Source organism: Oncorhynchus tshawytscha, unplaced genomic scaffold (genome assembly GCF_018296145.1).
Source record: "Oncorhynchus tshawytscha isolate Ot180627B unplaced genomic scaffold, Otsh_v2.0 Un_contig_821_pilon_pilon, whole genome shotgun sequence".
Lineage (NCBI taxonomy): Eukaryota > Metazoa > Chordata > Actinopteri > Salmoniformes > Salmonidae > Oncorhynchus > Oncorhynchus tshawytscha.
This window is the reverse complement of record NW_024608944.1, coordinates 29,950-92,485: the sequence shown is the minus strand read 5'-3', so window position 1 is coordinate 92,485 and position 62,536 is coordinate 29,950. Positions and strand designations below refer to the sequence as shown.

Genomic DNA, 62,536 nt, shown 5'->3' with positions numbered 1-62,536 from the left:
AGGTTGTGGTGGTGTGGATACTACAGGATTGTGTATGTATGATTATTATCCAGGATGTTGAGTTGTGGTGGTGTGGATACCCACTATTATTATTATCCAGGATGTTGAGGTTGTGGTGGTGTGGATACTACATATTATTATTATTATTATGATCGAGGATGTTGAAAGTTACTAGCAGTGAGATGGATACTACTATTATTATTATTATGTCAGGATGTTGAAGTTGTGAGTGGTATGGATGCTACTATTATTATTATCCAGGATGTGTGAGGTTGTGAGTGGTGTGGATACTACTATATTATTATTATTAGTTTAGGAGTTTGGTATTTGTGGTGCTGGATACTACTTCATTATCATATTATTATCATCAGGATGTTGAGTGTTGTAGTGGTGTGGATACCACTATTATTATTATTATTATTATTATCCAGGATGTTGAGGTTGTATGGTGCGGATACTAAATACTATTATTATTATTATCTATCAGGATGCTATTGTGGTGGTGTGGATACTATATTATTATTATTATTATCCAGGATGTTGAGGTTGTGGTGGTGTGGATACTTCCTTGTTATTATTCAGGATGTTGAGGTTGTGGTGGTGTGGATTATCCAGGATGTTGAGGTTGTGGTGGTGTGGATACTACATATTATTATTGTATTATCCAGGATGTTGAGGTTGTGGTGGTGTGGATACTACATATTATTATTATTATCCAGGATGTTGAGGTTGTGGTGAAGTGGATACTACATATTATATTATTATTATTATCAGGATGTTGAGGTTGTGGTGGGTGTGGATACTACATATTATTATTATCCAGGATGTTGAGGTTGTGGTGGTGTGGATACTACATATTATTATTATTATCCAGGATGTTGAGGTTGTGGTGGTGTGGATACTACATATTATTATTATTATTATCCAGGATGTTGAGGTTGTGGTGGTGTGGATACTACATATTATTATTATCAGGATGTTGAGGTTGTGGTGGTGTGGATGCTACATATTATTATTATTATTATTCAGGATATTGAAGTTGTGGTGGTGTGGATACTACATATTATTATTATTATCAGGATGTTGAGGTTGTGGTGGTGTGGATACTACATATTATTATCCAGGATGTTGAGGATATGGTGGTGTGGATACTACATATTATTATTATTATTATTAATATTATTGTCAGGATATTGAGGTTGTAGTGGTATGGGACCTACTGCATAATAATAATAATAATAATAATTATTAATTATTATCCAGGATGTTGAGGTTCATGGTGTGGATACTATTATATCATTATTATTATTATCCAGGCATGTTGAGGTAATAATAATACTGTAATAATAATAATAATATGTAATGTCCACCGCACAACCTGTATCCTGAATTAATAATAATAATAATAACTGTAATATCACACCTGCAACCTCAGCAGCTCCTGAATAATAATAATATGTAACATGGATACTACATATTATTATTATTATCCAGGATGTTGAGGTTGTGGTGGTGTGGATACTACATTATTATTATTATCCAGGATGTTGAGGTTGTGAGTGGTGTGGACACTACATATTATTATTATCCAGGATGTTGAGGTTGTGGTGGTGTGGATCTACACCTTATTATTATTAGCCAGGATGGTGAGGTTGTGGTGGTGTGGGAGTACTGTATTATTATTATTATTATTATTATCAGGATGTTGAGGTTGTGGTGGTATGGATACTACATATTATTATTATCCAGGATGTTGAGGTTCTGGTGGTGTGGATACACATTATTATTATTAGCCAGGATGTTGAGGTTGTGGTGGTGTGGATGCTACATATTATTATTATTATTATTATCCAGGATGTTGAGGTTGTGGTGGTGTGGATGCTACATATTATTATTATTATTATCCAGGATGTTGAGGTTGTGGTGGTGTGGGTACTGCATATTATGTTATTATTATTATCCAGGATGTTGAGGTTGTGGATGGTGTGGATCTACATATTATTATCAGGATGTTACAGGTTTGTGGTGGTGTGGATACTACATATTATTATTATTATTATTATTATCAGGATGTTGAGGTTTGTGGTGGTGTGGATACTACATATTATTATTATTATGTATCAGGATGTTGAGGTTCTGGTGTTGTGGATACTACATTATTATTATTATTATTATTATTATACCAGGATGTTGAGGTTGTGGTGGTGTGGATACCATATTATTATTAGGATTATTATCAGGATGTGGATACTAGGTTGTTATTATTATGTGGATATTCAGGATGTTGAGGTTGTGGTGGTGTGGATACTTCATATTATTATTCAGGATGTTGAGGTTGTGGTGGTGTGGATACAACATATTATTATTATTATTCAGGATGTTGAGGTTGTGGTGGTGTGGATACTACATATTATTATTATCCAGGATGTTGAGGTTGTGGTGGTGTGGATACTACATATTATTATTATTATCCAGGATGTTGAGGTTGTGGTGGTGTGGATACTACATATTATTATTATTATTACATATTATTTATTATTATCAGGATGTTGAGGTTGTGGTGGTGTGGATACTACATATTATTATTATTATTATCAGGATGTTGAGGTTGTGGTGGTGTGGATACTACATATTATTATTATTATTATTATCAGGATGTTGTGGTTATTATGTGGATACTACATATTATTATTATCAGGATGTTGAGGTTGTAGTGGTGTGGATACTCCATATTATTATTATTATTATTATTATTATTATTATTATTATCAGGATGTTGAGGTTGTGGTGGTGTGGATACTATTATTATTATTATTATCAGGATGTTGAGGTTGTGGTGGTGTGGATACTACATATTATTATTATTATTCAGGATGTTGAGGTTGTCGTGGTGTGGATACTACATGTGTTATTATTATTACTACTATCCAGGATGTTGAGGTTGTGGTGGTGTGGATACTACATATTATTATTATTAGCCAGGATGGTGAGGTTGTGGTGGTGTGGATACTACATATTATTATTATTATTATTATTATCATCCAGGATGTTGAGGTTGTGGTGGTGTGGATACTACATATTATTATTATTATTATTATTATTATTATCAGGATGTTGAGGTTGTGGTGGTGTGGATACTTCATATTATTATTCAGGATGTTGAGGTTGTGGTGGTGTGGATACTTCATATTATTATTCAGGATGTTGAGGTTGTGGTGGTGTGGATACTACATATTATTATTATTATTATTCAGGATATTGAGGTTGTGGTGGTGTGGATACTACATATTATTATTATTATTATCCAGGATGTTGAGGTTGTGGTGGTGTGGATACTACATATTATTATTATTATTATTATTATCAGGATGTTGAGGGTTGTGTGGTGGTGTGGATACTACATATTATTATTATTATCCAGGATGTTGAGGTTGTGTGGTGGTGTGGATACTACATATTATTATTATTATTATTATCAGGATGTTGAGGTTGTGGTGGTGTGGATACTACATATTATTATATTATTATTATTATTATTATCCAGGATGTTGAGGTTGTGGTGGTGTGGATACAACATATTATTATTATCCAGGATGTTGAGGTTGTGGTGGTGTGGATACTACATATTATTATTATTATTATTATTATTATTCAGGATGTTGAGGTTGTGGTGGTGTGGATACTTCATATTATTATTCAGGATGTTGAGGTTGTGGTGGTGTGGATACTACATATTATTATTATTATTATCCAGGATGTTGAGGTTGTGGTGGTGTGGATACTACATATTATTATTATTATCCAGGATGTTGAGGTTGTGGTGGTGTGGATACTACATATTATTATTATTATTCAGGACGTTGAGGTTGTGGTGGTGTGGATACTACATATTATTATTATTATTAGTATTATTATTATCCAGGATGTTGAGGTTGTGGTGGTGTGGATACTACATATTATTATTATCCAGGATGTTGAGGTTGTGGTGGTGTGGATACTACATATGTTGATTATTATTATTATTATTATCCAGGATGTTGAGGTTGTGGTGGTGTGGATACTATATTATTATTAGGATGTTGAGGTTGTGGTGGTGTGATACTACATATTATTATTATATTATCCAGGATGTTGAGGTTGTGGTGGTGTGGATACTACATATTATTATTATCATTATCAGGATGTTGAGGTTGTGGTGGTGTGGATACTAAATATTATTATTATTATTATTATTATCAGGATGTTGAGGTTGTATGGTGTGGATACTACATATTATTATTATTATTATTCAGGATGTTGAGGTTGTGGTGGTGTGGATACTACATATTATTATTATTATCAGGATGTTGAGGTTGTGGTGGTGTGGATACTACATATATTATTATTATTATTATTATTATTAGGATGTTGAAGTTGTGGTGGTGTGGATACTACATATTATTATTATTATCCAGGATGTTGAGGTTGTGGTGGTGTGGATACTACATATTATTATTATTATTATTATCCAGGATGTTGAGGTTGTGGTGGTGTGGATACTACATATTATTATTATTATTATTATTATCCAGGATGTTGAGGTTGTGGTGGTGTGGATACTACATATTATTATAATTATTATAAGAATGTTGAGGTTGTGGTAGTGTGGATACTACAACCTATTAACATCCTGGATGTTGAGGTTGTGGTGGTGTGGACACTACCATTATTATTATCCAGGATGTTGAGGTTGTGGTACTGGATACTACATATATTATTATTATTATTATCAGGATGTTGAGGTTGTGGTGGTGTGGATACTACATATTATTATTATTATTATTATTGTATCCAGGATGTTGAGGTTGTGGTGGTGTGGATACTATTATATTATTATTTATTATCCAGGATGTTGAGGGCCTCAACATCCTGTGGATACTAATATTATTATTATTATTATTTATCCCGGGATGTTGAGGTTGTGGTGGTGTGGATACTACCATATTATTATTATCCAGGATGTTGAGGTTGTGGTGGTGTGGATACTACATATTATTATCCTATCAGGATGTTGAGGTTGTGGTGGTGTGGATACTACAAATTATTATTCCAGGATGTTGAGGTTTGTGGTGGTGTGGATACTACATATTATTATTATTATTCAGGATGTTGAGGTTGTGGTGGTGTGGATACATATTATTATTATTATTATTATTATCAGGATGTTGAGGTTGTGGTGGTGTGGATACTACATATTATTATTATTATTCAGGATGTTGAGGTTGTGGTGGTGTGGATACATTATTATTATTATCAGGATGTTGAGGTTGTGGTGGTGTGGATACTACATATTATTATAACAGGATGTTGAGGTTGTTGGATACTACATATATTATTATTATTATTCAGGATGTTGAGGTTGTGGTGGTGTGGATACTACATATTATGTTGAGGTTGTGGTGGTGTGGATACAACATATTATTATTATCCAGGATGTTGAGGTTGTGGTGGTGTGGATACTACATATTATTATTATTATTCAGGATGTTGAGGTTGTGGTGGTGTGGATACTTCATATTATTATTCAGGATGTTGAGGTTGTGGTGGTGTGGATACTACATATTATTATTATTATTATTATTATTCAGGATGTTGAGGTTGTGGTGGTGTGGATACTTCATATTATTATTATTCAGGATGTTGAGGTTGTGGTGGTGTGGATACTACATATTATTATTATTATTATCCAGGATGTTGAGGTTGTGGTGGTGTGGATACTACATATTATTATTATTATCCAGGATGTTGAGGTTGTGGTGGTGTGGATACTACAGGATGTTGAGGTTGTGGTGGTGTGGATACTACATATTATATTATTATTATCCAGGATGTTGAGGTTGTGGTGGTGTGGATACTACATATTATTATTATTATTATCAGGATGTTGAGGTTGTGGTGGTGTGGATACTACATATTATTATTATTAGGATTTGAGGTTGTGGTGGTGTGGATACAGGATGTTGAGGTTGTGGTGGTGTGGATACTACATATTATTATTATCAGGATGTTGAGGTTGTGGTGGTGTGGATACTACATATTATTATTATCCAGGATGTTGAGGTTGTGGTGGTGTGGATACTACATATTATTATTATTATCCAGGATGTTGAGGTTGTGGTGGTGTGGATACTACATTATTATTATTATCCAGGATGTTGAGGTTGTGGTGGTGTGGATACTACATATTATTATTATTATTATTAGGATGTTGAGGTTGTGGTGGTGTGGATACTACATATTATTTATTATTATTATTATCAGGATGTTGAGGTTGTGGTGGTGTGGATACTACATATTATTATTATCCAGGATGTTGAGGTTGTGGTGGTGTGGATACTACATATTATTATTATTATTATTATTATTATTATCAGGATGTTGAGGTTGTGGTGGTGTGGATACTACATATATTATTATTATCAGGATGTTGAGGTTGTGGTGGTGTGGATACTACAGGATGTTGAGGTTGTGGTGGTGTGGATACTACATATTATTATTATTATTATCCAGGATGTTGAGGTTGTGGTGGTGTGGATACTACATATTATTATTATTATCAGGATGTTGAGGTTGTGGTGGTGTGGATACTACATATTATTATTATTATCCAGGATGTTGAGGTTGTGGTGGTGTGGATACTACTATTATTATATTATTATTATCCAGGATGTTGAGGTTGTGGTGGTGTGGATACATATACATATTATTATTATGTTGAGGTTGTATACTACATATTATTATTATTATCAGGATGTTGAGGTTGTGGTGGTGTGGATACTACATATTATTATTATTATTATCAGGATGTTGAGGTTGTGGTGGTGTGGATACTACATATTATTATTATTATTATTATTATTATCCAGGATGTTGAGGTTGTGGTGGTGTGGATACTACATATTATTATTATTATCAGGATGTTGAGGTTGTGGTGGTGTGGATACTACATATTATTATTATTATTATTATTATTAGGATGTTGAGGTTGTGGTGGTGTGTGGATACTACATATTATTATTATCCAGGATGTTGAGGTTGTGGTGGTGTGGATACTACATATTATTATTATTATCAGGATGTTGAGGTTGTACTACATATTATTATTATCAGGATGTTGAGGTTGTGGTGGTGTGGATACTACATATTATTATTATTATTATTATCCAGGATGTTGAGGTTGTGGTGGTGTGGATACTACATATTATTATTATTATTCAGGATGTTGAGGTTGTGGTGGTGTGGATACTTCATATTATTATTCAGGATGTTGAGGTTGTGGTGGTGTGGATACTACATATTATTATTATTATTATTATCCAGGATGTTGAGGTTGTGGTGGTGTGGATATTACATATTATTATTATTATTATTAGTATTATTATTATCCAGGATGTTGAGGTTGTGGTGGTGTGGATACTACATATTATTATTATCCAGGATGTTGAGGTTGTGGTGGTGTGGATACTACATATTATTATTATTATTATTATTATTATTATCAGGATGTTGAGGTTGTGGTGGTGTGGATACTACATATTATTATTATCCAGGATGTTGAGGTTGTGGTGGTGTGGATACTACATATTATTATTATTATTATTATTATCCAGGATGTTGAGGTTGTGGTGGTGTGGATACTACATATTATTATTATTATTATTATTATCAGGATGTTGAGGTTGTGGTGGTGTGGATACTACATATATTATTATTATTATCCAGGATGTTGAGGTTGTGGTGGTGTGGATACTACATATTATTATTATTATTATTATCCAGGATGTTGAGGTTGTGGTGGTGTGGATACTACATATTATTATTATTATTATTATTATCCAGGATGTTGAGGTTGTGGTGGTGTGGATACTACATATTATTATTATTATTCCAGGATGTTGAGGTTGTGGTGGTGTGGATACTACATATTATTATTATTATTATCCAGGATGTTGAGGTTGTGGTGGTGTGGATACTACATATTATTATTATTATTATTATTATTATCCAGGATGTTGAGGTTGTGGTGGTGTGGATACTACATATTATTATTATTATTATCAGGATGTTGAGGTTGTGGTGGTGTGGATACTACATATTATTATTATCAGGATGTTGAGGTTGTGGTGGTGTGGATACTACATATTATTATTATTAGGATGTTGAGGTTGTGGTGGTGTGGATACTACATATTATTATTATTATCCAGGATGTTGAGGTTGTGGTGGTGTGGATACTACATATTATTATTATCAGGATGTTGAGGTTGTGGTGGTGTGGATACTACATATTATTATTATTCAGGATGTTGAGGTTGTGGTGGTGTGGATACTACATATTATTATTCAGGATGTTGAGGTTGTGGTGGTGTGGATACTACATATTATTATTATTATTATTCAGGATGTTGAGGTTGTGGTGGTGTGGATACTACATATTATTATTATTATCCAGGATGTTGAGGTTGTGGTGGTGTGGATACTACATATTATTATTATCCAGGATGTTGAGGTTGTGGTGGTGTGGATACTACATATTATTATTATTATTATTATTATTATTATTATTATTATTATTATTATCCAGGATGTTGAGGTTGTGGTGGTGTGGATACTACATATTATTATTATTATTATTATTATTATCCAGGATGTTGAGGTTGTGGTGGTGTGGATACTACATATTATTATTATTATTATTATCCAGGATGTTGAGGTTGTGGTGGTGTGGATACTACATATTATTATTATTATTAGGATGTTGAGGTTGTGGTGGTGTGGATACTACATATTATTATTATTATTATCAGGATGTTGAGGTTGTGGTGGTGTGGATACTACATATTATTATTATTATCCAGGATGTTGAGGTTGTGGTGGTGTGGATACTACATATTATTATTATTATTATTATCCAGGATGTTGAGGTTGTGGTGGTGTGGATACTACATATTATTATTATTATTATTATTATTATTATCCAGGATGTTGAGGTTGTGGTGGTGTGGATACTACATATTATTATTATTATTATTATTATCCAGGATGTTGAGGTTGTGGTGGTGTGGATACTACATATTATTATTATTATTATTATTATCAGGATGTTGAGGTTGTGGTGGTGTGGATACTACATATTATTATTATTATCAGGATGTTGAGGTTGTGGTGGTGTGGATACTACATATTATTATTATTATTATTATCAGGATGTTGAGGTTGTGGTGGTGTGGATACTACATATTATTATTATTATTATTAAGGATGTTGAGGTTGTGGTGGTGTGGATACTACATATTATTATTATTATTATCAGGATGTTGAGGTTGTGGTGGTGTGGATACTACATATTATTATTATTATTATCAGGATGTTGAGGTTGTGGTGGTGTGGATACTACATATTATTATTATTATTATTATTATTATCAGGATGTTGAGGTTGTGGTGGTGTGGATACTACATATTATTATTATCAGGATGTTGAGGTTGTGGTGGTGTGGATACTACATATTATTATTATCCAGGATGTTGAGGTTGTGGTGGTGTGGATACTATTATTATTATTATTATCCAGGATGTTGAGGTTGTGGTGGTGTGGATACTACATATTATTATTATTATTATCAGGATGTTGAGGTTGTGGTGGTGTGGATACTACATATTATTATTATTATTATTATTATTAGGATGTTGAGGTTGTGGTGGTGTGGATACTACATATTATTATTATTATTATCCAGGATGTTGAGGTTGTGGTGGTGTGGATACTACATATTATTATTATTATTATTATTATCCAGGATGTTGAGGTTGTGGTGGTGTGGATACTACATATTATTATTATTATTATTATTATCCAGGATGTTGAGGTTGTGGTGGTGTGGATACTACATATTATTATTATTATCCAGGATGTTGAGGTTGTGGTGGTGTGGATACTACATATTATTATTATTATTATTATCCAGGATGTTGAGGTTGTGGTGGTGTGGATACTACATATTATTATTATTATCCAGGATGTTGAGGTTGTGGTGGTGTGGATACTACATATTATTATTATTATTATTATTATTATCCAGGATGTTGAGGTTGTGGTGGTGTGGATACTACATATTATTATTATTATTATTATTATTATCCAGGATGTTGAGGTTGTGGTGGTGTGGATACTACATATTATTATTATTATTATTATTCAGGATGTTGAGGTTGTGGTGGTGTGGATACTACATATTATTATTATTATTATCCAGGATGTTGAGGTTGTGGTGGTGTGGATACTACATATTATTATTATTATTATTATTATTATCAGGATGTTGAGGTTGTGGTGTTGTGGATACTACACATTATTATTATTAGCCAGGATGGTGAGGTTGTGGTGGTGTGGATACTACATATTATTATTATTATTATTATTATCCAGGATGTTGAGGTTGTGGTGGTGTGGATACTACATATTATTATTATTATTATTATCCAGGATGTTGAGGTTGTGGTGGTGTGGATACTTCATATTATTATTCAGGATGTTGAGGTTGTGGTGGTGTGGATACTTCATATTATTATTCAGGATGTTGAGGTTGTGGTGGTGTGGATACTACATATTATTATTCAGGATGTTGAGGTTGTGGTGGTGTGGATACTACATATTATTATTATTATTATTATTATTATTCAGGATGTTGAGGTTGTGGTGGTGTGGATACTACATATTATTATTATTATCCAGGATGTTGAGGTTGTGGTGGTGTGGATACTACATATTATTATTATTATTATCCAGGATGTTGAGGTTGTGGTGGTGTGGATACTACATATTATTATTATCCATGATGTTGAGGTTGTGGTGGTGTGGATACTACATATTATTATTATTATCCAGGATGTTGAGGTTGTGGTGGTGTGGATACTACATATTATTATTATTATCCAGGATGTTGAGGTTGTGGTGGTGTGGATACTACATATTATTATTATTATTATTATTATCCAGGATGTTGAGGTTGTGGTGGTGTGGATACTACATATTATTATTATTATTATTATTATCCAGGATGTTGAGGTTGTGGTGGTGTGGATACTACATATTATTATTATTATTATTATTATTATCCAGGATGTTGAGGTTGTGGTGGTGTGGATACTACATATTATTATTATTATTATCAGGATGTTGAGGTTGTGGTGGTGTGGATACTACATATTATTATTATTATCCAGGATGTTGAGGTTGTGGTGGTGTGGATACTACATATTATTATTATCAGGATGTTGAGGTTGTGGTGGTGTGGATACTACATATTATTATTATTATTATCCAGGATGTTGAGGTTGTGGTGGTGTGGATACTACATATTATTATTATCCAGGATGTTGAGGTTGTGGTGGTGTGGATACTACATTATTATTATTATTATCCAGGATGTTGAGGTTGTGGTGGTGTGGATACTACATATTATTATTATTATTATTATTATCAGGATGTTGAGGTTGTGGTGGTGTGGATACTACATATTATTATTATTATTATTATCCAGGATGTTGAGGTTGTGGTGGTGTGGATACTACATATTATTATTATTATTATTATCCAGGATGTTGAGGTTGTGGTGGTGTGGATACTACATATTATTATTATTATTATTATGTTGGATGTTGAGGTTGTGGTGGTGTGGATACTACATATTATTATTATTATCAGGATGTTGAGGTTGTGGTGGTGTGGATACTATTATTATTATTATTATCCAGGATGTTGAGGTTGTGGTGGTGTGGATACTACATATTATTATTATTATTATTATCCAGGATGTTGAGGTTGTGGTGGTGTGGATACTACATATTATTATTATTATTATTATTATTATTATCAGGATGTTGAGGTTGTGGTGGTGTGGATACTACATATTATTATTATTAGGATTATTGTTGAGGTTGTGGTGGTGTGGATATTATTTATTATTATTATTATCAGGATGTTGAGGTTGTGGTGGTGTGGATACTACATATTATTATTATTATTATTATCCAGGATGTTGAGGTTGTGGTGGTGTGGATACTACATATTATTATTATTATTATCCAGGATGTTGAGGTTGTGGTGGTGTGGATACTACATATTATTATTATCCAGGATGTTGAGGTTGTGGTGGTGTGGATACTACATATTATTATTATTAAGGATGTTGAGGTTGTGGTGGTGTGGATACTACATATTATTATTATTATTATTATCCAGGATGTTGAGGTTGTGGTGGTGTGGATACTACATATTATTATTATTATTATCCAGGATGTTGAGGTTGTGGTGTTGTGGATACTACATATTATTATTATTAGCCAGGATGTTGAGGTTGTGGTGGTGTGGATACTACATATTATTATTATTATTATTATTATTATTATCCAGGATGTTGAGGTTGTGGTGGTGTGGATACTACATATTATTATTATTATTATTATCCAGGATGTTGAGGTTGTGGTGGTGTGGATACTACATATTATTATTATTATTATTATCATCCAGGATGTTGAGGTTGTGGTGGTGTGGATACTACATATTATTATTATTATTATTATTATCCAGGATGTTGAGGTTGTGGTGGTTTGGATACTACATATTATTATTATTATCCAGGATGTTGAGGTTGTGGTGGTGTGGATACTATTTATTATTATTATTATTATCCAGGATGTTGAGGTTGTGGTGGTGTGGATACTACATATTATTATTATTATTATTATTATCCAGGATGTTGAGGTTGTGGTGGTGTGGATACTACATATTATTATTATTATTATTATTATCCAGGATGTTGAGGTTGTGGTGGTGTGGATACTACATATTATTATTATTATTATCCAGGATGTTGAGGTTGTGGTGTGTGGTGTGGATACTACATATTATTATTATTATCAGGATGTTGAGGTTGTGGTGGTGTGGATACTACATATTATTATTAGGATGTTGAGGTTGTGGTGGTGTGGATACTACATATTATTATTATCCAGGATGTTGAGGTTGTGGTGGTGTGGATACTACATATTATTATTATTATCCAGGATGTTGAGGTTGTGGTGGTGTGGATACTACATATTATTATTATTATTATTATTATTATCCAGGATGTTGAGGTTGTGGTGGTGTGGATACTACATATTATTATTATCCAGGATGTTGAGGTTGTGGTGGTGTGGATACTACATATTATTATTATCCAGGATGTTGAGGTTGTGGTGGTGTGGATACTACATATTATTATTATTATTATTATTATCCAGGATGTTGAGGTTGTGGTGGTGTGGATACTACATATTATTATTATTATTATTATTATCCAGGATGTTGAGGTTGTGGTGGTGTGGATACTACATATTATTATTATATTATTATCCAGGATGTTGAGGTTGTGGTGGTGTGGATACTACATATTATTATTATCCAGGATGTTGAGGTTGTGGTGGTGTGGATACTACATATTATTATTATCCAGGATGTTGAGGTTGTGGTGGTGTGGATACTACATATTATTATTATTATTATTATTATTATTATTATTATTATTATTATCCAGGATGTTGAGGTTGTGGTGGTGTGGATACTACATATTATTATTATTAGGATTGTGGTGGTGTGGATACTATTGAGGTTGTGGTGGTGTGGATACTACATTATTATTATCCAGGATGTTGAGGTTGTGGTGGTGTGGATACTTATTATTATTATCCAGGATGTTGAGGTTGTGGTGGTGTGGATACTACATATTATTATTATCCAGGATGTTGAGGTTGTGGTGGTGTGGATACTACATATTATTATTATCCAGGATGTTGAGGTTGTGGTGGTGTGGATACTACATATTATTATTATTATTATTATTATTATCCAGGATGTTGAGGTTGTGGTGGTGTGGATACTACATATTATTATTATTATTATCCAGGATGTTGAGGTTGTGGTGGTGTGGATACTACATATTATTATTATCCAGGATGTTGAGGTTGTGGTGGTGTGGATACTACATATTATTATTATTATTATTATTATCCAGGATGTTGAGGTTGTGGTGGTGTGGATACTACATATTATTATTATTATCCAGGATGTTGAGGTTGTGGTGGTGTGGATACTACATATTATTATTATCCAGGATGTTGAGGTTGTGGTGGTGTGGATACTACATATTATTATTATTATTATCCAGGATGTTGAGGTTGTGGTGGTGTGGATACTACATATTATTATTATTATCCAGGATGTTGAGGTTGTGGTGGTGTGGATACTACATATTATTATTATTATCCAGGATGTTGAGGTTGTGGTGGTGTGGATACTACATATTATTATTATTATCCAGGATGTTGAGGTTGTGGTGGTGTGGATACTACATATTATTATTATTATTATTCAGGATGTTGAGGTTGTGGTGGTGTGGATACTACATATTATTATTATTATTATCCAGGATGTTGAGGTTGTGGTGGTGTGGATACTACATATTATTATTATTATTATTATCCAGGATGTTGAGGTTGTGGTGGTGTGGATACTACATATTATTATTATTATTATTATCCAGGATGTTGAGGTTGTGGTGGTGTGGATACTACATATTATTATTATTATCCAGGATGTTGAGGTTGTGGTGGTGTGGATACTACATATTATTATTATTATTATTATTATTATTATCCAGGATGTTGAGGTTGTGGTGGTGTGGATACTACATATTATTATTATTATCCAGGATGTTGAGGTTGTGGTGGTGTGGATACTACATATTATTATTATTATCCAGGATGTTGAGGTTGTGGTGGTGTGGATACTACATATTATTATTATTATTATTATTATTATCCAGGATGTTGAGGTTGTGGTGGTGTGGATACTACATATTATTATTATTATCCAGGATGTTGAGGTTGTGGTGGTGTGGATACTACATATTATTATTATTATTATTATTATTATTCCAGGATGTTGAGGTTGTGGTGGTGTGGATACTATTATTATTATTATATTATTATTTATTATCCAGGATGTTGAGGTTGTGGTGGTGTGGATACTACATATTATTATTATTATCCAGGATGTTGAGGTTGTGGTGGTGTGGATACTACATATTATTATTATTATTATTATTATTCAGGATGTTGAGGTTGTGGTGGTGTGGATACTACATATTATTATTATTATTATTCAGGATGTTGAGGTTGTGGTGGTGTGGATACTACATATTATTATTATTATTATTATCCAGGATGTTGAGGTTGTGGTGGTGTGGATACTACATATTATTATTCAGGATGTTGAGGTTGTGGTGGTGTGGATACTACATATTATTATTATTATTATCCAGGATGTTGAGGTTGTGGTGGTGTGGATACTACATATTTATTATTGTTGAGGTTGTGGTGGTGTGGATACTACATATTAGTATTATTATTACAGGATGTTGAGGTTGTGGTGGTGTGGATACTACATATTATTATTATTATTATTCAGGATGTTGAGGTTGTGGTGGTGGATACTACATATTATTATTATCCAGGATGTTGAGGTTGTGGTGGTGTGGATACTACATATTATTATTATTATTATTATCCTGGATGTTGAGGTTGTGGTGGTGTGGATACTACATATTATTATTATTATCCAGGATGTTGAGGTTGTGGTGGTGTGGATACTACATATTATTATTATCCAGGATGTTGAGGTGGGGCCACAGCTGCCTATGTGCCAGGGTCAGTCTGTTATATCTGGTGTAATTCTCCTGTCTTGTCCTTTGTCCTGTGTCAATTTAAGTATGCCCCCTTGAATTCTCTCTCTCCCTCCCCTCACGGAGGACCTGAGCCCTGGGACCATGCCTCGGGACCACATGGCCTGATGACTCCTGGCTGTCCCCAGTCCACCTGGTCGTGATGCTGCTCCAGTTTCAACTATTCTGCCTGTGGCTAGGGAACCCTGACCTGTTCACTGGACGTGCTACCTTGTCCCGGACCAGCTGTTTTCGACTCTCTTGCTCTACCGCACGTGCTGTTTCGACCTCTGAATGCTCAACTATGAAAAGCCAACTGACATTTACTGCTGAGGTACCGACCTGTTGCACCCTATAACTACTGTGATTATTATTTGACCATGATGGTCATCTATGAACATCTTGAAGAACAACCTGGCCTTAAAATGGCCGTGTACTCTTATAGTCGCCGCCCAGCACAGCCAGAAGAGAACTGGCCACCCCTTAGAGCCTGATTCCTCTCTAGATTCCTCTATAGATTTCTGCCGTTCTATGGAGTTTTTCCGAACCAACATGCTTCTACATCTCCATTGCTTGGTGTTTGGGGTTTTATGCTGGGTTTTGGTTCAGCACTTTGGATTTGAATTTATTATGGTCCCCATTAGCTGCCAAGATAGCAGCTACTCTTCCTGGGGTCCAGCAAAATTAAGGCAGTTATTTTACATCTGCTGATGTAAAAAAGGGCTTATAAATACATTTGATTGATTGATCTTCCTAGAGCTGGCTGCCTGGGCAAACTGAGCAATCGGGGGAGAAGGGCCTTAGTCAGGGACATGACCAAGAAGCCAATGGTCACTGACAGAGATCCTCTGTGGAGATGGGAGAACCTTCCAGAAAGACAACCATCTCTGCAGCACTCCACCAATCAGGCCTTTTTGGTAGAGTGGCCAGACGGATGCCACTCGTCAGTAAAAGGCACATGACAGTCCGCTTGGAGTTTGCCAAAAGGCACCTAAAGAAACAAGATTCTCTGGTCTGATGAAACCAAGGTTGAAATCTTTGGCCTGAATGCCAAACGTCATGTCTGGAGTAAACCTGGTACGATTCCTACGGTGAAGCATGGTGGCTCCATCCCGGTGACGGTGAAGCATGGTGGCGCCATCCCTACGGTGAAGCATGGTGGCGCCATCCATGGTGGCCCCTACGGTGAAGCATGGTGGCTCCATCCCTACGGTGAAGCATGGTGGCTCCATCCCTACGGTGAAGCATGGTGGCTCCATCCCTACGGTGAAGCATGGTGGCTCCATCCCTACAGTGAAGCATGGTGGCTCCATCCCTACAGTGAAGCATGGTGGCTCCATCTCTACGGTGAAGCATGGTGGCTCCATCCCTACGGTGAAGCATGGTGGCTCCATCTCTACGGTGAAGCATGGTGGCTCCATCCCTAGGTGAAGCATGGTGGCTCCATCCCTGACATGGTGAAGCATGGTGGCTCCATCCCTACAGTGAATGGTGGCTCCATGGGTGGTGGCAGCATCATGCTGTGGGCAGTTTTTCAGTTGCAGGGACTGAGAGACTAGTCAGGATGAGGGAAAGATGAACGGAGCAAAGTGCAGAGAGATCCTTGATGAAAACCTGCTCCAGACCGCTCAGGATCTCAGACTGGGGCGAAGGTACACCTTCCAACAGGACAACGACCCTAAGCACACAGCCAAGACAATGAAGGAGTGGCTTCAGGACAAGTCTTTGAATGTCCTTGAGTGGCCCTTCAAGAGCCCGGACTTGAACCTGATTTAACATCTCTGGAGAGACCTGAAAATAGCTGTGCAGCGACACTCCCCATCCAACCTGACGGAGCTTGAGAGGATCTGCAGAGAAGAATGGGAGAAGCTACCCAAATACAGGTGTGCCAAGCTTGTGTCATCATACCCAAGAAGGCTTGAGGCTGTAATCACTGCCAAAGGTGCTTCAACAAAGTACTGAGTAAAGGGTATGAATACTTATGTAAATATAGTATTTCAGTTCAAATTCCTAATAACCTATTTTTGCTTTGTCATTATGGGATATTGTGATGATGGAAAAACATAATTTAATCAATTTTAGAATAAGGCTGTAACGTAACAAAATTTGGAAAAAGTCGGGGCGTCTGAATAATATATGTCCTCTCCAAATTTAGCTGTATTTTATTGGTTGGAATTGTTTTAAGATGGCCATACTGTGGATTATTTAGCTGTTTGATTTTTAATTCTAGGACCCCTTTAGGTATAAAATAAAATATATATATATATATATATATATAGTACCAGTCAAAAGTTTGGACACGTCAAAACCTTATTCCTTAAGGTTATAAACTTGTAGCAGGGCTGGGTGATAAAATCAATATCAATCATGTAATTACTTCCCTCAATAACGATATAAAAACATTTAGATAATTATTCTAGATCCACATTATGGGAAAATGTAGGTACAGCAGGTCATTCACCTCTGTGACGCAGCAGAAACATGCAGAGAAGTGACAATATGCACATGGAGAAGGAGGAGGAGCCATGGAGAAGTATTCCCCACTAAAAAAACACTTAGCACCGAGTGGAGGAGGAGCCATGGAGAAGTATTCACTTAGCACTGAGTGGAGGAGGAGCCATGGAGAAGTAAAAAAAAAAACACTTAGCACAGAGTGGAGGAGGAGCCATGGAGAAGTATTCCCACTTAGCACCGAGTGGAGGAGGAGCCATGGAGAAGTATTCACTAAAAACACTTAGCACCGAGTGGAGGAGGAGCCATGGAGAAGTATTCCCTCACTAAAAACTAAAAACACTTAGCACCGAGTGGAGGAGGAGCCATGGAGAAGTATTCCCTCACTAAAAAACACTTAGCACCGAGTGGAGGAGGAGCCATGGAGAAGTATTCCCTCACTAAAAACACTTAGCACAGAGTGGAGGAGGAGCCATGGAGAAGTATACACCCACTAAAAAAACTTAGCACTTAGCACCGAGTGGAGGAGGAGCCATGGAGAAGCCCCAATAAAAAAAACACTTAGCACCGAGTGGAGGAGGAGCCATGGAGAAGTATTCCCTCACTAAAAAAACACTTAGCACCGAGTGGAGGAGGAGCCATGGAGAAGTATTCCCCACTAAAAAACACTTAGCACCGAGTGGAGGAGCCATGGAGAAGTATTCCCCACTAAAAAAAAACACTTAGCACCGAGTGGAGGAGGAGCCATGGAGAAGTATTCTAAAAAAACACCTCACTAAAAAAAAAAAAAACACTTAGCACCGAGTGGAGGAGGAGCCATGGAGAAGTATACACCCACTAAAAAAAACTTAGCACCGAGTGGAGGAGGAGCCATGGAGAAGTATACACCCACTAAAAAAAACACTTAGCACTGAGTGGAGGAGGAGCCATGGAGAAGTATTCACTCACTAAAAAAAATACACTTAGCACCGAGTGGAGGAGGAGCCATGGAGAAGTATACACCCACTAAAAAAACACTTAGCACCGAGTGGAGGAGGAGCCATGGAGAAGTATTCCCTCACTAAAAAAACACTTAGCACTGCACCGGAGGAGGAGCCATGGAGAAGTATTCCCTCACTAAAAAAAAAAAACACTTAGCACCGAGTGGAGGAGGAGCCATGGAGAAGTATTCCCTCACTAAAAAAAAAAACACTTAGCACCGAGTGGAGGAGGAGCCATGGAGAAGTATACACCCACTAAAAAACACTTAGCACTGAGTGGAGGAGGAGCCATGGAGAAGTATTCCCCACTAAAAAAAGAAGTATACACTTAGCACCGAGTGGAGGAGGAGCCATGGAGAAGTATACACCCACTAAAAAAACACTTAGCACCAGTGGAGGAGGAGCCATGGAGAAGTATACGCCCACAAAAAAAACACTAGCACCGAGTGGAGGAGGAGCCATGGAGAAGTATACACCCACTAAAAAAACACTTAGCACTGAGTGGAGGAGGAGCCATGGAGAAGTATACACCCACTAAAAAAAACACTTAGCACTGAGTGGAGGAGGAGCCATGGAGAAGTATACACCCCATGGAGAATAAAAAAAAAAAACTTAGCACCGAGTGGAGGAGGAGCCATGGAGAAGTATACACCCACTAAAAAAACACTTAGCACTGAGTGGAGGAGGAGCCATGGAGAAGTATACACCCACTAAAAAAAAACACTTAGCACTGAGTGGAGGAGGAGCCATGGAGAAGTATACGCCCACTAAAAAAACACTTAGCACCGAGTGGAGGAGGAGCCACTATTAACCACAAATCATTTGTGATGTAGGTGAAAACGGTGGCAGTGGAGAAGGAGCAGCTTCCAACAAAGAAATTAATGATTAAAAAAAAAAAAACGGTTAAACTGTTTTAATTATTTGGAAGTGGCTTTTTGAAGTCCGACAAAGAGCAGAGCAATGTGCCGTAGACAGGTGGCTACGAAGTCTGGTAGTACGACAAAGAGCAGAGCAATGTGCCGTAGACAGGTGGCTACGAAGTCTGGTAGTACGACAAAGAGCAGAGCAATGTGCCGTAGACAGGTGGCTACGAAGTCTGGTAGTACGACAAAGAGCAGAGCAATGTGCCGTAGACAGGTGGCTACGAAGTCTGGTAGTACGACAAAGAGCAGAGCAATGTGCCGTAGACAGGTGGCTACGAAGTCTGGTAGTACGAGAAAGAGCAGAGCAATGTGCCGTAGACAGGTGGCTACGAAGTCTGGTAGTACGACAAACCTTTTTCACCATCTGAAACAAAATCACTCTTTGGAACATGCAGGAAGTTTGAGTTTGCACCATGGTGTTGATAAACGCCCCTCAAGCACCAGCCAATCTAGGGACGTTCTCCCGAAGCAGTCAACACTGACAGCGTTTATGCCCTGCGAGCACCAGAATCTAGGGACGTTCGCCCGAAGCAGTCAACACTGACAGCGTTTATGCCCTGCGAGCACCAGACAATCTAGGACGAGCCCGATGCAGTCAACACTGACAGCGTTTATGCCCTGCGAGCACCAGACAATCTAGGGACGTTCTCCCGAAACAGTCAACACTGACAGCGTTTATGCCCTGCGAGCACCAGACAATCTAGGGATGTTCGCCCGAATCAGTCAACACTGACAGCGTTTATGCCCTGCGAGCACCAGACAATCTAGGGACGTTCGCCCGAAGCAGTCAACACTGACAGCGTTTATGCCCTGCGAGCACCAGACAATCTAGGGACGTTCGCCCACTAAGCAGTCAACACTGACAGCGTTTATGCCCTGCGAGCACCAGACAATCTAGGGACGTTCGCCCGAAGCAGTCAACACTGACAGCGTTTATGCCCTGCGAGCACCAGACAATCTAGGGACGTTCGCCCGAAGCAGTCAACACTGACAGCGTTTATGCCCTGCGAGCACCAGACAATCTAGGGACGTTCGCCCGAAGCAGTCAACACTGACAGCGTTTATGCCCTGCGAGCACCAGACAATCTAGGGACGTTCGCCCGAAGCAGTCAACACTGACAGCGTTTATGCCCTGCGAGCACCAGACAATCTAGGGACGTTCGCCCGAAGCAGTCAACACTGACAGCGTTTATGCCCTGCGAGCACCAGACAATCTAGGGACGTTCGCCCGAAGCAGTCAACACTGACAGCGTTTATGCCCTGCGAGCACCAGACAATCTAGGGACGTTCGCCCAAGCAGTCAACACTGACAGCGTTTATGCCCTGCGAGCACCAGACAATCTAGGGACGTTCGCCCGAAGCAGTCAACACTGACAGTGTTTATGCCCTGCGAGCACCAGACAATCTAGGGATGTTCGCCCGAAGCAGTCAACACTGACAGCGTTTATGCCCTGCGAGCACCAGACAATCTAGGGACGTTCTCCCGAAGCAGTCAACACTGACAGCGTTTATGCCCTGCGAGCACCAGACAATCTAGGGACGTTCGCCCGAAGCAGTCAACACTGACAGCGAGTTTTTGAGCAAACATCAAAAAGACACAAAAGACATCACACATGCTATCGTGCATTGCATTGCTAAGAACATGCTACCTATTCGCACAGTCGAAAAGGAAGGTTTCAATAGGCTTATCAATTGAATTGACCCCAGGTACGCGCTCCCCTGGCTGCAAACATTTCTCTCACAACGCACTGCGTAAACTCTACGCCGAGTGTAGGGAAAATGTTGAGGAACTGCTCAAGACAGATTTGACGTATTTTGCTACTAATACCGATCTGTGGTCTAGTCGCACGTCAGAGTCTTATATTAGCCTCACTACCCACTATACCGACAAAGAGCGGAATCTACCCACTATACTGACAAAGACTGGAATCTACCCACTATACCGACAAAGACTGGAATCTACCCACTATACCGACAAAGACTGGAATCTACCCACTATACTGACAAAGACTGGAATCTATCCACTATACTGACAAAGACTGGAATCTACCCACTATACTGACAAAGACTGGAATCTACCCACTATACTGACAAAGACTGGAATCTACCCACAATACTGACAGAGACTGGAATCTATCCACTATACTGACAAAGACTGGAATCTACCCACAATACTGACAGAGACTGGAATCTACCCACTATACTGACAAAGACTGGAATCTACCCACTATACTGACAAAGACTGGAATCTACCCACTATACTGACAAAGACTGGAATCTACCCACTATACTGACAAAGACTGGAATCTACCCACTATACTGACAAAGACTGGAATCTACCCACTATACTGACAAAGACTGGAATCTACCCACTATACTGACAAAGACTGGAATCTACCCACAATACTGACAAAGACTGGAATCTACCCACAATACTGACAGAGACTGGAATCTAAATACTGACAAAGACTGAATCTACCCACTATACTGACAAAGACTGAATCTATCCACTATACTGACAAAGACTGGAATCTACCCACAATACTGACAGAGACTGGAATCTATCCACTATGTGACAAAGACTGGAATCTATTCACCACTGACAAAGACTGGGAATCTACCCACTATACTGACAAAGACTGGAATCTACCCACTATACTGACAAAGACTGAATCTACCCACTATACTGACAAAGACTGGAATCTACCCACAATACTGACAGAGACTGGAATCTACCCACTATACTGACAAAGACTGGAATCTACCCACTATACTGACAAAGACTGGAATCTACCCACTATACTGACAAAGACTGGAATCTACCCACTATACTGACAAAGACTGGAATCTACCCACTATACTGACAAAGACTGGAATCTACCCACTATACTGACAAAGACAATCTACCCACAATACTGAAGAGACTGGAATCTACCCACTATACTGACAAAGACTGGAATCTTCTAAATAAATGCCTTCAAACATACTTTCCCATTTACCACACAGGGTGATCTCTGGAGTCCATAGCAGATTGGCTCATGCCTCCTGACACTCTCGCCTCCTGGGGACTCAGCCGAGACAGACAGGTCTGCACTATGACGGATAGGGGTGCGAACGTGGTGAAAGCCACTCAAATCAACAAATGGACCCGACCGCAATGTTTTGGACATCGTCTGCACTTGGCCATTGGTAAGTAACCTTGTCAATTGTGTATATTGAAGTGATTGGTTAGAGGAAACTAAAATGTGCATCCCCCCCCCCCCAATCAACTGATAAAATGTTATTACATTTGTACATAACTAAAGGGATTATTGTGATTAACATTTTATTAAAATCTCTTGATTTCTCTTAGAGAGAGTGGGGTAGAGACAAAACGGGTGGATCGATGCAATTGAAGTGTGTAAGAAAGTGGTAAGTGGCTTTTCCTAACTGGTGGAAAAAGAAGAGAGACCTGACAGTTGCGCCAAAAAGAACACAACCTACCCCAGAACAAGTTGGTGACAGAGTCGCCTACCAAGTGGGGGATCACGTCAAAACATGGTGCAAAGAGGAGCAGAAGAAAGACATTTTCACAGGTCAGAGACAAGAAGACCCGGCACTTAACTCCCATTTACACCCACAGAGATGTTCTGGAGTCCATCAACCAGTTATTGAACCCTGTTCCCTTAACACTCCTAGAATTCACAGAAGCTCTGTCTGGTGAGTCTTATGACCAGTGTCTTATCTGAAGCCAGTACTACACCTGTTCAATACAGAGGTCATGAACCTGACCATCAGGGCGGCAGGGGTGATGGTTAGAAGACATCAGACCGGCAGGGTAGCCACTGTTAGAGCTTGGACCAGTTAACCCACTGTTCTCTAAACCCCTGAGCTGACAAGGTGCAAATCTGTTCTGCCCCTTAACCCACTGTTCTAGACAGTTAACCCACTGTTCCTAGCAGTTAACCCACTGTTCCTAGACCAGTTAACCCACTGTTCCTAGACCAGTTAACCCACTGTTCCTAGTTAACCCACTGTTCCAGTTAACCCACTGTTCCTAGGCCAGTTAACCCACTGTTCCTAGACCAGTTAACCCACTGTTCCTAGGCCAGTTAACCCACTGTTCCTAGGCCAGTCATTTCCTAAAATAAGAGACCAGTTTGTTCTTAACTGACTTGCTTAACTGTTAAATAAAGGTTAAAAACATAAAAATGATCGTTATGGACTATCTGAATGAGACATATGATGACCTAGTCACAGATGACCTCCTGGACAAGGCCTCGTTGGTCGACCCTCGGTTTAAAACACATCAAAGAGGAGAAGGTGGGCCACATAAGAGCTGTCTCAGAGATGGTCAAGTAAGGGGCATGAAAACCCAAGCCCAGCACTGGGAGCTGCTGCTTCAACACAACTGAAAGCTACAAAGAGAAAAGTCACTGGGCAGTTTTTTCATAAAGCCATGCTCCACCACCACAGGTCTTACTGAAATCGAGCTGGTAGACAAGAAACTCAGCTGGACTGGTGGAAGAACCACACACACAAAAAAAAAAAAATATCCCCAAGAAATCCACCTGGCAAGCCTAAAGCCATTAGGGTAGAGGTCATTATTAGATGATTTCTTTGATGGACTCATGACCATTTGATGAAACATTGATAATCTGGCCTGCATTTTGCTTTGTTGATCTTTCCAGGCCTGTCCATTCTTGAACTGTGCCTGATAATTGCCATGAAACACTTGAATGACATCTATGAAGGAGAGCCGTTTTTAACTTCCAGATGGTTCACAATGGTAAGGATCAACAGTTAGTAAGAGCTGGTGTGTAATAGTTGGGAATGACATACGTTTGTGTTAATAGATATTTTATTTTTTTGTCAGAGTTCAAGAAATTCCTGCAGAGGAAATCCCATTCTATACATAACTTTGACAAGCCAGTCGTCATAAAGGTGGGTCTGCATGACATCATGGTCTCAGTAGAATGACATCAGACCCTTCCAATAGTATATTTCATGAAGATCCTATAATGTTTTTGTAGATCGTTCTCAAGGTAAGTTTATTTCACAATGAAGAAGGGTGGATATGTGCTGAATGTTGATGTATACTGAACAAAAATATAAACGCAACATGTAAAGTGTTCTCGGGTCATGATTCATGAGCTGAAATGAAAGATCCCAGAAATGTTCCATAAGCACATATAGCTTATTTCTGTTATTTTGTGCACAAATTTGTTTACATCCCTGTTAGTGAGCATTTCTCCTTTGCCAAGATAATCCATCCACCTGACAGGTGTGGCATATCAAGAAGCTGATTAAACAGCTTGATCATTACACAGGTGCACCTTCTGCTGGGGACAATAAAAGGCCACTCTAAAATGTGCAGTTTTGTCACACAACACAATGCCACAGATGTCTCAAGTTTTGAGGGCGTATACAATTGGCATGCCGCCTGCAGGAATGTCCACCAGGAATGTTTCCAGAGAATTGGATGTTAATTTCTCTACCATAAGCCACTTCCAACGGCATTTTTGAGAATTTTTGCAGTACGGCCTCACAACCGCAGACCACGTGTAACCACACCAGCCCAGGACCTCCACATCCGGCTTCTAACCTGCAGGATCGTATGAGACCAGCTACCCGGATAGCTGATGAAACAGGATTATTTTTGTCTCTAATAAAGCCCTTTGTGGGGAAAACTGGATTGGCTGGGCCTATGCCCACCCATTGATGCACCCCTGCCCAGTCATGTGAAATCCATAGATTACGGCCTAATTTATTTATTTAAATTGCCTGATTTCCTTGAACTGTAACTTAGTAAAATTGTTGGATGTTGCATTTTATTTTTGTTCAGTATGTAATGCAGTTGTTTGTCCCTTCTCTGTAATACCCTGACTAAAGTTTATTGTATACATTACAGTCTTAGCCACATGTATGCCATTGTATTATTTGATACTCAAGATTTACTCAACCCAACAACACTCTGTTCCAGGCGTTTGAACACCTGCAGCAGTTGGAGCTGATTAAGTCTATGGACAGCTCCACAGCAAAGATCCAGAAGGAGTACCAGCTGATGAAACTTTTGTTGGACCACAGCCAGATCATGGAGGCCCTGCAGAAATACCCACAATGCCCCACAGATGTTAAACAGTGGGCCATGTCTGCTTTTGGTTAAAGGTACATATTCTTCTATATTGTGTCCAGTGGGGCAGTTCTGAAAGATATGGGACTGTGGCCTGGACCCTGTCCTCAGGGATAGACAATGAATGACCTAACAAATGTTTCTGCCATGTGTTCATTCCTTGTGTGTAAATGTAAATATTTGGCTGTACTTATTGAATAAAGTCATGCAATTTTTTGGGGTCATCAGTGTACCAGTTCTTGAAACCTAAGAAGTAATCAATGCTAAATGCCACCATCTAGTGGTCTGTTTTGGAACTGACATTACAGGGTACAAGTCCATTCACATTGAGCAATCATGCTTTGTCAGGGGGAATAACATACACTTTCTCTGTACAATATTTAACCAGGCATCTGAAATTAATGCAAAGAAATGCATAATTGTCAATGTCACTCAGAAAATAAGAAAATGTAATACTCCTGAACAGTAGTATGTCAGTTTAATAAGGATTTGCATTACATTTGTTTACCATGCTAGAGACAAAGCACTTTTACAGGTTCTGGGGTCTGGAAGACCTGCATCTCTTCATTGATGCTGGTGTCCCCAGCAGCGTACTGCACAGCCTTCTGCACCTTTCCCTCTGTCAGGGAGCAGGACACTTCAGCTAACTGTAGAATCCACCCAGACATCATTACCACTGAGGGACTAGCTCAAAAGATAAGGTGTGTGTATTGGGCTGATGAAGGGCTGTCATTCAACAGTCAGTACCTCTTCTAATGAACATGACGTGGTAGTTTCTCCATCTACAGCTATCACTCAGTCAACCACAATCCTCAAGAACATGGCTCCCCTCTGTGGAAACAGTGGATGCCCCTCCATGAGGCGTGAGGGGCTGGTCTCAGACATATGAAAAGTTCTTGTTTAGGAGGTCCAGCCGCCGTACTGCGTTCGTACACTTTAACAACAGCACGACCAGAGAGAATGAGACATTTGAACCGTGAGAGAGAGGTCAAATATACAGCGAGTACTGTAGAAGTTTAGTACATGACGGAGGAACTCTTGAAACTGAACTGTAGCTAGCCCACTGGAAGCTAGAAAGGTCAAACGTGACATGATGTAGGTAATAGTGCAGGAAGATGTTTGGGGGTGGGTGTATCTTTACAAAACATACTGGTGTCCTAGTGAAACAGTGCCGTTGCATAGAGATTACGTATGATTATCGGAAATTATGCTGGAGTAATTAAACATTCCACCAATAAATCTTTGAGCAAAACGAACGGCTCTTTTTGGTGATTTACATACAGCTACAAACAGTTATTTTTTTCAAAACAACTTACCTGTAAATAAATTACTAAATAATTATCTAAAGAGGGTGAATTCTCACTGCAGAAACAATCAATAGTGGGGAGAGCGCGTCATTCTGGTCCATCCTAAAATGTGCAGTGCGTTTAAAAGAACTGAATAATTTATCCAGGTAAAAATGCATTTGAACACGCATTTCACGATCTGACATAATGGTAGCCTACTTTTGTGATTTACATAGGAGATTTGCACGTTTTCCTTGTTTCTAGATATATTTAAACATTTTGAACGGGGAGCCAAATGAGCCGACTCTTTTACCTGAACGGAGCCAAATGAGCCGACTCTTTTACCTGAACGGAGCCAAATGAGCCGACTCTTTTACCTGAACGGAGCCAAATGAGCCGAATCTTTTACCTGAACGGAGGCCAAATGAGCCGACTCTTTTACCTGAACGGAGCCAAATGAGCCGAATCTTTTACCTGAACGGAGCCAAATGAGCCGACTCTTTTACCTGAACGGAGCCAAATGAGCCGACTCTTTTACCTGAACGGAGCCAAATGAGCCGAATCTGCTCACCGAAAAGACTCGGAATGCCCATCACTAGTGGCAAGTGCACTAAACTCATCTCAAAACAAACCTCCGAGGAATTAAAAATGACTCAATTCATAGACACAAAGATGTGGGCTTTGTGCAAGAAAGGAAAGGTATTTATATCATATTTTTGACTATCACTACAGTAAAACAAAAATATTGAGCTCGCAGATTAGCTTCCATGAAGCTGCACGTTTGCTAGCTACGCTGGCTACTGTAATTAGCTAACAAGAGCTAACCACACACGAATACACAGGTACTTACATGACGATGAAGTTACTACTTATTCACAAGTAAGTTCTCTCTTTGTAACAACCATCTCAGCAAACAAAGTTGAAGAGTCACTGTCAGCTAGACTTGTAGGTCGAGTAATGTTGGATTAGGTTACTATTTCGGTCTGGTCAGGAGCGAGTCCGTTATTTGTCGCGTGAAGAGATAATTTACCTGAAAGTTCTGTCCGTCCTTGTCCTGACATTTACATTGTAATTTTCAGATTTGTCCACTAGATGCCAGACCTGCAATAACTATTTCAGAGCTAGCAAAGATGGTCTGCTTCTAGTGAACTGTATGCATACAGGGACTCTTAAATGACAACCTAATATTACAGATATGATTACAGCATACCACCTAATATTACAGCTATGACTACTGCATACCACCTAATGTTACACCTATGACTACAGCATGACCGCACACCACCTAATATTACAGCTATGACTACTGCATACCACCTAATATTACAGCTATGACTACTGCACACCACCTAAAATTACAGATATGACTACTGCATACCACCTAATATTACAGATATGACTACTGCATACCACCTAAAATTACAGATATGACTACTGCATACCACCTAATATTACAGATATGACTACTGCACTGCACCACCTAATATTACAGATATGACTACTGCATACCACCTAACCTAATATTACAGATATGACTATGACTACTGCATACCACCTAATATTACAGCTATGACTACTGCACACCACCTAATAATTACAGATATGACTACTGCATACCACCTAATATTACAGATATGACTACTGCACACCACCTAATATTACAGATATGACTACTGCATACCACCTAATATTACAGATATGACTACTGCACACCACCTAAAATTACAGATATGACTACTGCATACCACCTAATATTACAGATATGACTACTGCACACCACCTAATATTACAGATATGACTACTGCATACCACCTAATATTACAGCTATGACTACTGCATACCACCTAATATGACTACAGCATACCACCTGACTACTGCATACTACTGCACCTAATATTACAGCTATGACTACTGCATACCACCTAATATTACAGATATGACTACTGCACACCACCTAATATTACAGATATGACTACTGCATACCACCTAATATTACAGCTATGACTACTGCATACCACCTAATATTACAGATATGACTACTGCATACCACCTAATATTACAGCTATGACTACTGACTACTGCACATATGACCACACTAATATTACAGATATGACTACTGCATACCACCTAATATTACAGATATGACTACTGCATACCACCTACAGATATGACTACTGCACACCACCTAATATTACAGCTATGACTACTGCATACCACCTAATATTACAGCTATGACTACTGCATACCACCTAATATTACAGCTATGACTACTGCATACCACCTAATATTACAGCTATGACTACTGCATACCACCTAATATTACAGCTATGACTACAGCATACCACCTAATATTACAGCTATGACTACTGCACACCACCTAATATTACAGCTATGACTACTGCATACCACCTAATATTACAGCTATGACTACTGCACACCACCTAAAATTACAGATATGACTACTGCACACCACCTAATATTACAGATATGACTACTGCACACCACCTAAAATTACAGATATGACTACTGCATACCGCCTAATATTACAGATATGACTACTGCATACCACCTAATATTACAGATATGACTACTGCACACCACCTAATATTACAGCTATGACTACTGCATACCACCTAATATTACAGCTATGACTACTGCATACCACCTAATATTACAGCTATGACTACTGCACTACCACCTAATATTACAGCTACAGCACACCACCTATGACTACTGCATACCACCTAATATTACAGATATGACTACTGCATACCACCTAATATTACAGATATGACTACTGCATACCACCTAATATTACAGCTATGACTACTGCATACCACCTAATATTACAGCTATGACTACTGCATACCACCTAATATTACAGCTATGACTACTGCATACCACCTAATATTACAGCTATGACTACTGCATACCACCTAATATTACAGATATGACTACTGCATACCACCTAATATTACAGATATGACTACTGCATACCACCTAATATTACAGCTATGACTACTGCATACCACCTAATATTACAGCTATGACTACTGCATACCCTAATATTACAGCTATGACTACTGCATACCACCTAATATTACAGCTATGACTACTGCATACCACCTAATATTACAGCTACTGCATACCACCTAATATTACAGATATGACTACTGCACACCACCTAAAATTACAGCTATGATAGTCTCAGGAAATCCCAGACCTCGGGCAACAGCACGAGGAGCATTGTTCACATTGTGAAGGCACCCTTTGTGCCTAGGGAGACTACAGATATGACTACTGCATACACATACACTACCGTTCAAACGTTTGAGGTCACTTAGAAATGTCCTTGTTTTTGAAAGAAAAGCACATTTTTTGTCCATTAAAATAATACAAAATTGATCAGAAATACAGTGTAGACATTGTTATAAATGACTATTGTAGCAGGAAACAGCTGATTTTTTAAATAGAATATCTACATAGGCGTACAGAGAGGCCCATTATCAGCAACCATCACTCCTGTGTTCCAATGGCACGTTGTGTTAGCTAATCCAAGTTTATCATTTTAAAAGGCTAACTGAACATTAGGCTAAGAAAACCCTTTTGCAATTATGTTAGCACAGCTGAAAATGGTTGACTGATTAAAGAAGCAATAAAACTGGCCTTCTTTAAACTAGTTGAGTATCTGGAGCATCAGCATTTGTGGGTTCGATTACAGGCTCAAAATAGCTAGAAACAAAGACCTTTCTTCTGAAACTCGTCAGTCTATTCATGTTCTGAGAAATGAAGGCTATTCGATGCAAAAAATTGCCAAGAAACTGAAGATCTCGTACAACGCTGTGTACTACTCCCTTCACAGAACAGTGCAAACTGGCTCTAACCAGAAAATAAAGAGTGGTAGGCCCCGGTGCACAACTGAGCAAGAGGACAAGTACATTAGAGTGTCTAGTTTGAGAAACAGATGCCTCACAAGTCCTCAACTGGCAGCATAATTACATAGTACAAAACACCAGTCTCAACGTCAACAGTGAAGAGGCGGCTCACGGATGCTGGCCTTAATTAACAATGTCTGCACTGTATTTCTGATCAATTTGATGTTATTTTAATGGACAAAAAATGTGCTTTTCTTTCAAAAACAAGGACATTTCTAAGTGCCCCAAACTTTTGAACAGTAGTGTATTTGCCTGGCACATTGGCAAAAAATAAGCCACACCTTGCAAAAATCAAGTAAAGCTGTAACAAAACATTTATGCACATGACTGGCTATTGATTTTCTGTTCTAGGTTGACAGCCGAGATGGCCTGGTCCAAATCAGAAAAAGAGACTTGGAGAGATTGACTACAGAGGTCATGCAGCTCCGAGAGTTCTTACCCAAAGTAGTGAATGGAGACCTGATTGAGATGCTGCAGAAAGCCCGTGCTGCAGAGACAAGTAAGCTGCCCTTGAAACGGCTCTACGCGGATGTTATCATACAAGTGGGCTGATAATGAATAACATGAATGTTTGTATTGGGAAATAGCCTAAACAGTGAAAGGCAAAATTGTGTGTGTGTGTGTAGTGAAGGAGCGCCTTGGTCAGGAGCAGGAGCAACTGAGACAGGAGTGTCTGCACCTCCGCTCTCGCCTGGACGCAGCACAGAGCGAGTGTCAGAAAGAGAGAGAGTGAGAGATGGAGGGATATTAAAGAGAGAGTGAGAGATGGAGGGATATTGGAGAGAGAGAGGTGAGAGATGGAGGGATATTAAAGAGAGAGAGGTGAGAGATGGAGGGATATTAAAGAGAGAGGTGAGAGATGGAGGGATATTGGAGAGAGAGATGGAGGGATGAGAGATGGAGGGATATTAAAGAGAGAGAGGAGAGATGAGAGATGGAGGGATATTAAAGAGAGAGGTGAGAGATGGAGGATATTAAGAGAGAGGTAACCTGTTCCCTAGATGGAGGGATATTAAAGAGAGAGATGGTTCCTGGGACAGGGATATGTGTGTGTGGTGTAGAGATGGAGTGATATTAAAGAGAGAGTGGTGTGTATCCCTAGTGTAACATTGTGTGTGTCTTAAGTGTAAGTGTGTGTGTATGCGTGTAAGATGTGTGTGTGTCTGGTGTAAGTGTGCGTGTATGCATGTAAGTGTGTGTGTGTATGCGTGTAAGTGTGTGTGTGTATGCGTGTAAGTGTGTGTGTGTCTGAGTGTAAGTGTGTGTGTCTGAGTGTAAGTGTGTGTGTGTCTGAGTGTAAGTGTGTGTGTGTCTGAGTGTAAGTGTGTGTGTCTGAGTGTATGAGTGTAAGTGTGTGTGTCATCATGTTAACCTGTCTGCTGCATGCCCCTGCAGGAGAAGCTGGTTCTGAGGGAGCAGCTATGGGAGAGTCGGGAGCAGCTGCAGCAGCAGGCTGAGTTCTGTACTGGGCTGGGGCTGCCTCCTGCACCCTGCTGTGGAGCACCTCCAGCAAGGAGGAGGCAGTCAAAGACATCCTGGCCGATGTGAGAGGCATTCATCCACAGACCTTACAAAACCTTTCACCCAATTCCAAACCAACTCCTAGCCGCTTACACACCTGTGGAGATCTGAGAGGACTGGATAGCTATACCATGATGACAGTAGCTTCATCACACCTGTGGAGATCTGAGAGGACTGGATAGCTATAACATCATGACAGTAGCTTCATCACACCTGTGGAGATCTGAGAGGACTGGATAGCTATGATGACAGAGCTTCATCACACCTGTGGAGATCTGAGAGGACTGGATAGCTATACCATGATGACAGTAGCTTGACTTTATGTTTGTTTATGTGTAACTCTGTGTTGTTGTTTGTGTCAAACTGCTTTTTGCTTTATCTTGGCCAGGTCGAGTTGTAAATGAGAACTTGTTCTAAACTGGCCTACCTGATTAAAAAAAAAGATGGGGTCAGCACTCATCTGAACCTATTCTATTCCTCTGCCTCTGATGCTTTCCACTCCAGTCCATGTCCTGGTTCTCTTTAAATCAGTCCATGTCCTGGTTCTCTTTAAACATCATGTCCATGTCCTGGTTCTCTTTAAACTATAGTCCATGTCCTGGTTCTCTTTAAACCTAGTCCATGTCCTGGTTCTCTTTAAACTCTGTCCATGTCCTGGTTCTCTTTAAACTACAGTCCATGTCCTGGTTCCTGGTCCATGTCCTGGTTCTCTTTAAACTCTAGTCCATGTCCTGGTTCATGTCCTGTCCTGGTTCTCTTTAAACTCTAGTCCATGTCCTGGTTCTCTTTAAACTCTAGTCCATGTCCTGGTTCTCTTAAACTCTAGTCCATGTCCTGGTTCTCTTTAAACTCCAGTCCATGTCCTGGTTCTCTTTAAACTCCAGTCCATGTCCTGGTTCTCTTTAAACTGGTCCATGTCCTGGTTCTCTTTAAACTCTAGTCCATGTCCTGGTTCTCTTTAAACTCTAGTCCATGTCCTGGTTCTCTTTAAACTCCAGTCCATGTCCTGGTTCTCTTTAAACTCTAGTCCATGTCCTGGTTCTCTTTAAACTATAGTCCATGTCCTGGTTCTCTTTAAACTCTAGTCCATGTCCTGGTTCTCTTTAAACTCTAGTCCATGTCCTGGTCCTGGTTCTCTTTAAACTCTAGTCCATGTCCTGGTTCTCTTTAAACTCTAGTCCATGTCCTGGTTCTCTTTAAACTCTAGTCCATGTCCTGGTTCTCTTTAAACTCTAGTCCATGTCCTGGTTCTCTTTAAACTCTAGTCCATGTCCTGGTTCTCTTTAAACTCTAGTCCATGTCCTGGTTCTCTTTAAACTCTAGTCCTGGTTCTCTTTAAACTCTAGTCCATGTCCTGGTTCTCTTTAAACTCTAGTCCATGTCCTGGTTCTCTTTAAACTCTAGTCCATGTCCTGGTTCTCTTTAAACTCTAGTCCATGTCCTGGTTCTCTTTAAACTCCAGTCCATGGTCCTGGTTCTCTTTAAACTCTAGTCCTGGTCCTGGTTCTCTTTAAACTCTAGTCCATGTCCTGGTTCTCTTTAAACTCTAGTCCATGTCCTGGTTCTCTTTAAACTCTAGTCCATGTCCTGGTTCTCTTTAAACTCTAGTCCATGTCCTGGTTCTCTTTAAACTCTAGTCCATGTCCTGGTTCTCTTTAAACTCTAGTCCATGTCCTGGTTCTCTTTCCACTCCAGTCCATGTCCTGGTTCTCTTTGCCTTTATCCTCTTCCATCACCCTCCTTAATTCCTCCCCTTTCCTCTGGCCACCTCTGACCCTTTCTCATTACTCTAATTGTAGGGTAAGCTGCAGTCCTTCCTGAGCGTGGCGGGCCAGACCCTGGAGAGCTTTGTCAAGTCTCTGGATGGGGAGGCCAAGGCCGAGCAGCAAGACTCCAACTCCCATGAGCAGCAGTTTGTTCTGGCGCTGGCCGGAGTCGTCACCAGTGAGTGTGCGGCATGCCATCCAAACTGTCTATTGAATGTATTTTGATAACCACAGTTTATAATTACACCATCTCACTGTGAGTTATTCCAGTCTATGCTGTGTTATATAACATATCTTGCATCATATAATTAAGCAATAAAGCATGAGGGGGTGTGGTATATGGCCAATATACCACAGCTAAGGGCTGTTCTTACGAGTGCCTGGATACAGCCCTTTAGCCGTGGTATATTGGCCATACACCACAAACCCCGAGGTGCCTTATTGATATTATAAACTGGTTACCAATGTAATTAGAGCAGTAAAAATAAACGTTTTGTCATACCCGTGGAATATGGTCTGATATACCACGGCTGTCAGCCAATCAGCATTCAGGGCTGGAACCACCCAGTTTATAATAAATGGCACAGCCTGCTCAGCGTTATCATCTTTAGCTCTCCAATCGGTGACCTCTCTGCTGTTTGATTGTCCACTCAGACGTGGCGGCGGTGACGTGTGGGCGGGACTACCTGTCCAGCTCCGCCCACGTCCTCCTGGAGACTCTGATGCAGCTGCTGGAGCTCCTGAAGCCTGGGGTCTTCCCCAAACTCAAAGTGTAAGACTGGAGGACTTCTAAATCACTCACATTAATAATCATACACACACGTTCTCCTCAGCAGTTATGTTGGCCGACCCAACATCAATACACACAGCCATCTGAATCCAGATCAAATGATACCTACAATAATAAATTAACTAGGCATTGTAGTTTCTCTGCAGGTGGAGGAATGATAATGGTTATTGTAGTTTTTCTGCAGGTAAATGAATGATGATGGTTATTGTAGTTTTTCTGCAGGTGGATATGGATGGCCATTGTAGCTTATCTGCAAGTGGATGAATGATGATGGTTATTGTAGTTTCTCTGCAGGTGGATGTGGATGGCCATTGTAGCTTATCTGCAAGTGGATGAATGATGATGGTTATTGTAGTTTCTCTGTGTTACAGGTTGATGCTGATGGCTCTGTATAATGTCAGTATCAGTGTAAAGGGACTGAAGTATATCAGGGAGTTTCCAGGACTTCTCTCTCATCTGGACCCTTTTGGAAGGTAAGAGGGGAGTGAGGGGTGGGCTTGTGTGCTTTGTATGTGGTGTTATAAAATGTGTGCATTCAAAAGCGTTTGTTTGTTCATTTGGATCTCTTATTGCCCACAATGGGGCTAATCGTCCAAGAGTCCAGTGTGTGTCCGAAATACAGAGCCTGAATCAGAGCTCAGAGAGCTGGCATCAGTGTGTTTAACTCAGATCAGCGAAGAAGGATTCTTGTTGTGGTCAGTTAGGAGGATTAAGACTGTATATCTCTCTCTCTTTCTCTTTCTCTCTCCTCTCTCTCTCTCTCTTTCTCTCTCTCTCTCTCTCTTTCTCTCTTTCTCTTTCTCTCTCCTCTCTCTCTCTCTTTCTTACTCTCTCTTTCTCTCTCCTCTCTCTCTTTCTCTCTTTCTATCTCTCTCCTTCTCTCTCTCTCTTCTCTCTCTCTTTCTTTCTCTCTCCCTCTCTCTTTCTCTCTCTCCTTCTCTCTCTCTTTCTTTCTCTTTCTCTCTCCCTCTCTCTTTCTCTCTCTCTCCTCTCTCTCTCCTTCTTTCTCTCTCCCTCTCTCTCTTTCTTTCTCTCTCCTCTCTCTCTCTCTCTCTCTCTCTTTTCCCTTCCTCTCATGCTGTTTCTTTCTGATTCTGCCCATCCTCTCTTCCCTCGCCCTTTCTGTTTCATTCTATCTCTCTCTTTTTGCTCTCTCTTGTCCTCCTCTCTCCCGACCCCTCTTCCCCTCCTGAGACGGGGACTCTGAGGTTTGCCTCCACGCCCTGCGGCTGCTCCAGTCAGTGCTGCTGGAGGAGGCCCTGGTGGGGCCCGGGCTGCTGCTGGACGACCCCCTTCTTCCACTGGAGCGCATACGCACGCTGGCCACCTCCAGCCGCCACCCGGCCCTGAGGCAGACGGCCCAGGAGACACTGGATGACCTGGGCTCCCTCCGCACCTCCTTCCTGGACCCCACGGCACCTCCTCCTCTGACCAAGTACATGTATAAATACATCCAACCCAAAGTGAAACACACAGCACTAGCGACACATCCCACTCACGTGATGATGATGATGCTTTCCTACTGTAGAGTAAACGTTTCTCTGATTAGAGAGAGCTCTACTGAGGAGAGCTCCCATGATGCACTGTGGAAGAGGTTGGTGCCATCGTGTTCCTTTCTCGTTTTCCCCAGGGTCCAGGGACTTAGTCAGGTTGGTTCCTATCCCACCACAGCAGATGTTCCGGACCAGTAGAACCCCATAACTGTACATAAGGGCTCCATAACACATTCATAAGCCATACATAGAACATACATTAGAACTACAAAATTGTGTATGTCAAATTTAAAACGTGTTGACATGGTCCAAAGCAAGGATGACTTCTGCTTGCCATATGTTACAGAGAAGCCGTCTGTTTGTTTAAAATCTGTATCTACTGTTGTCAGGTGAGTTGGATCTGTTTCTACCTGTTAGCCTGTTGACCTAATACCAGCTAATACCATATCAGACCCATGGCCTTATTTCATTAGGTCAAATACCTTGAGGTCAAGTAACAATGGAGGATGTTTTATTTTTGTGTGTTGTTTTCTACCATTGTTACAGACAATAAAATGTTATTCAAAACTTTTCCAAATGAACATTCATTTATATATGATATGTCGCCTATTTTTACCAGGTTAGGGGCGGTTTGTGTGTATGAATCTGTCTGACTGTCCTGTTCTCCCACCACCATATCCTGGACCACCTCACACGTGACTCCCTAACTCCAGCTACGTTTACATGTCAGTCATTTAGCAGACGCTCTTATCCACAGCCACTTACAGTACAGGCATATCATTTCATACTGGTCCCCCGTGGGAATCGAACCCACAACCCTGGTGCTGCAAGCACTATGCTCTACCAACTGAGCCTCCGACTCCCAGATAAACAGATTATGACGTAGAGATTGGCCTGGTCATTAGGAGCCACCTAAAGTGGATAAGCCTTTCAGTGTCTGAGGGGGGTGACACTGAGTAAGCTGACTCGGCACGTGTACACCAGGCTGTAGGGTATTGAAGCAAGTAAGTCTCTGTACATATACAGTCAAGCCTCAGTCTGTTGAGTTTACAGTCCATTTCAAAGTTACAAAACATTTCCATATTCTGACCGACCTCCATTCCCAACATGGTTGGATCTCTGAAGTGTTACTGTACACTCAAGATGAGAGGGCTAAAAGACTGGGCTGGACTGTGTCCGCTAAGGATCTCTGCTAATAATAGTCATTTGCAAATCCTCTCAAGAACCAACAGGAACTTGCTCACACTCAGAAGAGATGTGTTTCCAATACCTTGCTAACGTGTAGAAAATGTATGTGTCAGAGCATGTGAAGCTATAAAGGTGTAACTTGTTTTTGTAGTTATAAAATAAGGAAGAACCTTTTTGATGTCTTGTTTGATCTTGTAGAACGTGGAAGTGCATCGTTTCAATGGCCTCCAAAGGACATGGCGACACCGACTCAGGACGGTTACCCCCGGCCCCAGCTTACTCCAAAGAGGTGCCGCCTGGTCACAATGCCGTGTACCCAGCGCCCACCGTGGTGCCACCACCCCCAAGCTACCTGACACCTTCAGCCCCACCGGTTCATATGATGATGTCTGCCTCTCTCGGACCACTCAATGCTGTCTACCCAGCTCCCACAAACCCTGGATTCCCACCCCCTGGATACGTGACCCCTTCAGCTCCTCCTATGATGCCTGCCCCTTTCGGACACCCTAATGCTGTCTACCCCGCGCCCACAAACCCCGGAATCCCGCCAGTACCCCCAGGCTACGTGCCCCCTCCGGTCCCTGCGGTGATGCCTGCCCCTCCGCCTGATCTCCGACCCACCGGCTGCCCCCCAGGACTGGAATACCTGATTCATGTCGACCAGCTTCTCGTCCATCAGACTTTTCATCTGGCCGAACTGCTGGGTTGGGAGGTTAGAAATTCCTACAATGTGAAGAACAGCATCGGGCAACAAGTGTTTCTGGCGGAAGAGGAGAACAACTGCTGCACCCTACAGTGTTTTGGCCCCAGCCGACCTTTCACCTTTCACATCCAGGACAACCTGGGGCAGGAGGTGTTGACCCTGACGCGCCCTCTTGCGTGCAGCTACTGCTGCTTCCCCTGCTGCCTGCAAGACCTGGAGGTGCAGAGTCCCCCCGGTATTCCAATAGGGTATGTGGTGCAGGAGTGTCACCCGTTCCTGCCCAAACTCACTGTGCTGAACGAGAGGAGACAGCCTCAGCTGAGGATCAAAGGGCCGCTGTTTTTCTGTAGTTGTTGCAGAGACGTCACATTTGAGGTGAAGACTCTGGATGACTCAATGTTGATAGGGCACATCAGTAAGCAGTGGTCCGGCTTCCTGCGCGAAGTCTACACGGACGCAGATCATTTTGGAATCGTGTTCCCAATGGACCTGGATGTGAAGATGAAGGCTGTGCTGCTGGGAGCCTGCTTCCTGATCGATTTCCTGTATTTTGAGGAAAGGAAAGGAGACAAGAAACATTGAACTTTTACTCTGTGCCGACTACGGAACCCACGGTTCCTTTCAGAATCATCACGCATCAAAATGACATTAGACCTACAATAAAGTTGCATGTCAAAATCAACAACTCCAAATCCCTCTCATTGTGTATATCTAACGGTCCTCTCCCCAGTGTTTACTCTCCATCTTAAACAACTTCCTACTTCTCAGCATCAACAAAACAACTACAAGGCTACAAGGTCCCGGGTTCAGTAACAACAAAACAACTCCAAGGCTAAATATTTTGGGGTTCAGTAACAACAAGACGACTACAAACTACAAGGACCAGGGGTTCCGTACCAACAAAACAACTACAAGGTTACAAGGTCCCCGGGGTTCAGTATCAACAAAACAACTACAAAGTTACAAGGTCCCATGGGTTCCGTAACAACAAAACAACTACAAAGTTACAAGGTCCCATGGGTTCCGTAACAACAGAAGCAGGGCAAGCTTCATCCTAACAGCCACCATCCTATTGAATAGTGGGACATAGGACACAATTTACATTACATGGCCAGACAGTAGGCTATACATGTCACAGGGTACTGTGTGTTTACTTTGTATTGTATTCCATTATATTATAGTGTATTGAATTAGTTTATTTCCTTTCTGTCATATATACAGTACAATTCCAATACAACGTATGTTGCATCATACAAGCTCAATACAACATTGACATAGCAACTAAATGGTGGCTAGAATCCAACAAAATATCATGCTGCTGAGTGTCGCAAATTGAGTTGAACAATGTTAGCCTTGGCTCATGAGTCATCTCCACATTGGTCATCATGACCCACTTAACGGTATGCCTGTTCGTTAAACTGCTTATAGGGAGGAGACTAGTGAGCCTCTAGTCTACTAGAAGCGTTGATGGTCTAATTCAATAAAGAGACGTTGCTGCTCAATGTTATTGTTTAGCGTTACTGTACGCTGAGCGGCTGCTACAGCCTATTCATTGTGCAAACCTCGTGAAGACCACTTTTGCGTCACGGTGTCCAGCTCCAAGCTACCTTTCCCGCTCCACGAGAAGCGCGCGGGACAGTTGCTCGGCATCTCTGATGCAAGCTTGACGTTAATTAAGTGTGTTTTAGTTCATTATGGCAGGAGAAGATTTCCAGCCGAGTTTGAGTTACAGAGGTTGTGTGGATTATTGCATACCAGATTTATCCCCCGTTAACAAAATATGAGGAACAAATCGTCTGTGCGCAGTTAGGGAAGTAGCCTGGATGCGCACACTGTTCTAGAACGGCGGAGGATTCCAACAACATAGGTGGATGTACTGAACTAGATTTTCTGTGAAGGTAAATTAGATGATTTTGTTTTGCAAATTAATAATAGGATATGGTCTGTTTTTATTTCAATACTTTTTGGCTAAAGGATATCTGTTTGTTCAACTCTTACGCTGTTACGTAGGCTATAGTCTTTCCTCACATAAATAGTTAAATGGAATTACACTTTTTGGAAGGTGTTGAGATTTATAGCCTAGAACTACTAGATTTAATATCACAATTGTATATTTTTTCTTTCCTACTATATGCAGCCTATATATTGACAAAATATGTTCTCTCAATTGTGTTTACGGGAGTGGCCTAATAACGGTACTCTAATCCTGGGAAATGGACAATAGGTTTATCCAGTCACTGGGTGCCTCTGCACCATGGTGGTTTTATCCGATGGCTCTCCCTGAGCCAGCCATGCCCCGGGGGCCGGTTCAGGTCGGTTTCTACGAGATCATCAGGACGCTGGGGAAGGGAAACTTCGCTGTAGTTAAACTGGCTTGTCACAAAGTCACAAAAACCCAGGTGTGTAATTACGCATGCATAATGCATATGAAACATTTATTCCCTACACCATTAATCTCCAATATTCAACTCCACCTCTTCCAGTCATTGTGTTAATGATAGTTAGCATTGGCTCTCAAAATGACCTCTTACTTCATACTGGACACAGAGACATACAAATGGAATCAACAAGTCCATCTGACTCTGGGGAAGTGGATAAAGGGCCTCTTTGACAAAATCCCAAAGTATCATATCATACTAATTTGAGTGTCCCCGGATTTACATTTACTATATTACGTCTAGTATATGTGACCAGGCTGGAATGGGACCTTGGCAGCGCCTGAAGTGGCACATTATTCCCTGTATATTCACAGTGCACTACTTTTGAACAGGGTCCAGGGCTTTGGTCAAAAGTAGTGCACTGTATAGGGGTTAGGGTGCCATTTCGAAATGAACTATCTGCTTTCTGTACACACAGGTGGCCATTAAAATCATTGATAAAAAGAGACTGGAGCCCTCTGACCTGAAGAAGATCTACAGAGAGGTCGAGGTGATGAAGCTCCTCAACCATCCGCACATTATCAAGCTCTATCAGGTAGCTCCTCAACCATCCTCACATTATCAAGCTCTATCAAGTAGCTCCTCAACCATCCTCACATTATCAAGCTCTATCAAGTAGCTCCTCAACCATCCTCACATTATCAAGCTCTATCAAGTAGCTCCTCAACCATCCTCACATTATCAAGCTCTATCAAGTAGCTCCTCAACCATCCTCACATTATCAAGCTCTATCAAGTAGCTCCTCAACCATCCTCACATTATCAAGCTCTATCAGGTAGCTCCTCAACCATCCTCACATTATCAAGCTCTATCAAGTAGCTCCTCAACCATCCTCACATTATCAAGCTCTATCAGGTAGAGGATAGAGTTGTGGAACTACTTTCTCTCTCTCTCTCTGCCCCCTCTCTCTCATTCTCTACATGGAAGATTTTGAAAGGTCAGGTTGTTTATCTTGTAATAGGGGTTAAGTGTATGTTTCCCAGCCCTCAGCCCAGCCACCCCCAGCTCTATGAGTCACATGGGGATTTTCAGAATGGAAAATGACGACCCCGTCAACCCACCCCTACTTCCAATATGGTCTCAAAGCAAATATTTCTTAAAACAGAGAATCTTTAACTTGTTTTTTGTGATGGTTTTTAAGGATTCTAATATGGTCCCTGCTGTCATATTCTCGCTTTACGCTTTGGGCACACTCTTCCACAGGATTACATGTAATAATGACATGGGAAATGTATATTTAAGTTGTATTTATCAGTGAGTGTGCCTCTCTTGTGTCTTGCAGGTCATGGAAACAAAGGACATGTTGTACATGGTGATGGAGTATGCCAGGAACGGAGAGATGTTTGGTAAGTGGAAGGGTATCGCTCTAGAGGTGTCCATGATGCTTGGTGCAATCTCTTAGAACAGTGTGTTTGTGTGTGTGCACATGTGTACTTGATCACAAATTATTTACAATGATTCAATCAAACAATCTGAACCAACCAATCAATTACATTCCTCATTATTCACCCTCTATCCCCTCCTCTCCTATCCTTCCACCCTCTATCCCCTCCTCTCCCTACATCCCATCCTCTATCCCCTCCTCTCCCTACATCCCACCCTCTATCCCCTCCTCTCCCATCCTTCCACCCTCTATCCCCTCCTCTCCCTACATCCCATCCTCTATCCCCTCCTCTCCCTACATCCCATCCTCTATCCCCTCCTCTCCCATCCTTCCATCCTCTATCCCCTCCTCTCCCATCCTTCCACCCTCTATCCCCTCCTCTCCCATCCTTCCACCCTCTATCCCCTCCTCTCCCTACATCCCATCCTCTATCCCCTCCTCTCCCTACATCCCATCCTCTATCCCCTCCTCTCCCATCCACCCACCCTCTATCCCCTCTCCCTATATCCCACCCTCTGTAGATTACTTGTTGTCGTCGGGGCGGCTGAGTGAGAGTGAGGCTCGCAGGAAGTTCTGTCAGATCCTGTCAGCGGTGGACTACTGCCACAGCAACCACATCGTCCACAGAGACCTGAAAGCTGAGAACCTTCTGCTGGACTCCAACATGGACATCAAAGTAGCAGGTACAGGCAGAAAGGAGAGGCTCGGAAATCAATCAACCTTGAATCACAGAAAGATGGATATTTAAAAACAGGCCAAATAGAATTGCTTTAGTTAGTAATTAAGCTACAGTGCATTTGGAATGTATTCAGACCCCTTGACTTTTTCCACATTTTGTTACAATATAGCCTTCTTCTAAAATTGATATAATAGTTTTTACCCTCATCAATCCAAAATGTAAATAAGGTATATCTATTGTTTATTTGTAATAAATTTGCAAACATTTGTAAAAACCTGTTTTCACTTTGTCATTATGCGGTATTGTGTGTAGATTGATGAGGGGGAAATATATTTGATCAATTGTAGAATAAGGCTGTAACATAACAAAATGTGGAAAAAGTCAAGGGGTCTGAATAATTTCCAAATGCACTGTATATTATATAATATTTTATTAGATTCTATTAAAGGTGGTGGTTTAAAAAATGTAAACAATTGTCGTGTCTTTGGCTATGCTGGATTAAGTGATATGACTTGCTATTCTATAAAATACTTTCTCTGTAATTAATATTACCTGATTGAGCTAATCATGTAAATGTAATTAACTAGAGAGTCGGGGCACCACAAAATAATATTTATAGAGCTGTTATCTTCCGAATAAACTCTTAAAGACCTAGTAATATTTGACATCAATAGCGGTCAATATTAATCGTCATCTTATTTCAGTCTCATCTGAAAGTTGTAAATTCTTGGTTATCTTCACGAACCCTGGCTAACAAGTTGATCAGCAATACAAAATTGGGTTTAATTATTTATTTACTAAATACCTAATTAATCACACAGAATTACCTATACACAGAATGAATAATACCTTGATTACAAATTACGTCATAAAGGAAAACATCCTTAGCGGGCAGAACAGATATGACAGCTGGTTACACAAAAGAAAAGGGGCTGGGTTTGAGTGAAAGAGCAGGAAGACTGAGGGACAAAGGGAAGAAGCTGTGCTATCGTAAATACAGTATCTTATGCATCCTAAATTACCGCCCATTTGGAAAAGGAAAATGCAATAAATATTTACTCTGAGCTGTGCTTCAGTAGGTTGGTGGTAGATGGAAGGCTGGGTTGCCAAACTGAGTCCTTTGTCCTTTGAAGAATGTCTCTGGTGGTCAATTGGATAAGTTGTAGTAACGTCGTTGTGTGGTAGACGGGATACTCTGTCTGTTCATTCCTAGCCCGCGTTTGCAGCTGCTGTGGCTAACTCAACGGCTAGGAGGTATCACTTCTGTAGTGAATAAGAGTTCAAAGTTCATACCATTCGCAACCAAAGCTCACGCTGAGGTTGGCTTAGTTCTGTAGTTGACATGTTAGTCCTTTTAAAGCAGAGGCTGCAGACCTCATGTACTTGGAACAGGAGGTTACATTTTCGTCAAGGCTTTATATAGTGGAGCGAGAAGGGTGCGTTTGAAAAGTTCTATAACCCATGTCTCTTCACAGGGGCGGGCCACTGATTGAGCAGAGCACTAACCTTATGAAAACCCAAATCTCTCATTTGGAAGCTAAAATTACATTTCATCTCTTCACCAATAATTTTATATTCAAACATTTAAATTGAACAACAATTCCATGTGACTCCGATAACTACAATATGCAGACTTTCCACTGTAGAGTTTGTCATCGTATCATTGATGAGAATATCCCAGATGACAACCGAACTGACATCATATTCATTAAGTACCACCGCATATGTTCAATTGGTCGGATTACCAGAATATAGTTCATTTCCCCCCACCTTCTGATGTTCCCAGAATCTCTATGTTAACCAAGGGGTTTTCAAATTTCACATCAGTAGGGTAGAGAGAGGAAAAAGAGGGGAAGATGTATTTATGACTGTCATAAACCTACCCCCAGGCCAACGTCATGACACAAGGCCTTACCCCCAGGCCTTGTCATGTGCATATGTGTCCTATGATATGAATGAGAATGTTCCAGAGGATTCACAAGGGCTTTAGGCAGGGCTTTTCAATTCCAGTCCTAGTGGGCCAAAACATCTCTGTTTTTCGGTTCTACCTGGTAGTTAATTGCACTCACCTGGTATCCCAGGTCTGAATCAGTCCCTGATTAGAAGGAGAGGATGAAAAACATAAATATTTTGGCTTTCCAGGATTGAACAGCCCTGGCTTTAGGGATAGTATCCTCTGATATTAATGGACTTTTTCCTCTCCCTCCCTGTAGACTTTGGTTTTGGGAACTTCTTCAGTGAAGGACAATTTCTGTCCACCTGGTGTGGGTCCCCGCCCTACGCCGCTCCAGAGGTGTTTGAGGGGATTGAGTATGAGGGGCCTCCTCTAGACATCTGGGTAAGGGACCAGGAAGGGATGGTTTCTCTCCTATTCTCTTGCTTTGGGTTGATTATTTCTCTTTAACCCATTGGAATTTCATGGGAATGAAAGTGCAGATGAAGGTTGTATGTTTTCAGATCTCAGAATGCCTCTTGTACTGTAATAACCTTATAGGTGGTTATTGTGGTGCAGAGATGATTCATCATGAATTCTATATCTTTATCTGGTAGTGACAGTAGTACTAATAGTAGTAGGAAGTAGCAGGACTGTAGTGCTCATCTCGCTCCCCTCTTTTGGTGTTCAGAGTCTGGGCGTGGTGCTGTACGTGTTGGTGTGTGGCGTCCTGCCCTTTGACGGCCCCTCCCTCCCCGCGCTCAGACAGAGGGTCCGGGAGGGCCGCTTCAGAATCCCCTTCTACATGTCCCAAGGTACTGTCCTGCAGGACTGGTGACATGACAGATTCTCACGGCACAAGGCTGAAACCGCACCCTATTCCCTATTTTGTATGCTACTCTGTAGTAGTGCAATAAATTAGTGCTGTGTATAGATTAGAGTAGTGATCGGGGCGAAAATCAATACAGTTACATATCGCAATATTATTTTGGAAGATATTATATCGATACTTTGACTCCAAGTATAGATTAAAAAAAGGTGTATATACAGTACAAGTCAACAGTTTGGACACATCCACTCATTCAAGGATTTTTCTTTATTTTTTACTATTTTCTACACTGTGGAATGTAGTTACCAAAAATGTGTTAACCAAATCAAAATAGATTTTAGATTTTAGATTCTTAAAAGTAGCCACCCTTTGCCTTGATGACAGCTTTGCACACTCCTGGCATTCTCTCAACCAGCTTCATGAGGTAGTTACCTGGAATGCATTTCAATTAACAGGTGTGCCTTGTTAATTTGTGGAATTTCTTTCCTTAATGCATTTGAGCCAATTAGTTGTGTTGTGACAAGGTAGGGGTGGTAAACAGAAGATAGCCCTATTTGGTAAAATACCAAGTCCATGTGCTATTTCATAGTTTTGATGTACAATGTAGAAAATAGTAAAAATAAGGAAAAACCCTTGAATTAGTAGGCGTGTCCAACCTTTTGACTAGTACTGTATATATTTTGTTTGTTATTGCTAGGTAGCGTTAGCTAGTGCTAGTTGACTGTACCTGTGCCATAACTCTGGTATTTTTCATCCTATAGCTTGTTCTGCATCTTCTTTTTAAATAGTAAGCCAACATGTTTTCAGCACTTCTATTTCCATGACTGATCAAATATCATATTCTCACGTTCTCTCTTGTCTCTCTGCAGCAGACATATAGTGAGCAATATGTTTGGTACATCACCTCTCAATACATATCGTAGGGTGATAATATTGCATTGTGAGGTCCCTGGCAATTCCCAGCCCTTGATAATAGCGTGCCATTTCGGACCCATTCACAGACAACGTTAGATATGATTATAGATGTTATAAATCCATGTTGTGTTACATCAACTAAGCACTGCTGTTGTCACCACCAACACAACGTTTCCTTAGGTCATAACACACTAAAACCAATCGAACTACAGCGGTGACCTCAGCCGGTTCTGAAACCCTCTTCATTTTGTCCCTTATCTCCCTCCATACCATCAGACTGTGAGAACCTGGTGCGGAGGATGTTAGTAATTGAACCGGCCAAGCGGATCACGGTGGCCCGGATCAAGAAGCACCGCTGGATGAAGTCGGACCCCCGGCCACGGCAGCCCCTCCAGAGACGCCCCAGCCGACCCCTGCCCCTGATGCAGAGCCCTGTCTGGGGAGAATTACAGCGAGCCGGTACTTGGCCTCATGCAGACCCTGGGCATCGACCGGCAGAGGACCATTGAGGTAAGTGTGAGAAATACTAAGAAACTAGTGTGAGTCCTATGTGTAACTCCATATCTGTGTAGCTACATTTCCTACTGTAATTTCAATATCTCTCTCTCTCTCTCTCTCTCTCTCTCTCTCTCTCCCTCTCTCTCTCTCTCTCTCTAGTCTCTTCAGAGCAGCAGCTACAACCACTTCTCTGCTATCTACCGTCTCATGCTGGAGAAGGTGAAAGAGCTCCGCTCCCTCAGACTGCCCCAGAGCACCGAAAAGGTGACCCCCAACCCTGACCACGACACTCTGCTACCGACCTGCATTAGTGATCAGGATCACCATGGAAACCAGGGGGAGGAGCCACAGGAAGGGGAGCTGCAAGAGGAGGGAGGGGCAGCAACCCTCTCCTTAGACCCCTCCCACAGACACACTCTGGCCGAGGTCTCTGCCAGCCTCCAGCAGTGCAGCCCATCTTGTGAGTACTGAGACACACACATGCACATGCACACGCACAAATCTGAACTATGTTCATTTAGATACAAACATTTGCATGAGGTACACACACCACTATACACACAGCACTATACACACCACTATACACACAGCACTATACACACCACTATACACACACACACCACTATAGACACACCACTATACACACCACTATAGACACACCACTATAGACACACCACTATACACACCATACACTATAGACACACCACTATAGACACACCACTATACACACCATTATACACACCACTATACACACCACTATAGACACACCACTACACCTACACCCCACTATACACACACCACTATAGACACATCACTATAGACACACACTATAGACACATCACTATAGACACACCACTATAGACACACCACTATAGACACACCACTATACACACCACTATAGACACACCACTATACACACCACTATACACACACCACTATATAGACACACCACTATAGACACCACTACAGCACTAGCACTATACACACACCACTATACACACACCACTATAGACACACTACGATACACACTACTATAGACACACCACTATAGACACACCACTATACACACACCACTGTAGACACACTACGATACACACCACTATAGACACACCACTATAGACACACCACTATAGACACACCACTATAAACACACCACTATACACACACCACTATACACACACCACTATAGACACACCACTATAAACACCACTATACACACACCACTATAGACACATCACTATAAACACCACTATACACACCACTATAGACACACCACTATACACATACCACTATACACACCACTATAGACACACCACTATACATAGCCCACTTTCACATTGTCACAAAGTTACAGGGCTAAATTTCCCTACTCTCTCCTCATCTACAGGTGCTGTGGTAAACTCATCCGACCAAGCTTCCTCAGATAGTTTCTCCTCTTCCTCCTCTTCCTTCTCTGCCAGTCCCAGCCTGTCCAGCCCAATTGAGGACCCCTATATGTTACTTGTCACCACTGTGGATGGCCCTGGGACCTATAGCCCCACAGAGTCCCCCCTGGCCCTGTCCTCTACCGTGCCCAGCACTGTTGACGGCCCCTATCAGTTACTGGGCACCACCGGTCATCTGGCCCTGTCGTCCACCCTGCAGCCCCCTCCCCAGGATAGCCTCCCCGTACCCAGCTTCCAGGAGGGCCGCCGAGCCTCCGACATGGACACCGGCGCTCTAACACAAGGTATGGACGACCACTTCAAAATTAAAGCACAGATCAAGTATGACAGATGGAAAGAAGAAAACCTTCTTATGTATACTGTAATTAGCTCCTGTCTTACACATTGGAGACATCTCTTGAGTTTTAATCATCTTTGATGTAGATCAGAAACGACAAAGGTCCTAGAATGGATCCTTGAGGAACTCCACAAGATATTAAGATACCTGTCAGTCTGCACACACAAACTGCTCTCTAAAATGAGCATCATTCTGTAACCGTTATTAAAAATGTAGTTGTAGATCTATTCTTGGTGGCTTTCATGAAGGTTTATGATGTTGTGATCTTTGACCTCTGTTCCAGGTCTGAGGGTGTTCCGCCAGAAGTTGAGGGGGAGGCCAGCGCCAAGGGCCTGCTGGGACTGAACAAGATGAAGAGCCCCGGGGTCCGGCACGGGTGGTCCCCCAGCCTCTGGCCCTGCACCCTGCCCCCTGCCTGGGGGGGCGAGACCTGTCCCACTGTGTCCCCACCACACCACTGTCAGAGGAGGGCTTCCAGCAGCAGACGTGAGGCAGACCCTTTTGTTTCTTATCATTGTGACTCAAATTATTATCAAGCCATTTTGATGTGGGTTAAATACATTTGTCAAAAGCTTTTAAACATTTGCTTGATTTGTCTTGGACGTTGCACCTGCAACCGGTTCCATTGTATTGGAGCAAACTAAATGAAGTGCAGCCCAAGTATTTGAAAATATTAGACACCTGTTGTTCTACTGACTCTTCTCTGTGTCTTCCCCCAGAGTGATCCAGATTCCACTGTGCCAATTCCACCCGACCACACCTCTTCCTCCACGCCACCCCACGTCTTCCTCCCCGCCACCACACCTCTTCCTGTCTCCTCCCGTCCCTCCTAACGTTCCCGCTCCTCCTCGTCCTCCCATTGGTCTGTTCTCCACACACACACTGTCACATGACTTCCTCACACCCTCCCTTCAACAGAACCACTCACCACACCCACAACTACACCCACACCCACAACTACACTCACAGCTACACCCACAGCCACAACTACACTCACAACTACACCCACAGACACAACTACACCAGCAACTACACTCACAACTACACCCACACTCACAACTACACCCACAACTACACCCACAGCCACAACTACACCCACAACTACACCCACAGCCACAACTACACCCACAGTCACAACTATACCCACAACTACAACCACACTCACAGCTACACTCACAACTACACCCACAGTCACAACTGTACCCACAACTACAACCACACTCACAGCTACACTCACAGCTACACCAAAAGACACACCCACAACCACAATCCTACCTATCTCTATGCTCAGAGCAACCGCTAGACTTATCCCCTTCCTCTTCCTCTTCCTCCTTCTCTTCTTCAGCCATGGTGGCGTCGGCTGGCCACCTCTTGGAGACGCACCTCCATATCAGCTCTCCTCGGGTTGAGAACCACACCCCACCCTTCTCTGACGCTCCTCACCTCCCTGTTCAGCCCCAGTTCCCCACCCGAAACCCCAGTCTCAGCCTAAGCTACTGCACCCCCACCCAGAACCCCTGTCTCAACAACTACACCCCCCACCCAGACCCCGGTCTCAACTACTACACCCCCACGTCCACCCCCACAACCACCCAGACCTCAAGACTCAACTATTGCAGCCTCACCCCCACAACCACCCAGACCCCCAGTCTCAGCTACAGCAACCCCACTCCCACCCCCACAACTACCCAGACCCCCAGTCTCAGCTACTGCACCCCCACCCCCACAACTACCCAGAACCCCAGTCTCAGCTACTGCACCCCCACCCCCACAACTACCCAGACCCCCAGTCTCAGCCTCAGTTACTGTATTCCCACTCTGACTCCCAGCCTCAGCCAAGGCCCTGGGCCAACCACCGCCTCTATACCCACTCCCAGACCTCCAGGCGGCCCCAGCTCCAGCGCCAGCCACGTCTGCCTCCATGCCCAGTAGGGAGAATGGATCCTGCGTACGGACCGTAGGAAACACCCAGGACTACAGGCCTAGCAGCTATTGGACAGCAACGGTCTCAAGGCTAACATTTGGACTCAGAGAGAGAGACTGGAGAAGTGGAACTGGGCCTCAGACTGATGTCCCCAATGACTCAATGCCACGATGCTCTGTCAACAGTGGACGTTAATAAAGAAGGATGACATCAGTGGGACCTACTTAGGATGGACTGTGAGTCCAATGGTGGAATGAGCTTCCCCTAAAGCTAGGACAGCAGAGTCCCTGCCCATCTTCCGAAAACAACTGAAACTCTACCTCTTCAAACATTGTCTTAAATAAGACATTGCACTTCTCTTTTCCTACTAGCACTGCAAACTGTCATGTCTGTTGTTATGTGAACTGAAAATACCAATAATTGACCTACTGTGGAGACAGCAGTCTTTTCCAGGAAGCACAACTCCCAGTATTCTCCTATTATCCTATTACAAACTCAGTTAAGTGGTAGTTGTTGTCTCCTGTCGTCTTCCATAAACTGTCTTTGATTCAGTGCAGTTGGCATGAGGAAGACGACTTAAAATAGGTGTTTTCTCATGCAGTTTGAATTCAGACCCGCCTTGTGCCTTTTGAACAAACAAGAAGACTATTGTATTGAGTGGACCAGACTCTCTGTAATACGTTGTTTGTATTTGTCGAACATTGTAAATTGGATTTGTAGTTGGATACTTGTTGATACGTTGATGGATCATTTCTTAATAACAAAGGAATTAAAAAATATATTACTGGTCTTTGCTGTTTATTGCTGTTGCTCTGTATGACTTGTCTGTTTTCAGCTGGCCCACCACCACCAGCCCACCTCTACCTGTCTGGCTCTGCTTTGGTTGTCTGTTTTCAGCTGGCCCACCACCACCAGCCCACCGCTACCTGTCTGGCTCTGCTTTGGTTGTCTGTTTTCAGCTGGCCCACCACCACCAGCCCACCTCCACCTGTCTGGCTCTGCTTTGGTCTGTCTGTTGTCTGTTTTCAGCTGGCCCACCACCACCAGCCCACCTCCACCTGTCTGGCTCTGCTTTGGTTGTCTGTTTTCAGCTGGCCCACCACCACCAGCCCACCTCTACCTGTCTGGCTCTGCTTTGCTTTGTTGTCTGTTTTCAGCTGGCCCACCACCACCAGCCCACCTCCACCTGTCTGGCTCTGCTTTGGTTGTCTGTTTTCAGCTGGCCCACCACCACCAGCCCACCTCTACCTGTCTGGCTCTGCTTTGGTTGTCTGTTTTCAGCTGGCCCACCACCACCAGCCCACCTCCACCTGTCTGGCTCTGCTTTGGTTGTCTGTTTTCAGCTGGCCCACCACCACCAGCCCACCTCCACCTGTCTGGCTCTGCTTTGGTTGTCTGTTTTCAGCTGGCCCACCACCACCAGCCCACCTCCACCTGTCTGGCTCTGCTTTGGTTGTCTGTTTTCAGCTGGCCCACCACCACCAGCCCACCTCCACCTGTCTGGCTCTGCTTTGGTTTGGTCTGTTTTCAGCTGGCCCACCACCACCAGCCCACCTCCACCTGTCTGGCTCTGCTTTGGTTGTCTGTTTTCAGCTGGCCCACCACCACCAGCCCACCTCCACCTGTCTGGCTCTGCTTTGGTTGTCTGTTTTCAGCTGGCCCACCACCACCAGCCCACCTCTACCTGTCTGGCTCTGCTTTGGTTGTCTGTTTTCAGCTGGCCCACCACCACCCAGCCCACCTGTCTGGCCTGTCTGGCTCCCACCACCACCAGCCCACCTGCTTTGCTTTGGTTGTCTGTTTTCAGCTGGCCCCACCACCAGCCAGCCCACCTCCACCTGTCTGGCTCTGCTTTGGTTGTCTGTTTTCAGCTGGCCCACCACCACCAGCCCACCTCCACCTGTCTGGCTCTGCTTTGGTTGTCTGTTTTCAGCTGGCCCACCACCACCAGCCCACCTCCACCTGTCTGGCTCTGCTTTGGTTGTCTGTTTTCAGCTGGCCCACCACCACCAGCCCACCTCTACCTGTCTGGCTCTGCTTTGGTTGTCTGTTTTCAGCTGGCCCACACCACCAGCCCACCTCCACCTGTCTGGCTCTGCTTTGGTTGTCTGTTTTCAGCCCACCACCACCAGCCCACCTCCACCTGTCTGGCTCTGCTTTGGTTGTCTGTTTTCAGCTGGCTCTCCACCTGTCTGGCTCTGCTTTGGTTGTCTGTTTTCAGCTGGCCCACCACCACCAGCCCACCTCCACCTGTCTGGCTCTGCTTTGGTTGTCTGTTTTCAGCTGGCCCACCCAGCCCACCTCCACCTGTCTGGCTCTGCTTTGGTTGTCTGTTTTCAGCTGGCCCACCACCACCAGCCCACCTCCACCTGTCTGGCTCTGCTTTGTCTGGCTTGTCTGTTTTCAGCTGGCCCACCACCACCAGCCCACCTCCACCTGTCTGGCTCTGCTTTGGTTGTCTGTTTTCAGCTGGCCCACCAATACCAGCCCACCTCTACCTGTCTGGCTCTGCTTTGGTTGTCTGTTTTCAGCTGGCCCACCAATACCAGCCCACCTCCACCTGTCTGGCTCTGCTTTGGTTGTCTGTTTTCAGCTGGCCCACCACCACCAGCCCACCTCTACCTGTCTGGCTCTGCTTTGGTTGTCTGTTTTCAGCTGGCCCACCACCACCAGCCCACCTCCACCTGTCTGGCTCTGCTTTGGTTGTCTGTTTTCAGCTGGCCCACCACCACCAGCCCACCTCCACCTGTCTGGCTCTGCTTTGGTTGTCTGTTTTCAGCTGGCCCACCACCACCAGCCCACCTCTACCTGTCTGGCTCTGCTTTGGTTGTCTGTTTTCAGCTGGCCCACCAGCCCACCTCCACCTGTCTGGCTCTGCTTTGGCTTGCTTTGTCTGTTTTCAGCTGGCCCACCAATACCAGCCCACCTCTGGCTCTGCCTGTCTGGCTCTGCCCACCTTTGGTTGTCTCTGTTTTCAGCTGGCCCACCACCACCAGCCCACCTCCACCTGTCTGGCTCTGCTTTGGTTGTCTGTTTTCAGCTGGCCCACCCACCACCAGCCCACCTCTGGCCTGTCTGGCTCTGCTTTGCTTTGTTGTCTGTTTTCAGCTGGCCCACCACCACCAGCCCACCTCCACCTGTCTGGCTCTGCTTTGGTTGTCTGTTTTCAGCTGGCCCACCACCACCAGCCCACCTCTACCTGTCTGGCTCTGCTTTGGTTGTCTGTTTTCAGCTGGCCCACCACCACCAGCCCACCTCTACCTGTCTGGCTCTGCTTTGGTTGTCTGTTTTCAGCTGGCCCACCACCACCAGCCCACCTCTGGCTCCTGTCTGGCTCTGCTTTGTCTGGCTTGTCTGTTTTCAGCTGGCCCACCACCAGCCCACCTCCACCTGTCTGGCTCTGCTTTGGTTGTCCAGCCCACCTCCCACCTCCACCTGTCTGGCTCTGCTTTGGTTGTCTGTTTTCAGCTGGCCCACCACCACCAGCCCACCTCCACCTGTCTGGCTCTGCTTTGGTTGTCTGTTTTCAGCTGGCCCACCACCACCAGCCCACCTCCACCTGTCTGGCTCTGCTTTGGTTGTCTGTTTTCAGCTGGCCCACCACCACCAGCCCACCTCTACCTGTCTGGCTCTGCTTTGGTTGTCTGTTTTCAGCTGGCCCACCACCACCAGCCCACCTCCACCTGTCTGGCTCTGCTTTGGTTGTCTGTTTTCAGCTGGCCCACCACCACCACCAGCCCACCTCCACCTGTCTGGCTCTGCTTTGGTTGTCTGTTTTCAGCTGGCCCACCACCACCCAGCCCAGTCTGGCTCTGCTTTGGTTGTCTGTCTGGCTCTGCCTGTTGGCTCTGTCTGTCTTTTTCAGCTGGCCCACCACCACCAGCCCACCTCCACCTGTCTGGCTCTGCTTTGGTTGTCTGTTTTCAGCTGGCCCACCACCACCAGCCCACCTCTACCTGTCTGGCTCTGCTTTGGTTGTCTGTTTTCAGCTGGCCCACCACCACCAGCCCACCTCTACCTGTCTGGCTCTGCTTTGGTTGTCTGTTTTCAGCTGGCCCACCACCACCAGCCCACCTCCACCTGTCTGGCTCTGCTTTGGTTGTCTGTTTTCAGCTGGCCCACCACCACCAGCCCACCTCCACCTGTCTGGCTCTGCTTTGGTTGTCTGTTTTCAGCTGGCCCACCACCACCAGCCCACCTCCACCTGTCTGGCTCTGCTTTGGTTGTCTGTTTTCAGCTGGCCCACCAATACCAGCCCACCTCTACCTGTCTGGCTCTGCTTTGGTTGTCTGTTTTCAGCTGGCCCACCACCACCAGCCCACCTGTCTGGCTCTGCTTTGGTTGTCTGTTTTCACCTGTCTGGCTCTGCTTTGGTTGTCTGTTTTCAGCTGGCCCACCACCACCAGCCCACCTCCACCTGTCTGGCTCTGCTTTGGTTGTTTCTGTTTTCACCTGTCTGGCTCTGCCTGTTTTCACTGGCACCACCAGCCCACCTCCACCTGTCTGGCTCTGCTTTGGTTGTCTGTTTTCAGCTGGCCCACCACCACCAGCCCACCTCCACCTGTCTGGCTCTGCTTTGGTTGTCTGTTTTCAGCTGGCCCACCACCACCAGCCCACCTCTACCTGTCTGGCTCTGCTTTGGTTGTCTGTTTTCAGCTGGCCCACCACCACCAGCCCACCTCCACCTGTCTGGCTCTGCTTTGGTTGTCTGTTTTCAGCTGGCCCACCACCACCAGCCCACCTCCACCTGTCTGGCTCTGCTTTGGTTGTCTGTTTTCTGCTGGCCCACCACCACCAGCCCACCTCCACCTGTCTGGCTCTGCTTTGGTTGTCTGTTTTCAGCTGGCCCACCAATACCAGCCCACCTCTACCTGTCTGGCTCTGCTTTGGTTGTCTGTTTCTGGCAGCTGGCCCACCACCACCAGCCCACCTCCACCTGTCTGGCTCTGCTTTGGTTGTCTGTTTTCAGCTGGCCCACCACCACCAGCCCACCTCTGGCTCTGCTTTGGTCTGTCTGTTTCTGGCTCTGCAGTCTGGCCCACCACCAATACCAGCCCACCTCCACCTGTCTGGCTCTGCTTTGGTTGTCTGTTTTCAGCTGGCCCACCACCACCAGCCCACCTCCACCTGTCTGGCTCTGCTTTGGTTGTCTGTTTTCAGCTGGCCCACCACCACCAGCCCACCTCCACCTGTCTGGCTCTGCTTTGGTTGTCTGTTTTCAGCTGGCCCACCAATACCAGCCCACCTCTACCTGTCTGTTTTCTGTTTTGGCAGCTGGCCCACCAATACCAGCCCACCCCCACCTGTCTGGCTCTGCTTTGGTTGTCTGTTTTCAGCTGGCCCACCACCACCAGCCCACCTCCACCTGTCTGGCTCTGCTTTGGTTGTCTGTTTTCAGCTGGCCCACCACCACCAGCCCACCTCTACCTGTCTGGCTCTGCTTTGGTTGTCTGTTTTCAGCTGGCCCACCACCACCAGCCCACCTCCACCTGTCTGGCTCTGCTTTGGTTGTCTGTTTTCAGCTGGCCCACCACCACCAGCCCACCTCTACCTGTCTGGCTCTGCTTTGGTTGTCTGTTTTCAGCTGGCCCACCACCACCACCACCTGCCCACTGGCCCACCACCTGTCTGGCTCTGCTTTGGTTGTCTGTTTTCAGCTGGCCCACCACCACCAGCCCACCTCCACCTGTCTGGCTCTGCTTTGGTTGTCTGTTTTCAGCTGGCCCACCACCACCAGCCCACCTCCACCTGTCTGGCTCTGCTTTGGTTGTCTGTTTTCAGCTGGCCCACCACCACCAGCCCACCTCCACCTGTCTGGCTCTGCTTTGGTTGTCTGTTTTCAGCTGGCCCACCACCACCAGCCCACCTCCACCTGTCTGGCTCTGCTTTGGTTGTCTGTTTTCAGCTGGCCCACCAATACCAGCCCACCTCTACCTGTCTGGCTCTGCTTTGGTTGTCTGTTTTCAGCTGGCCCAGCCCACCTCCACCTGTCTGGCCTGCAGCTGGCCCACCACCAGCCCACCTCCACCTGTCTGGCTCTGCTTTGGTTGTGGCTGCCCACCTCCACCTGTCTGGCTCTGCTTTGGCCTGTTTTCAGCTGGCCCACCAGCCCACCTCCACCTGTCTGGCTCTGCTTTGGTTGTCTGTTTTCAGCTGGCCCACCAATACCAGCCCACCTCTACCTGTCTGGCTCTGCTTTGGTTGTCTGTTTTCAGCTGGCCCACCACCACCAGCCCACCTCCACCTGTCTGGCTCTGCTTTGGTTGTCTGTTTTCAGCTGGCCCACCACCACCAGCCCACCTCCACCTGTCTGGCTCTGCTGTCTGGCTGGCTGCCCACCTCCACCTGTCTGGCTCTGCTTTGGTTGTCTGTTTTCAGCTGGCCCACCAATACCAGCCCACCTGTCCTCCACCTGTCTGGCTCTGCTTTGGTTGTCTGTTTTCAGCTGGCCCACCACCACCAGCCCACCTCCACCTGTCTGGCTCTGCTTTGGTTGTCTGTTTTCAGCTGGCCCACCACCACCAGCCCACCTCCACCTGTCTGGCTCTGCTTTGGTTGTCTGTTTTCAGCTGGCCCACCACCACCAGCCCACCTCCACCTGTCTGGCTCTGCTTTGGTTGTCTGTTTTCAGCTGGCCCACCACCACCAGCCCACCTCCACCTGTCTGGCTCTGCTTTGGTTTTCAGTCTGTTTTCTGCTGGCCCACCACCACCAGCCCACCTCCACCTGTCTGGCTCTGCTTTGGTTGTCTGTTTTCAGCTGGCCCACCACCACCAGCCCACCTCCACCTGTCTGGCTCTGCTTTGGTTGTCTGTTTTCAGCTGGCCCACCACCACCAGCCCACCTCCACCTGTCTGGCTCTGCTTTGGTTGTCTGTTTTCAGCTGGCCCACCAATACCAGCCCACCTCTACCTGTCTGGCTCTGCTTTGGTTGTCTGTTTTCAGCTGGCCCACCAATACCAGCCCACCTCTACCTGTCTGGCTCTGCTTTGGTTATCTGTTTTCAGCTGGCCCACCACCACCAGCCCACCTCTACCTGTCTGGCTCTGCTTTGGTTGTCTGTTTTCAGCTGGCCCACCACCACCAGCCCACCTCTACCTGTCTGGCTCTGCTTTGGTTGTCTGTTTTCAGCTGGCCCACCACCACCAGCCCACCTCTACCTGTCTGTCTTTCAGCTGGCCCACCACCACCAGCCCACCTCCACCTGTCTGGCACTGCTTTGGTTGTCTGTTTTCAGCTGGCCCACCACCACCAGCCCACCTCCACCTGTCTGGCTCTGCTTTGGTTGTCTGTTTTCAGCTGGCCCACCACCACCAGCCCACCTCCACCTGTCTGGCTCTGCTTTGGTTGTCTGTTTTCAGCTGGCCCACCAATACCAGCCCACCTCCACCTGTCTGGCTCTGCTTTGGTTGTCTGTTTTCAGCTGGCCCACCAATACCAGCCCACCTCTACCTGTCTGGCTCTGCTTTGGTTGTCTGTTTTCAGCTGGCCCACCACCACCAGCCCACCTCCACCTGTCTGGCTCTGCTTTGGTTCCAGTCAGGGGGTTGGTATTGCTATACCTCCCTCACTGCCTGTAGTTTGTTATTATTATAATAATTGAGCCTTGCTCTGGCAGAGAGCTCCCCTGAAGAAGCAGAGCCTTACGCCTAGCCCTAATGACCTAATGCAGGTAGCCTGGTGGGCAGGAGCGTTGGGCCAGTAACCGAAAGGTTGCTGGATCGAATCCCCGAGCTGACCTGACAAGATAAAAATCTGTCATACTGCCTTGGTTGCTGGATCAAATCCCCGAGCTGACAAAGTGAAAATGAGTAATTCTGCCCCTGAGCAAGGCAATTAAGCCACTGTTCCCCGGGCGCGATGACATGGATGTTGATTAAGGCCCCCCCCCTCGCACCTCTCTGATTCAGAGGGGTTGGGTTAAATGCGGAAGAGACATTTCAGTTGAATGTATTCAGTTGTATAACTGACTAGGTATCCCCCTTTCCTATTGTCATTTATTTGGTTATTTAATGGTTAAACGAATATGTGGTGTTTCCTGTCACTTTCTTTTGGTATTTGGTATTTTATTAGGATCCCCATTATCTGTTGCAAAAGCAGCAGCTACTCTTCCTGGGGTCCACATGAAACATGACAATATACAGAACATTAATAGACACGAACAGAACTATATAAAAGTGTTTTTTTAAAGGCACACGTAGCCTAGATATCAATACATACACACAAACTATCTAGGTCAAATAGGGGAGAGGCGATGTGCCGTGAGATGTTGCTTTATCTGTTTTTTGAAACCAGGCTTGCTGTTTATTTGAGCAATATGAGATGGAAGGAAGTTCCATGCAATAATGATTCTATATAATATTGTACATTTTGTTGAGTTTGTTCTGGATTTGGGAACTCTGAAAAGACCCCCGGTGGCATGTCTGGTGGCGTAAGTGTGTGTGTGTCAGAGCTGTGTGTAAATTGACAATGCAAACAATTTGGGATTTTCAACACAATGTTTCTTCTAAAAAGAAGAAGTGATGCAGTCAGTCTCTCCTCAAATCTTAGCCAAGAGAGACTGGCATGCATTTATATATTATATTTACACCAACCCTCTGATTACAATGAAGAGTAAGACATGTCGCTCTGTTCTGGGCCAGATGCAGTTTAACTAGGTCTTTCCTTGCAGCACTTGATCATATGACTGGACAATAATCAAGATAAGATAAAACTAGAGCCTGCAGAACTTGCTTTTTGGAGTGTGGTGTCAAAAAAGCAGAGCATCTCTTTATTACGGACAGACACCTCCCCATCTTTACAACCATTGCATATATACCATTGACCATGACAGTTTACAATCTAAAGTAACGGCAAGTAATTTAATCTCCTCAACATGTTCAACAGCCCCACCATTCATTACCAGATTCAGCGGAGGTCTAGAATTTAGGGAATGATTTGTACCAAATTACAATGCTCTTAGTTTTAGAGATATGCAGGACCAGTTGGCCACCCATTCCAAAATAGACTGCAACTCTTTGTTAAGGGTTTCAGTGACTTCATTAGCTGTGGTTGCTGATGCATATATGGTTGAGTCATCAGCATACATGGACACACATGCTTTGTTTAATGCCACTGGCAGGTCATTGGTAAAAATAGAAAAGAGTAGAGGGCCTAGAGAGCTGCCCTGCGGTACACCACACTTTACATGTTTGACATTAGAGAAGCTTCCTTTAAAGAAAATCCTTTGACTTCTATTAGATAGATAGCTCTGAATCCACAATATGGCAGAGGTTGAAAACAGATTATGGTCAATAATATCAAAGTCTGCACTAACATTACAGCTCCCACAATCTTCTTATCAATTTACATGTTGAGTGCCCTTTTCTGCAGAAAGACTGTTCATTTGTTTACAGAGAAATAGCATTGTATTTGGTCAAACACAATTCTTTCCAACCATTTGCTAAGAGTTGGCAGCCAGCTGATAGGTCTGCTGTTAGAACCAGTAAAACTGCTTCACCACTCTTGGGTAGCGGAATGACTTTGGTTTCCCTCCAGGCCTGAGGACAAAGACTTTCCTCTAGGCTCAGATTAAAGATATGACAGATAGGAGTGGTTTAGAGTCAGCTACCATCCTCAGTAGATTCTTTATATCATTGATATTGGCTTCATAATACAGTTTCTTCTTCTTTTTGTTGAGTTTATTCACATAATTTCTCAATTTGCAGTAAGTTAGCCAGTCAGATGTGCAGCCAGACTTATTAGCCACTCCTTTTGCCCCCATCTCTTTCAACCATACAGTTTTTAAATTTCTCATCAATCCATGGAGCCTTAACAGTTCTAACAGTCAGTTTCTTAACAGGTGCATGTTTATCAATAATTGGAAGAAGACATTTCATAAATTCATCAAGTGCAGCGTCTGGATGCTCCTCATTAATCACATCAGACCAACAATTTTGTTTTTTACATCATCCACATAAGAGTCACAGCAAAATCTTGTGTATGATCTCTTATACATTATTTTAGGCCCAGCTGTTCGGTTTCCTGGATATAGACACTATATTGTGATCACTGCTCCAATGGGCACATTTACAGCTTTAGAACAAAGTTTTACAGTATTAGTAAAAATGTGATCGATACATGTGGTTGATCTTGTTCCTGTAGTGTTTGTAAACACCCAGGTAGATTGATTGATAACCTGAACCAGATTACAGGCACTGGTTACAGTGAGAAGCTTCCTCTTGAGTGGACAGCTTGATGAAAACCAGTCAATATTCAGTAGACCTCTCTGTTTTATATCACATACACATCCTTTTTGTGTGTGTGTGTGTGTGTGTGTGTGTGTGTGTGTGTGTGTGTGTGTGTGTGTGTGTGTGTGTGTGTGTGTGTGTGTGTGTGTGTGTGTGTGTGTGTGTGTGTGTGTGTGTGTGTGTGTGTGTGTGTGTGTGTGTGTGTGTGTGTGTGTGTGTGTGTGTGTGTGTGTGTGTGTGTGTGTGTAGTGTGTGTGTTAGTAGGTAGTAGGGATGTTATGTTGATAAGTGTGTGAATTGGGCCATTTTCCTGTCCTGCTAAGCTTTCAAAATGTAAAAGTCCTTTTGGTGTCAGGGAGCAAAAAGTACATCATTTTATTTAGGAATGTAGTAAAGTAGAAGTTGTAAAATATAAATAGTAAAGTAGAGTACAGATACCCCCAAAAACTACTTAAGTAGTACTTTACACCACTGGTACTACTGACCCTGGCCTCTGCTATTTCTTTTCCTCTCACTCCCTTATCTTTATCTCTGTCTCTCTTTCTCACTGTCTCTGTTTTTCTGTCCCAGTCTCTCTCTCACATTCTCTCTCTGTCTCATTCTCTCTGTCTCAGTCTCTCTCTGTCTCTGTCTCATTCTCTCTGTCTCAGTCTCTCTGTCTGTCTCTCTCTGTCTCATTCTCTCTGTCTCAGTCTCTCTGTCTGTCTCTCTCTGTCTCATTCTCTCTGTCTCAGTCTCTCTGTCTGTCTCTCTGTCTGTCTCTTTCTGTCTCAGTCTCTCTGTCTGTCTCTCTCTGTCTCAGTCTCTCTGTCTGTCTCTCTCTGTCTCATTCTCTCTGTCTCAGTCTCTCTGTCTGTCTCTCTCTGTCTCATTCTCTCTGTCTCATTCTCTCTGTCTCAGTCTCTCTGTCTGTCTCTCTCTGTCTCATTCTCTCTGTCTCAGTCTCTCTCTGTCTCTGTCTCATTCTCTCTGTCTC

At 43.1% G+C, this 62,536-nt stretch overlaps 3 protein-coding genes and 1 pseudogene across 3 annotated transcripts; all 4 read left to right on the top strand.

Moving 5' to 3' along the window:
* The first annotated feature begins 24,779 nt into the window (after nucleotides 1-24,779).
* LOC121844015 (origin recognition complex subunit 4-like) lies at nucleotides 24,780-26,483 on the top strand. The gene is made up of 3 exons (XM_042313885.1): nucleotides 24,780-24,923; nucleotides 25,011-25,078; nucleotides 26,118-26,483. Exons 1-3 carry the CDS (start codon nucleotides 24,911-24,913, stop codon nucleotides 26,298-26,300), a joined length of 264 nt encoding a protein of 87 aa, XP_042169819.1. The 5' UTR covers nucleotides 24,780-24,910; the 3' UTR covers nucleotides 26,301-26,483.
* Nucleotides 26,484-28,016: 1,533 nt separating this feature from the next.
* On the top strand, nucleotides 28,017-37,256 carry LOC112267645 (heat shock factor 2-binding protein). The gene is given in 12 exon segments (XM_042313883.1): nucleotides 28,017-28,252; nucleotides 31,840-31,987; nucleotides 32,115-32,199; nucleotides 32,558-32,576; nucleotides 32,884-32,953; nucleotides 32,956-33,032; nucleotides 34,809-34,953; nucleotides 35,430-35,547; nucleotides 35,937-36,014; nucleotides 36,016-36,038; nucleotides 36,760-37,000; nucleotides 37,196-37,256. Coding segments are annotated over 12 exon segments (1,212 nt in total). The 5' UTR covers nucleotides 28,017-28,105.
* An 897-nt stretch (nucleotides 37,257-38,153) lies between these two features.
* LOC121844016 (phospholipid scramblase 2-like) lies at nucleotides 38,154-39,737 on the top strand. Its single transcript, XM_042313886.1, has one exon. It carries the CDS (start codon nucleotides 38,467-38,469, stop codon nucleotides 39,529-39,531), a length of 1,065 nt encoding a protein of 354 aa, XP_042169820.1. The 5' UTR covers nucleotides 38,154-38,466; the 3' UTR covers nucleotides 39,532-39,737.
* Nucleotides 39,738-41,240: 1,503 nt separating this feature from the next.
* On the top strand, nucleotides 41,241-51,339 carry LOC121844017 (annotated as a pseudogene).
* Nucleotides 51,340-62,536: the final 11,197 nt, after the last annotated feature.

What these genes read in the sequence shown, in the direction of transcription:
- LOC121844015 (XM_042313885.1), top strand. An exon ending in ACAAGCCAGTCGTCATAAAG is followed by an intron (nt 25,079 to 26,117) that starts GTGGGTCTGCAT and finishes ACTCTGTTCCAG; the next exon opens with GCGTTTGAACACCTGCAGCA.
- LOC121844016 (XM_042313886.1), top strand. Translation starts at nt 38,467, where the DNA reads ATGGCCTCCAAAGGACATGGCGACACCGACTCAGGACGGTTACCCCCG.